The sequence below is a fragment of the Podarcis erhardii genome (assembly GCF_964252035.2).
Source record: "Podarcis erhardii genome assembly, chromosome: 7".
In the NCBI taxonomy this organism is placed as follows: domain Eukaryota; kingdom Metazoa; phylum Chordata; class Lepidosauria; order Squamata; family Lacertidae; genus Podarcis; species Podarcis erhardii.
The window spans coordinates 31,642,176-31,714,264 of NC_138511.1; positions in this window are offsets into that span (position 1 = coordinate 31,642,176).

The window sequence follows — 72,089 nt, forward strand, 5'->3', positions numbered from 1 at the left end:
GCATGGCTTGAGGTGGTTCATATATCTGGCTTCCACTAGAGAGTGTCGCAGAGTTGTTAGAAGGAGCGAGGAAGAGATCTGAATAGGCATATTCAGGGTTGCAATGTGTATGTGTGCATGCAAGTAAGATGGTACATCTCTGCCCCCTTTGCAACCTGGCTTTGCATGCTGAGCATCTATTTGTCCCTCGACTGGCAATAAACAAGGTTCTGTGCAGAAATAAGGGTGCCTGTTGCTTGTTTGGGAACAGCGCCTGATAGACTGATAGATGTAAAAAACATCTTACTGTAGTGTGGCTGAGGGTGACCAGGTAACCTGTGTACCTGTTCAATCTGCTTTATTTATTTATTTGGGCAATTTATATACTGCTTGTTTTAAAACAAATCGCTAAGCAGTATACAACATAGGTTGTAAGCATCTTACAAAACAAACAACCCCCCCTCCAAAAAACCCTTCCACATTCTAAAAAACAGAGTCTACTGCTAAACAGATTATCCTCTTTATCATTGAAAGAAACATTACCCAAACAAACCAGGTGGGGGTGGGGGTGGGAGTGAAGCAGCTTTTAAAACATACCAAATCACTAAACAATATCTTCTTCTTCTTTATTCTTTGGCGATCACTCGTAGCTGAGTAAGATTGTCTTCCATGAACGCAGTCTTAACAGTGAGTCTACTGTGAAGGCCAATTCTGGATCCACACAATGGGGACACAGTGGGGACATGGGTTTATGGGTGGGAGTTGATCAAGGTGAGGGTTTGCCAAACGTGCCTTCCTCTTAGCACATTTCTCCCTTTCGTCCTGAGTTCGAGCGTCTTCAAAGGCCACGACACTTTTAGTAAAGGCTGTTCTCCAACTGGAGCGATCGCAGGCCAGTATTTCCCAGTTGTCTGTGTTTATACTACATTTTTAAAGATTTGCCTTGATAGACTCTTCAAACCTCTTTTGTTGACCACCAGCAATACGCTTTCCATTTTAAAGTTCAGAATAGAGTAGTTGCTTTGGAAGATCATATTCAGGCATTTGAACAACATGACCAGTCCAACAGAGTTGATGTTGAAGAATCATTGCTTTAATGATGATCTTTGCTTCTTCCAGTACACTGGCATTGGTTTGCCTGTCTTCCCAAGTGATACATAATTTTTTTTTTTGAGGCACCCTTGATGGAATCTTTATACCAGGAAAGGAAATACTACAAATGAAATTTAGCTGGAAAGGATACATTCCACATTTTTTTACTCACCTGAGTGGCAATTAGGCAGAAGAGAAATCAACACACACTTCCCAAACCCCAGAAGCCACATAAATCACAGATTTATATGTGAGCTGTTGATGGGTAGCTGCTGGGCCTCTTTTTATCTTTAAACTGGGCTTGGACTGGACACCCCTTCAGATAGAGGCCTTGGATGGTCACCCTGCTTGGGGCTTGTTAAACCTTGTCTAAGCTTCAGGGTGAGCTTTGATGAGCCACTGAAACGTGTTTCTGATTTTGGCTCAGGTACACATCACTGTCATCCCAAATTGAAATAGACACAAATGCATAATGGCCCATTGAAGTCAAGTGGACTTGAGTGAAACTAATTTCAGCTGGATCAGCACCTCTGCCCCTCTCCCCACACTTGTTGCACCAGCCTCCACCATAAGATGAGGTTTTATTAACTCATTTACGAATTGATTCCCATAACTTATCTTAAAATGATTTTGTGGTAAAGACTACCAATCATAAGAAAATTCCATATATGCAAAAATTTAAAAATCAAATATGTAATAACAATTCCACATGCATAGGGTTGTCATATTTCAAAAAGTGAATATCTGGACACAAAAGTTGTTGAGCTTTATTTTTAGGATGCACCTTCTTTATGTGATTGAATGCTGTTTGAAACATTGCATTCCTAAACCACCTGGGACCTTGGGGAGAATTATATATTTCATATTTAAGAACCATTTCAAATCCAGTAGCAACATAGACTGTGGATAAAGATCCCTGCTTTAAAAGGTTTGTCAGAAAGGGAAGTTCTTCCACAGATTCCAAAAGACAATAGCTGTCTGATGTGCAACAGGAAGGAGCTCCAAAGGGTGGGTGCCACCAAACGAAAGGCCCTGTTCTTATACAACAGTATACGCAGGAGGCCCTGCAGTGGTTACATGGATTCCCAATATCTGATCAACAATTCCTTTTCTGCAGCTTTAATCCCATTCCCTCTTATTTTGTTCCCATTGTACTGCTCAAGAAGATCCTCTTCCCACCATCTTCTCTGTCATTTTAAATGAGAAAAGCCTGTGCTGGATCAATGACACACATAGTCCAGCATCCTGTTCCCACAGTGGCCAACCAGATTCCCCAATGGCAGCCCCTCACAAGCAGGATCTGAACACAAGAGCACTCCCCGCTTTCTGGGGTTTCCACCAACCCCAGAATTACTGCCTTTATCCATGGAAGCAGAGCATAGCCATCCTGACTATTAGCTGTCAATATTGGAAGGTGGGCTACCCGATCTCTCAAATTAACTCCCCGCCCCCAGTTTCAAGCTTCCTTTATTTCCCTTCTCCATACCTTCTCTTTAGAGGATGGTGGCTTCTATTTCAGATCTCTCACCTGTGAGTTGTGTCATATTTCATTGGAATCACAGGCGAAATGAAAAGGGGGGGGGGGGTGTTTGAGGCGGTCTTTGGCAATCCATTAGCAAATTCTCCCAACTGAAGTGAATATGTACATGCATAAGTAGGGAAAGTGAAAAATGGTGTTAACTAGTCCTCAAGTCTCCAAGGGGAGACCTGGACATGGAATCTCTGGCAAATGCAATGCCATTAGATAGGGATCTTTGTTGGGAAAGAAAGAAAGAAAGAAAGAAAGAAAGAAAGAAAGAAAGAAAGAAAGAAAGCGAAAACAAAGGACGGTTGTGATGCTGGAAATGAAAAGGGCAGTTTTACAGCTCTCTTCAGAACTTTGAAAGGGTTGGCCATTAGCCAGCCAAACTATTAACAATGTTGATTGCTGCCATTGTGTCAGGAGCTGCCCTGTGTGGTGAAACGCTGAATTGCAGGAAGCAGCCTTTTCTGTAAAGGACTTTCAGGCCTTGTTGCACTGACCCTACCCATCCAGCCTGGCCATCAAGCAGGAACCTGAGAGGCTGCCTGTTGCAACTGAGCAACAAGTTCTTGCTAAGCTTGATCACATTCCTGCATCCGTGGCAATTATTGAGAACATAAGAGCCTCCTGTACGGCTGCCATCCAGTGGAAATAGCATCTGGGTGGAAATTCTGGAAATTGTCCAAATGTCCAGGAAAACCAAGACGTATGGCAACCCAGGCACTGCGGCTGGGAGGTGCCCCAATGGCTTTAAAAGGTAAAAGCGGCCGACGCACGAAGTGGGGTAAGGAGGGAAGGCCTCTCTAGCCCCCTCTAAATTTTGCTCAGAGACAAAGGGCGCAGCCATGTGTGGGCTTCCTGGCTGCGGCACCTGACCCACAGTGAGCAGGAGCAGCCAGACAATCATGACTGGTGCCTGGGCACAGAGGAGCAGGAGCAGTAGGGGGGAAGGGTTTTCACGGCCATGATCTGGTGTGCTTTAGTGGAGCTTGGGTGCGTGGGGAAGTCCCAGCTGGCGGCAGGCCAAGGTAAGACCCTGGCGGCCCTCCTCCTCCCAGTGGCAGCGTGGTTAACCCTATTTTTAGGGCCCTGGCTGCAGTCCTAGGGTCCTCCTTCAGGCACGGTAGGGCACAAGTCCTCAGCAAGTTCCAAGCCCCTGCCGCAGCTCACCCCTGGCAGTTCGTGAAGGAGGATGAGGGCACTAAAGAGAACCAACCTGCCACCAGAAAGCCAGGGCGGTGAGCTGAGAGGGAGCATGGCAGCTCCTGACTCTGCTTCGCCCAGGTTTGTTTTTCTTTTTCTGCTTCCCCTCTTTTCTTTCTTTTCTTGGGGGGCATCCTTTTTATTTTGCTCTTTGGAATATGGCAACACAACTGGGTGCGTCCTCCCTCCGTCCTGCTCTCTCACTTTCGCAGCTCAGGGACACTCTGCCCTGCTACCCGCTTTCTTGAAACTTGGGGCTGAGGGAGGGGCGCCTCCTTTCCAGCATGCCTTCCCCTGCCTAGACCAATGCCTCTCCACCACCTTTGGCAGTGACTGTGGCGATCACACAGGGTTCCCGGACGTTTCACCGTCTATCGATCCTGTGATGAGATAAGGGGCTACTTGTGTGTGAGCGCTTACACTCTCAGAGTCTTGTAATCTTCAAAACTGTCCCTCTCCGCGCAGCCATCGGTGCATGGCTGCCTTAATCGCTGGCAGAATCCGTCAGTGGGCGTTTCCGGAATTTCTTCCAACATAAGAGTTCTTTGACAGAAACTCTACACCTTGATTCTCTACGTGACAGCTTCCTGCGCAAAGTGGGCGTCCCAAGGGGAGGTCCTGAGCTCTCCCCGCTGTTCTAACTGGAAGCATCTCGGAGCCGTTCCTCCGACTCTGTTTCCGCTGAAACTCTCCCTCTCCCCCTGCTGGTTCCCTCCTCAGCATCCGAGGGTCTCCTAGCATCCTGGAGCCCCTCCACCACTTGGAGCTCCGATGGCAGTTCCCTGACAGATCCCTGCGCCACCACTTTATTTATCGCTGCCACCACCCAGGCCCTACCTGGTACAATACTAAGTCCAGTCAGGGTTAAATTGGAACATAAACTTCTGTTTATTTATTGCAGTTTAACAAGTGTGTGGTTTCATAAACGGTATCGGTCCATTACAATCATGGGGTGCCTATCCAGACCTATAACTTCCGCTACCTGCTCTCACTCACTAAAACACCTCTCAGATATTTACTTGTCTTCCTAGTTCCTAACTGTTCCTGACTCAGCTTATTTCGCTACACTAACTCAACCTACTCACAGACTCTATCCCAATTCACTCCCACTCCAACCAACCACCCGACTCCCAACAAACTCCTCCCTTCGCCCCTCCCAGAGCTGGTTTTATAGTCCCTCTGACTCCACTCCCTGGGTTCTGATTGGGTAACGTGTTTAATTATTTCACCTCCAGCACTCTTATATGTTAACATCACAGAGTGACCACTGCCCACGCTGGTCCCTTGGGCTGTGTGGGTTGGGAAGCATCATGCTTGTCGCCTCCGCCTGTCTCCAGCTTTTTTTTGCAACTTTGGGGACAGGGCTTGGCCCATGAGGAGGGCTTCCCCTCTTCTCCCCCCTGTTGCACCCTGCAGCTGAGGGGAGCAGCAGCTACCAAGTGTGCTTCTTTCAGGAGAACTGACAGCAGAAACTGAAGAAAGGGGAAGTGATTTCAAGTAGGGTTGCCATATGTCTAGGTTTTTGTTCTTCGCAATATGGCAACCCAAAGGCCAAAGGCCCATCGGGTCCAGCATCCTGTTCTCACAGTGGTGACCTGAATGCCTGTAGGAAATCAGCAAGCAGGATTCAAGCACAAGAGCTCTTTCCTCCACCCTGAAGTTTCTAGCAATTCGTATTAAGAAGCATTCATGCCTCCAACTGTGGACACACACAGATTTAGGGCAGCACGATCATTTCCTTCACTGTGGGTGCCAAGCCAAGGGGGGTGTCAGAAGGTGCCACAACTATGATGTAGTGCATGCATGGAAAGGAAGGTGAGAGGTGGTGAGCACTGAAATTTGGCTTCGCACAGGGCCCTGCTGAAATGGGAAAGACCAAAGTCCACCCCGGTGAAGGCAGAATAGAGCTATCATGGCTAGTAGCCATCAACAGCTCCATGAATTTCTTGGCCTTCTGCCTTTATGTTGCGCCTTTTGGCCCTGACTGGCTCCTCAGCCTTGACTTTTGACTTATCTCACTGCTTCTGTTTCTCAGCTCATAGCTCACCTTGGGCTGTTGCCCCGTGGCCCAGCCATGTGGCATATTCTGATTGCAGCCTCATCAGTGTATTTAGCATCCTCCAGAGTCAACATAAGCAAAGCAGACAGGAGTTTGTGCTGAAGGGTCTTTTACGTTGCATTCTCAAACAGACAATGGAGGCAACAACAGAGGGAGGGAGACTGTCAGCAAATACAGTTACACATATATTTAAAGCTTGGTCACGGTAAGGAACGAGGATTAAGGGGATAAGTTAAAAGCGATGGAGGAAAAGAGGGGTTTGAGGAAGGATTTGAATATAAAAGTATCCAACTTCATGAACACCATACATCTAAAGCACATCTGAAGCACACGGCTTCCCCCAAAGAATCCTGGGAATCCCCCACTGTTGCTCTGTGGAGTGTGAACTACAGATCCCAGAATCCTTTTGGGGGAGGTAATTTAAATGTCCTGTAAATGTGCTTGGGTTTTATTAGATGATCCTTTGGCTCCCTTCCAACTGTGAATCTATGAAATATATTGTCCTGGCTCCCACCTCAAACACCACAGCCAAGGTTGCCTGAAAACTTTATTCAAAGCTAGTGATTCTGTTTAGTTCACATTTTAACACAAAGTTGCCTAATTTGCACTTTCAGAGACATGGTGTGAACCAAAACACAAGTATCCCACAAAATGTTCACTTCTATGGATTTTGTAGTGCAGGTCTCCACCCGAAAAATGCCTACAAAAATGTGTATATAAGGTGAAAGGGTTCATTAAAATGCACATATTCATTTTTAAATGACACAAATTCATTATATAAGGGGAACTTCATTGCCAAAAATGTGTGTGTTCGGCACAGTTGCACACAAAAATGTGTACATTAAAGGAAATTCAGACTAAAATGCAAAGTGATCCAGAGGTGTGGCAGGTGGAACCAAAGACTGGGAAAATAGGAAATGGAGAGAAATGGAAACTAACAGAATCACCCATCCCTGATCTTAAATGGGCCTTAGGAATGTTCAGTTGCTCAGTGCAAGTAAGAACATCACCCTTGATTCAGACAACTGCCTGTTGGGGAGAAGCATGGTCAGCAGTCACATCCGTGAGCACATGTGGTGTTCTGGTCCAGTGATGGGACCCAAGAGGAAAAGTAGACCATGGACAGCTCCAAGTGAGCAACAGATTCCATCCAAGGTTGGGACCAGATGGAGGCCTTATAAGACTCCATCTCCAGACTACCTCCATCAGGCTCCACCCCCTTGAGAGAACTTCAGAGCCTTCAAGAGCCAACCCTCTAGCTGAAGACAGCTGTTCCTCATCCTTGTGTTCTCCTGGCAGACTGCTGATGTGTGGTGGGTGACATCTGGTTCTTCAGGCTTAGGGGGAAACTTCCAGGCCCTGAGAGTTTCACCTAGGAATTATTGTTTCCCTCTCTTTTGCAGTCACTTTTGCAGATGTGATTCTGCTCCACTGTTGTGCATTCAGCGAATGCACATGGAATAGTTGGAACAGTTGTTCTGGAGGAGAGGAAGGATAGAAATGCAGCTAAAAAGCCTTTAACAAACTACTTATAATAGATCATCCCCATGAGAACAATGTGGGAAAGAGGGAGTTGTGATGTGTGAAGGACACTAACAATTGTTAACCACAGAGCAACTGATGGTTATGGCTGGATCGCTCCAGAGACACCCAGAGCCAATACACCACAATCTTGGATGCACAGCTGGTTGTGCTGGTCGTACAGTAGGAATGTGCCCTGTATTGATAGAACAATGAACCACAACACAGACACACACACAGAGAGAGAACACCAAGATGTAATGATGCGTATGTGCACATTCCTTCCCTCCCAAGTTCTATCAAAACACATAGCTGCATATGCCTACTGGCAAAATCCCTTTTATGTGTATCAGTTTGCAAGAAGCAGTATTCCTGGTTCTTTCCATCCTTCCAATTTTCCTTCCAATAGCCATGTGAGGTAGGTTAGACTGAGAGATAGTAATTTTTTTTAAAAAAAATAATATTTATTGCTTTTAAACCTTACAAACAAGAAGAAAAAGAAAAGGAGAAGGAAAAAAAGAGAAAAAACAAAAGAAAGAAAAACAATGCAATACAATATATAAACAATACACCACACAACATTAACGCATTAAACTAAACAAAACAGAACAAAAACAATTTAAAAACATACATCATACCATTTCAATGCCTTATCTTTCATTCCCTTGTTTCATTGACTTCCTCTCGCCTCCCTTTTTGTATTCCACTTCTATTAATTGTTTCAGCAATTCCTTTCCATCTTTCACTATTTTCTGTCATATAAATATCTTAACTTATTTTAACCTTATTTCCATTAATACTATAATACTTATTTATGCTTAACTCCTTATAACACTTCTACTAAAGCCATGTAATTTCATTCCAACATTTTTCTAACACTCATTAATTTTACCGTATTTCTATAAATAAACTTTAAACTTTTTCCAATCTTCTTCCACCGTCTCTTCTCCCTGGTCTCGGATTCTGCCAGTCATTTCCGTCAAATCCATATAGTCCATCAACCTGGTGATCTTCTATCCGAGGCTCTTAACTCTTTTCCAGGTCCCTTCTGCAAGTCTTCTTCGTACACTTTGTCTTCTGCTGATCTTGTTGTTAATTTCCTTCCTTTGATGCTGAAGAGTAGGTCTCGGGGGAGCTCCAAACTAGCAATGTTTTTATTCCTTCTCGACATGTCATCCACATCTCCGTGGTTAAAACTAAAATCCAAAAGATATTTCAGGACGTGTTTCAAAATCCCTCCAAATCTGAAAGTCCCCACAACTCCAATTTCCTCCTGACCCAAGTCCAGATCCCAAAGGTCAGTAAATCCCTGCATGAGATGATCTATCCAACTTTCCTTCTCCAGTCTAAACAGGGTTCCAATCTGACTTTCTCTGAATTCAATCATAGAGGGCAACAACTTGTAGTCATCAAATTGCCTCTGTAAGGCTGGGGCTCTCTCCCTCTCCATTTGTATTACTTTAGGTTCAACAACCACAACTTTCTCCCTCGCTTTCTCCACCATTTGGCATGTCAAAGTAGATTCCTGTATCAGTTCCTGAATAGTTTCTGTGTAGATGTTCACTTTTTGTCCCAAATTAGTCGCTTTTTGTCCCAAAATATCAATTTTAATATTCATCACATCCGTCTTCTTGTGGAGCTGTTCCAATGCCTCACTTATCTTGCCTAGTGCAACCACTAAGGCTTCTTCTGTCAACATTCTCAAGCGATCCAAGGTCAATCTCACGGTTTTCTCTTGCAGCTGGAGATTCCACCAGCCCAACTCTTATAACAATTTCAAAGGCTCCCTCTAGAGGAAACAATTTCTGTTTGTATCAATCCTTTTAAGCACAGTTCAAACAGTAAGATTAGTTTCAATTTTCAACTACTTTTACTCCTTTTTAAGTGTAGAAGAAGACAATGGAAACAATGTATTTCTCTTATTTAACTAACTGTCACAGTCAATGAACTTTCCCAAAAATGTCAGTCTTACTAGCAGTCTGTTTCCAGGTTCAGAGCGGTGGTGATCCAACTTTCTTTAATCTCTCCTGCAGGCTTACACGATCCAAAAATTCCCCCCTCTTCTCCTGCCTCCAAGGGGGGTTTAATGATTTTAGCCGATGGATGTTTAATCTTTTACATAGGACTTTCCAGGACTTTAGCTTGCAAATTCTTTGCTTCAATCTATTTACAAAAGGGGAAGGCGGACTTCCTGTTTGAAACCTCCCTGTTTCGGTGCCAAATTAAGACGTTTAAAAATCCAATTTTTCGTTCTACTCACGGGTAGTTGTTTAGAATCAAATTGTCCACAGGAAAAAGTCAGCGCTCTCCGGCAACAGCAATGCGGCTTCACTCCGTGAAAGAAGCAGTCAATTCGAAGCACCGCACCGCTCACCCCACATCGCTCCGGATCCTCGAAACCGGGTCTCCCCACGAGTAGGGGAGGCGCAAAAGGTACCAGCTGAATCCCACATTCACAGGCTTCTCCCACCTGCAATTTTTAATGGGTCTCCGCCTTCGCCGTGGCGGCCAGACCCTGAATTCCACGGAGCAAATTCCTCCCGATCAGAGGAATTCCGCCATTGCCGGAGGCGCTAACCCGGAAGTGAGAGATAGTAATTATCTGAAGGTGGGGAGGCCTCCTGGGTTGTAGACAACACTAACCACTACATTATGCTGATTTCCACTGCCTCCTTCCTCTCCTGCCTTCCTTGTCATGATTGCATGCAGACTGTTTTTTGATTGCAATATTTTATCAACAATGCAAGCATATATTGTATGGTGTTTTAGCTATGTGGACATAAACACTGAAGAAGAGCCCTGCTTGTTCAGTATCCTGTACTCACAGCAGCCAACCAGGTGCCTATGGAAAGTCTGCAAGAGGGATATGAGCAAAACAGCTCATTAGCCCTCTTGGGTTCCCCAGTTCATGCTACCTTGGCTCCAGGGCTACATCCACATCATCCACACCTGAGCACTGGAGGTAGTACACAGCCCTGACGAATATCCATATGTGAATGTATGTATCAAGAGTCTCTTTGCATCGTGGCTCACCAGTCTGTTGAAGCTCATGTGAACCTCAATCAAGCGCTGTGCTCTGATTTCATGTGACTTTACTAACTGCCAAAATTTTATCAGGTCTTTCTTTCTGATTTTGCGTGACCTGTCCAGATTGCTCTTAGGGGAGGTGTCTGCATTCTACCTATCTTCCTAAACTGCAGGAAGGTCCTTGTTTCAATCCTGGCGTCTCAAGGTATGGCTGGGAAGCACTTCTCCCCAAACCCTGGAGAGCTGCTGCCAGTCATTGTAGACAATACTGAGCAAAATTGACCAATTACGTGACTCAGTATAAAGCAACTTCCTATGCTCCAATGTCCTAGACAGCATCTTAAAAAGCAGAGACATCACCTTGCTAACAAAGGTCTGTATAGTAAAAGCTATGGTTTTCCCAGTAGTGATGTATGGAAGTGAGAGCTGGACCATAAAGAAGGCTGATCGCCGAAGAATTGATGCTTTTGAATTATGGTGCTGGAGGAGACTCTTGAGAGTCCCATGGACTGCAAGAAGACCTATCGATTCTTAAAGAAATCAGCCCTGAGTGCTCACTGGAAGGACAGATTGTGAAGCTGAGGCTCCAGTACTTTGGCCACCTCATGAGAAGAGAAGACTCCCTGGAAAAGACCCTGATGTTGGGAAAGATGGAGGGCACAAGGAGAAGGGGATGACAGAGGACGAGATGGTTGGACAGTGTTCTCGAAGCTACCAGCATGAGTTTGACCAAGCTGTGGGAGGCAGTGGAAGACAGGAGTGCTTGGCGTGCTCTGGTCCATGGGGTCACAAAGAGTCGGACACGACTAAAGGACTAAGCAACAACAAATGCTCCAATGTAACTTTCCCCTAGTTGTGCTACTGGATATGCCATCCAGCATTCCAAAATACTCCACCTCCAGTTTAGTGAGTAGGTTCTTCCTTTTTTAAAAAAAGGATTTCGGAGTCCAACAAGAGTTTTGTTGTTCGGTCCAACGTTCCATTTCAGAGACACAACAAATGCACGATTTCCCACCCAGCATCCAAACAAATCCAAGTCAGCTTTGAGTCTGCAAAATGTCGATGAATTCTTCAGAGTAAATCAGCCCTGTCAGGCTGATGTGGAACCGTCACCTCCTTGTGACATAATATAATATGAAATGATATTGAACAACATGCGTTTGGCACTAAATTGTTAGCGGGTTTTAGCTTTGACAGCAGCAAGTTTATTGCTTTAATCCCAAGGTCTTTTAACCCTCTTTGACATAAATTGAGGTTGGCTTTTGTGGAGGGGAAAAAAACCCCGTCCACTTCACTCTCTCTCCCTTTACCTAAAACTGCTTTTAACAATTTATGCTCATACATCAGACGCTCATTTTGAGTGACAAAAAGAAAAAAAAGGAAGATCTATTAGAATAGAAGGAAAAAAGGGTCACTTTAGGTTAAGCAATATATGTCTGTCTTTGTAGGCATGTCACAGCTTTTCTCTCTTAGTGACTACAAATTCCAGGCTGTAGAAATACATTCTGGTGGCAAAATATCAGCAAAGAATGAGAAAAGATAGGCACTCTGATCATATTGTTGAGATCACTCTTTCTCCTCTTCCATTTCAATTGGTTTGGAAGGAACTTCATTCTCAGGTTCTGTTTTGAAAGTCACTAATATGGGATTGAAAGTTTGACACATTAACAGCTGGATCTGATGTACCCAGAGATGGAAGGCAACCACTGGATGTTCCTTCTTTTCATCAGTCTTTGATGCTACCTGAGTAGCACCTAAAAGAGCCTAATCTGAGTGGCTGCTGTGTCCTCCTGCTTTCTTTCTTGAGATTGTGAGCCAGATGCAAATTCATGGAGGAGAGGACTATCGGTGGCTATGAGGCATGATAGCTATGCTCAGTATGCAGAGTCAGAGGTGGCAATGCTTTTAAATACAAGATGCTGGAAACCACAGGAGGGGAAAATGCTCTTGTGCTCAGGTCCTGCTTGTGGGTTTCCCATTGGGTCATCTGATTGGTTACTGTGTGAACAGGATGCTGGATTTGAGGGCCCCTTGGCCTGATCCAGCTTGTTTCACTGTCTTTTGATCATCCTGAAATAATTTAGGATGCAATCCTCACTCTGTTTTCCTGGGAACAAACTCCAAAGGACTTATTTCAGGGTGTATCTGCTTAGGATTGCACTGTTTATTCATCCATTAGCAGGTATTTGGAAATCCAATACCCAGTTAAAACCTATGTTCCAACAAGCTGCCTCGAGGAAAGACCATCTAGCTCAGCGGGTGACATGATGAAAATTGATGCGTCAAAAGTATGGAATGCAGGCAAGTCACCAATGTGACAAATGGAATTGTTAGGTTGGTGTATTTATTTGCAGCAGATATAACACACAGGAAAGAAGGGAGAAATTTTCACTGTTATGGGCATGTAATAATAACAGATATTAAGTTTGACTATTCATCCATGCACTAGGAGACTCTCGATTGATGCTTAGCGGAGGCTCCCCTAATTACTCCAGCTCTGGGAGGCAGTTGCGATTTGCTCTCTCTCCCTCCTCCCTCTGACATCCTGCATAAGTACCTATGACAGAAGACCTGGCTGGACACACAGATCCTGGCTTTTCAAAATAAATCAGCAGCGACACCAGGATCTGACCCTCTCCGAGCCAAATGCCATTCCTTCGGCAGGTGCTTTTTCCCTGACAGGCCCTCCACCACCGCCTCTGGCAGAGAGCATGGGAGCCCGCGGTCCCCAAGCATCACTCTAACCTTTCAAGCATTTAATAGTGGCAGCCATGGCAGTGTTACCAATTCCCCCCTTCCTTTGCAGTTGCAAGCGTGAATTCCACAAACATTTCCAAATCCTGACAGGATAGAACTTGGGGAATTCAGAAACAGGGAGCTGTGTACGAATTGAGATCTCGTCCAAAGCAGAGAGAAGTGGCGGCGGCAGACTTTGCATGTTCAATGGCTGAGTCCTGGGCTGAGGGCCCAATCCCCCTTCCCACCCCTGCTCTGTTCCTGCCATTAATGCTGTGTGTGAAAAGAGAGCCTAATGACAAAAGGAACGTGGTGCCCCTTTATTCTTCCATGCTCAGAACTGCCTTTAAATTGCTACTAGGAACCTTTTCAAAATCTAATCCCTGGCTTTTTAAACCAGTGGGGAATCATAGGGCAGAAGGCAGGAAGACCAACAGTAGGTGGCGCCAGAGCCAATGACAGGTAGAACCCACTCAATCCAGTTTTGTCTCCATCCTCCTCCCTGCTAAGTTATGTGAGGCTGACCCTAAGGTAGGAGGAAGCTGACAGGCAGGACCATGATCTAAATGCTTGTAAGTAAGGCTATATTTAAAACTCTATGATTCCCACTTTAAACAGTCACGGCTCCCCCCCCCAAAAAAAAGAATTCTGGGAGCTGTAGTTTGTCAAGGGTGCTGAGAGTTGCTACAAGAGCCTTACCCACCCCACAGAGCTACAATTCCCCTGGGAAGAAGGCCTGTTTATTTCACTGCTCTGGGAATTCAGTGTTCAAAGACACAGTCCACCCATGCAAAAATTTTGGGGGTGTGAATCAGGGCCAATGAGGGGTGTGTTCTGTGGAGAGTGGCTGTGGCCTGAATTTTGAGGGCCAGGCAGAGTAGCCTTGGGTGTGAGGTCCACCACTCCTCTCCCAGAAGAATGAATCTTCAGCTTCCCCCAGGCCTCATGGATCATGTTATTGGTGCATTTACCCGATGCATTCAGTCTTGTTTGGAGACTTCCAGAATCAGCTGAAATTGTATCATTTATGTTACGGTCATGTCTATGCGAAATATATTTGTGTATGATTTGGTTTGAACATCAGAAAGAGTACCGAGCAGAGATTCCTTGCGTTTACATTGAAATGGTTAAGATCATTAAGATTTTATAGCCGTCAATAAATTATAAAGTGAAATAAAAAACAATCAAGTTGGAAACAGTGACAGAGCAGAAGGTAGCAGAGGCATTAAAAAGTACGGCAGGCAAAGAATTCTTGACAACCACTCTAGTAAATATTTCAAAATACAGATCGAATGTTTTATGGATCACTAAAGCTATTGTAAATACAGCAGCTGTATCCCAAATACATCATGCTAAATCCAAGGCAAAAGCAATAAGAATGTAGCAGCAGGGTACACCTTCTTGCATTAAGCTGAGCTGAACAAGAGGTCTGCACACAGGTACGATCAAAAAGAAACTCTGGCCACAGAGGACCCACAGGAGCAGAACCCAGGGTGCAAAAGGGTGGAATCTAGTACAATGTTTCGTTTATCTAAAACTGATGGCTAACAAGTGCTTGGAAGTCCTCTGGCACCAAGCCATGCAATCAAAACATGGCTGCTGGGAAGGGCTAGCCCAAGGCACCTGAGGTGAACCACAAAATGGTGTCCCCCTCTCCACCAGGGAAGAAGGGGTGAGTGAAGATCTATATTAGGAACAAGGGAGGAATAAAAATCTATATTGGGATCTGCTGCCCCTGTAGATGCTGCCACCTGAGGCCTTCGCTGCACCTTCCCTCATGTGTGGGCCGGCCCTGTTGCTGGGCTACCACAGGTCAACCCAAGCGCCATCCTAAGAAGAGCCTGCTGGATCAGGCCATGGTCCCTATAGTCCAGCATCCTGTCCTCATGGTGGCCAACCACATGGCTATTATGGGAATTCTCCCAAGCACAAGAGCTCTCTCCCTTCCTGTGACTTCCAGTAACAGTCATTCAGAAACACTGCTTCCTCGAAGCATGGGGGCAGACCACAGCCATCATAGCTTGCAGCCATCAATTTGTCTGATCCTCTTTTAAGGACATCTAGGTTGGTGTCCATCACTGCTTCCTGTGGGAACGAGCTCCGTATGTTAACCATGTGCTACATCCAAACTTTGAATTGTTCTGCAAGCAAGGATTCTGGGATAGATCACCAGAACAGGTGAGACGGACCACAGAATCCAACTCATGCCACCTGTAAATAGCAAAGATGTAGCTGCCACAAAACGTTCAGGGGTTAAGCATCCACATCAGAGGTGGGGAAACTTAGGCACAGGGACCAAATGCAGGCCCCCCCCCGGCCTCTCCATCCAACCTCTAGGAATAGGCCAGCCCCCCAGCCCCCAATCAGGCTTTCTCCTCTCCCCAGGCCTGGTCCTGCTCTGTGCCCACTGGTGCCTTCAGGTAGGGCTGGGAATGTCTCTGGTCTGACAGTATATGGCACCTTTCTATCCTCCTATGTATCCCTGGATGTGGCTTCTACTCTGCATTTGCCCTCTCTGACACTTTTTATAGCTTCCACGTCACTTTCTGAACCAATGAATTATTTTTCTAGCTAGTTTTGATGCTGCTTTGGAAGGAGAGAGAGAGAGAGAGAGAGAGAGAGAGAGAGAGAGAGAGAGAGAGAGACGGACCCTGTAGAGTGTGTATGTCTGCTAACAAGAGTAATTAAACATCTGGCACAAATGCAATTAAATATTTTGCTGTTGTGGCAGAAAAATATATACCAGGGGAAGCTATATTTTGATTCCCCTTCTCCTCGTTGTGTGTGTGTAAGAGAGAGAGATATATATATCAGTTCTTGAACAAGAAAATTCACCTTCACTTTTGTTTATATTTGTGATTGATGCTGGATTCAAAACGACACCACCCCTTCTGTAGCCTCTGTCTCAAGCATGGTATGAGCTAGATTGGGACCCCAGTACCAATTCATTGGCCCTTGATGCTCATGTTGGCTGTTTTCAAATTGTAAGGAGCAGAGATGTGCCCTGCTTTCATATTTCAGCTCTCCCTTTGGTTTTGTATATGACCCGTGACATCTTGCAGGTAGAGGTAAGGCCAAGAATGCTGACTAGTGCCCAAGAATGCCGACTAGTGAAACTTCAACTTTTCTAGGTAAGAGAACCCAAAGGGCTGGAGAGGACTTATCTTCTCTCAGTTGCTTTCCAGTCTCAAGCTCAGGGTGGCACATCAAGAAGATAGAGCAGAATGTTGAGCTGAAGGAGTATGGTTCTCCTCTTCATCAACTCTTCACATATAGAACACATGGACCATGGACTTGGTTTGTGAAAGAATGAATGAATGAATGAATGAACAAATGAACGAACAAACGAATGAAGCTGGAGCCTGGGAAGATTTTCTTTAGGCCCTGCTAAGAAAAATAATTGAATACTCTTGCCACAATCTACAAATTCACACATACTGGACAAAAGTCAGAGTCCCATCCTTTGCTGTGACCACTCTTGCCTTTAGTCCTGCCCACCACTGCCATGTGGCATCTGGAAGGTTCCCCATTAAGGGATGTGGCCCTTTGGCTGAGAACACATCAGCATATGCCAAAATTATGAAAATTCATCCCATGCAGATTCTCTACCACTGAGCTATGACCTTTCCCCTACATGGAACATGAGACCTACTTCTGAATTTTTTTAAAACCCCCAATCTGGACTGACTTCCAGCTCCTCCACCTGTAACTAAGTTCTATACCCAGACCTGTTTCTATGGATATCTATGTGCTCACCATCCAAATAGGTGGTTGGTAATTAATGCAGTTTACTGGGGGAGTGGCGAATTAAGTGGCTTGATAGAAGACATGAATCAAGGTTGGACGGTGACCAAGATGATCAAGGTTCTGGAAAACAAACCTTATGAGGAATGGTTGAGGGAGTTGGGGATGTTCAGTCTGGAGCAGAGAAGACCCAGAGGTGATATGATTGTCATCTTCAGCTATGTGAAGGGATGCCACATGGAAGAGACTCCCTTGAAAGGTGGTGAACTCTCCTTCACTAGAGTCTTTTAAACAGAGGTTGGATGGCCATTTGTGAAGCATTCTTGGGGTCCTTCCAACTTTACAATTCTATGATTCTATGAAATCAAGAAAACCAGAATCCTCAAGCCCATCTCTTGGACTCTCCTGCCCTCATAGGCTTCTAAAACAGCACCTGGAATGGCCTTCACAAAAGTGGACACCCCCACCCACATAATTCGAACACTGAATTTAAAAGGAAGATGTCACATTTGAAAAGTTTTGAGAAATGCAACAAGCGGCACAATGGCTGTCTCAGCTGAGTGCCAGCAAGACAATGCTTCTCTTCTCTGGCCCTGAAAAATACTGCCTGGGATAATGTGTCTACAGTAAGAAAATATCACTGTATACTGATTATGGATATTCCTCCCCCTTTCTTTCTCATTTCTCCAAGGTAAAAAGGATTGCAAAGTGTTCATCTGTGCTCAAAGCAGAAGGCTTTGAAATAATAATTTATAATAGTTTTGTGGAACAGACGGCAGCCAGGAGCCAGGATGGTAAGAGCAAAGAGCTCTCTTTGCTGCCTTTAACTTATATGCCCTTTTGGAAGAAGATCCTTGTGGTGAAAAGCAGCCATGATTGCAAATCAAGAAATGAATATCTTTCATCTCAGAGACCCTGTATGCAAATGAAACCTTTTTGTTTGTTTGTGAAACTGAGTTGCCCCTGAGATGCCCTCGGGAGTAGGAAGGGGTTGGGAAACGACTGGTATAGTGGCACATAGGAAAATACCATTGTTGAATATTCTTGTTTGTCCTCCAGGGTCAAATCCTGACAGGTGGAGGAATGCTTGAAATTGATAAATGACTTTAAAAAGAATAACCAAGGAGATGCGCTGAAGCCCAGCTCAAAGAGTAAATGACTGCAGGGTGGGGTGTGCGTATTTCTCAGAACATTTTTGTAAAATGCATTTTCAGATGGAGCAAAGCAGTTTGAGCAAAGATGCCCTCAGGAATGCAATAGTCACATAATTATAAAAAACAAGTGTTTAGGGGTGTTTTTTTTGGGGGGGGCAGCAGAGAGATTTCAAGATTTTATCTTCCATTTGTTTGTACTGAATGCATTGACTTCAATAAATGTATGAGGACAATGTTGTTACACACATTGAGAAAAATAAAAATAGAATTGATATAGTTACACACACTTAGGCACAAATGAAATCTGCAAGTCGTACCCCCTGAATGCCCTGCAATTTTTGCCCAATCACAGACAGACATTCACAAACCCAACACATAACCTTGTAAAGCAGCAGCTAAAATGGGCAACTGTAAACTGTAAGGGACGGACCCACTAATTGTAGCTCCAACACTAATGGTTTAATCCTACACCTGCTCAGAAGTTAAGTCCCAATGTTTTCAACAGGGCTTACTGCCATGTAAGTATGTATAGGTTTGCTGTCTTGATTTTACCTCTGATAGATTTCAGGTTGGGGATGTCACCACTAACTCCATGTGGCATTAGGAGCTGTGCCCTTGAACCTCCCAGTCTGTGATCGTCGGAAGTTGTTCCTATGTTCCAAATAATTAGGATCATATTCCCACCTGGCTGCATCAGAGGAACAGGCTGGACGGTGAGTTCCCTGTCATCCACCTGTGTAGAACAAATAACCCTTTGGCTCCCATCCTTTGCAGTGGTCATGGAAGTGGAGACTGGTTTTCTCAGGCTGGTGGAGGGCATGTGGGCTGTGTCCCGTTGGGTGGTGCTGTGGTCTGAACCACTGAGCCTCTTGGGCTTGCCGATCAGAAGGTTGGCGGTTCGAATCCCCAAGCTCAATGGGTGAGCTCCCATTGCTCTGTCCCAGCTCCTGCCAGCCTAGCAGTTCGAAAGCATGTCAAAGTGCAAGTAGATAAATAGGTACCACTACGGCAGCAAGGTAAACGGTGTTTCCATGCACTCTGGTTTCCATCACGGTGTCCTGTTGTACCAGAAGTGGTTTAGTCATGCTGGCCACGTGACTTGGAAAGCTGTCTGTGGACAAATGCCAGCTCCCTTGGCCTGAAAGCAAGATGAGTGCTGCAACCCCATAATCACCTTTGACTGGACTTACTGGTAACCGTCCAGGGGTCCTTTACCTAGTGCTGGCATTTGCCTTTCCTCTGGTATGAAATGCTTGGGGTGGCGGGCAAAAAAACAGGGGTCAATGAGGGGCAGCTGGGTGGAAGAACTCCTGAGGGGGAGTGGCAGAAACACAGAAGCCAAAGCGGCAGCATACCTTCCAACATTTCTCGGATGAAAATGTCCCTATTTTCTTCCAAGGAATGTTGGGGAGTATGAATTCCCATCATCTCAAGATGCAGATATTACTAAGCCTCCTTGATAACAATAAAAAGTCTGGCATTTCAAATACGTAATAAAGCAATGGCTGCTAACCTGTGGCCCTCCAGATGTCTCCAACTCTTATCAGCCAATGATGGGAGTTTTAGTCCAGCAACGCCTAAAGACCCGTCGGGGAGCCACTCCAGACTTCAAGTATCTGAAAAATTCCACTTGCATTATTCTTGAGCATGAATGCATCTGTTTCCTTCCGTTTTTAGGAACCCACCTTAGACCTAGTCACACCATGGGTCCCCCTCAATCAGCATTGTCTTTGCTGACTGGCAATAGCTTTCCAAGGTTTCAGATGGAAGTCTTCCCCAGGTGAGCCTAGAGACTTGAACCTAGGACCTTTAGCACACAATGCATGTGCTCTGCCACTGAGCTATGGCCCTGACCCCTATGTCACCAGGAGCCAGAATTTTGTCTCCAGTTGCAGCTCAGAATAATAGCAGTGGTTGAATGCCCAACTGAGTCCAGACAGGACTGATCTCATATGTGGGGAAGGGACATAGATCAGCAACAGAGCATCTGCTTGGCAGGCAGAAGGTCCAAGGTTTGATCCCGAGCAAGATCTCCAGCTACAACTGGGAAAGACACCCTTTCTGAAAGCCTGGAGATTGGCTGCCAATCAGCACAGACAATTCTGTGTTTATTGCTCACATTTACTTATTCCAAAATACAGTGGTACCTCGGGTTAAACTTAATTCGTTCCGGAGGTCCGTTCTTAACCTGAAACTGTTCTTAACCTGAAGCACCACTTTAGCTAATGGGGCCTCCTGCTGCAGCTGCTGCGCCACCGGAGCAGGATTTTTGTTCTCATCCTGAAGCAAAGTTCTTAACCAGAGGTACTATTTCTGGGTTAGTGGAGTCTGTAGCCTAAAGTGTATGTAACCTGAAGCGTATGTAACCCGAGGTACCACTGTAAATGCTTTATCTTTCTTTTCTTTCTCCTCCGCTTCCTCTTCCTCTTCATCTTCTTCGAAATAAAAAAGGCAAATAATTGATCTCCGCAAAACCACAGCCATATTAACAGCTTTGCCTAAAACAACAAAGCAATATGTGGTTGTTGTTGTTTTTAAAAATGAAATAAATCCGAACAAATGTTTTGGCCTAGCTCCATGCTGGCATTGTGTCTCTGCATGCCTCCTGGGAAATGTGACATTAAAACATACCCTTGGTTCACACTTAAGCCAATTTTATAGGGCAGGAAAAGAAAAGGCAACATTTTGCTATGAAAGCACCTTCCCCCCATCTGGCAAAATGGCTTTTCTGGACTCTATTGTGGCTCATTGTCTAAAAATAGGATGAAGACAAATTGTTATCATTTGCGAAAGCCCATGACAATAATGATAAATGAACAAATTTTTTTGCCCTCTGAAGTCATTGCTTAAGGCTTTCTCTGGGATCAACAATGTTAAACTGGTAAACTTGCCTCATCTGCATCTGCGGAAGGTTTACAAATGGCTTTGTAAACAATTTTAGCCAGAGCGTTAATCTCTCCTCCAGAAGTGGGGCTTCCATGATCTATGATTGATTTGCAATTTAAAATGACACTGAAACCTCTGAAACAGATATGAGAGAAACTTTCAGTGAATAATGCTTTAGTTGACAAGAAAAGATAAGGCACATCGTTCATCTGATAGTGGGCTGTTTTTGATAAATATTGTTCATAATGGAGAATTTTGGAATCATTAATGTGTGGATAGAACATTACTACTTTTTGACTGGAACCTCAGAAGCAGTTTTCCTCTGCAGCCGGTCTTGTTAGCAGAGGAAGCCTCGGACGATGCATCTTGCTTTCAAGAAAAAAATAGCCCAAGAAGGAACAAGCACCCCGCAAACGTTAATTGGACCTCAGGTTCACTTCTGTACTAGCAAAAAGGAGAATTTGTCCAAAGCTTGCTTTAAAAGGGGCATGATTTCCGCCCCCTCCTATAAATATTGCACAGGTAAATTAAAAGCACACACATGATGTGGAGGCAAATTAAAGGCAATTTTATTTTAAAGATGCTTCTTGGCCCTTTCACAAAAAGACACTATTGTTCAGATGCGAAGGATAGATCACAGTGACTGGGAGACAATGACTTTCCACAGCTCTGTGTTATGACTAAGACACTTGCGATCTGCTAAATATTTTTTAAACAATACCACAATGGTAGAGTAGCTGCCTTGCATGAATAAGGTCCCAGGTTCAGTCCTTGGTGTCTCTAGGTAGGGGTGGGAAACGCTACTGCCTGAAATCCTGGAAAGCCATTGCCAGCCAGTGTTGGCATCAGTGAGTTAGATGGACTGTTGGTCTGGTCCAATTATAAGGCAGCTTCCTATTTAAATAAACATTCATATCTTTATTGAGAGAGAACACTTAAAATAATGAAGAAATGATATAGTGGATTGTAAGAAACAGCAGTATGCAATAAGGGGGTAACAAATCAGAAATGGAAGTTGAGGGAAGCCCGGGAGGGAAGGGGTGAAGATGTGTAATATGTATGTTATTGATATGAGATGTTTGTAATGGCAGAAAGGAAAGTTAATAAAAAATTATTTTTTAAAAAATTATAAGGCAGCTTCCTATGTTCCTGTGAAATTCTGTCATAGGCTTAGTGTGAGATAAACCTCTTTCATGTGTCCAGGAATAAAATAGGTGTGTGCCTCATAAGATGTGAAGGGTGTGCCCGTGTAGGGTTATGCCATTACGCAAATACAAATTATTTCTATACAAATCCATGGAGTGACCACATTTGGAATACCGTGTGCAGTTCTAGTTGCCTCACCTCACAAAGGATATTGTGAAGCTGGAAAAGGCTGGGAAAAGAGCAACCAAAATGATATGTCTTCCTCTCTCATCATGTTGGAACTTGAGGGCATCAAAGGAAGATGAATACTGGAAGATTCCAGACAGATAAATGAAAGTTGTTCTCCATGCACAGAGCTGAACTATGGAAATCACAGGAGACTGCGATGGCCACAAACTTGGACGGCTTTAAAAGAGGATTAGACAGTTGGAGGCAGCGATGCTTGTGAATCACAGTTGCTGGAAACCACAGGAGGGGGAGAGGGCTCAAATGATGCTCACTGGTTTCCCACAGCTATCTTTTTGGCCACTGTGAGAACAGGATGTTAGAAGGGATGGGTCATTGACCTGATCCAGTAAGCTCTTCTTAGGTTCTTATGCAGACTTGCGTGCATGTATCTTTAAAATACCTTGGAAGAGATAATCTGATCCCAGGTAGTGCATCCATGTTGCTGCTCTTCATTGGGCAGGTTTCATTGTTAAGTTGATCGGTAGTTGTGATCTTCTTCTTCTAGGGTTGGGGAATGCAAGGGAAAAGCATGCATTAGCAAATGGATTTCCCTGCCATTAAGATTCTAAACGTAGAAGTGTAACAAGTTAATGCGATGCAGAGAAGTCAATTCCATGTGGAAAGTGGTACAGAGGCTTCTTTAGAACAGGGTTTAGGAACCTGCAGTACTCCATTTGGTGCTAGACTACCATAGGGACATAATAAGAGCCTGCTGGATCAAGCCAATGACACATTTTTGTCCAGCATCCTGTTCACACAGTGGCCAATCAGATGCTCCAATGGGAAACCTATAAGTATGACCCAAGCACAAGAGCAACACTCTCCCTTCTTGTGGCTTTCAGCAACTGGTATTCAGAAGCATTGCTGCCTCCATCTGTGGGGGCAGAACATAGCCATCATGGATAGTAGCAATCGATTCTCGTCTCCTCCATGAGTTGGTCCTCTTTTAAAGTCTAGTTTGATGGCCATCACTGCCATCCTGCAGGAGCAAGTTCCATAGTTTAACTATGCACTGCATGAAGAAGTCCTTCCTTTTATCTGTCTTCTCCAGCATCCAGCTTCACTGGATGTCCACATGTTCTAGAGTTAGGAAGGAGAGAGAAAAACTTTTCTCTGTCCACTTTCTCCACACCACGCATCGTTTTACAAATTCCTATCGTGTCACTTCTCACTTTCTTTTTCTCTAAACTAAGAAGTCTCAAAGGCTGCCACTTTCCCTCACAGGGGAGGTGCTCCACCCCCTTAATCATTTTCCTTGCCCTTTCCTGAAGCGAAGTTAATTCCATTTTCATTTTGATGCCAACCTACCTGACTCACACTTCCAAGCCAAGACTTGGACCGAAACATAGCTGTCCTTCACAACTCCAAATTTTGTGATGGGGAAAGAAAACCTTTTCTAAAAAGCATATACTTTTTGTATATATTTTTAGGGGAAAAAATACATTTTCTAAAAAGCCTTTTTTTTTTTAAGTAAATCGCAAACTGATTTGCAAAATTGGCAGATTTAACCAGAGGGGACAGTGGTCTGGGATGATGGTTCCAGAAACACCTGTGGAGACTCCATGTTCCCCACCCCTATTTAAGGTTCTGTAGAGGAGAAGATCTTACACGGACAGAGAGGGATGTGTGACTCTTGACAAGGAAGACCCACTCACCTGTGAACGTGGCATGATGTGGATTGTCACCATTCTCGGGCTCCTTATCACTGTGTCCCAAATGGCTGGTGGGATATGTCTCAACCTCTCCCTCTGGCCAAGGAAGTTTGAATTGGGCACTTGCAGTTCTGGCCAATCCCAGGTGGGCCTGGGATGAGGTCCTGAGGGTGGAGCCTACTGGGGAGTCTTCACTCGGGTCGGGGGTAGTCTGGCTTGGGTGGCGGATAAAGCATTGCTTTGGATTCTTAGTCTAGGTTGGGGGTGGGTGGGTTTGTAAGCTTCTGCCTTTCCCCTCCAGGTAGGATGGGAACAATTCAGGGAAAGGAGGAACCCAAAAGAACTGGTCCCTCAATGGAGTCCACAAAGAAGCCCTGCTTCCTATAAGTCCTTTGCTGCAGCCTGATGCAAGAGGAAGAGTATCTTTGTGCAGCCTGATGGAATTGGAGATCATCTTTGGGTGGGAAATGGCGCAATGTAAACACTACCAAAGTCCAGAGTAAATCTCCTCTGCCTCATTTCCCTACATGCAGCATAAATAAAAGCATCTTCTGGCTTGAACTACAAAAGCACCTACTCTTGAAAATCCAGGGCTTCATTTCCCCATGATTCTGTAGCACTGCCTCTGTTTGTTGTTGCAGCTGAACGAATCCAAGGCCACTATGCTGAGGGCACAGAGATCAGGGTGCAAAATGGATAAGCAGAACGGCTGTTGCTTGTTCACAAGCCATCTGTAGCTCTTATCAGCCATTTGCTGGGAAGCGAAGTAAGTGGCATTTAAAACAGCTCAAAGTGCAACAGGTCACTTGGTTGGCTATATGAGCAAGGAGCTTTGAAAAGAGTCTGTAATTGGTAGCTAGGCAGTTCTCAGGGTTCACTTCGCGATCTGAGATTGTGACAATATCGACAAGCAATTGGCATGCAACCTCTTTTGAGTCTCCATCACAAACACACTGTTTGTTTGTACTGAAAGAGCTTGCAAGACACTTTCAGGACAAACAAGAGGATGAGGTCCAAGACAGGGTTGGAAAAGAGAGCTCTGTGATTTTCATTATCTATGCAGGTCTGCCTCCTTCTCCTACCCCTGAACTTCTGCTTCCTGCAACAGCACAGATGGAGCACTGGGAATTGGTAGCTGAAAGGACCCTAGAAGTCTTTCTGGCATATACCTTCCAACTTTTCACATATGAAAATGGGGTGTGTGTAATGAATTAATTAACTAACAAGCTGTATATAACACTTGACCAACCAAACCGTCTAAGCCATTCACATAAAACAATATGTGACATGCATTAATGGATACTGATAAAATCAAACATTAAAAGCTCATTGACATAGGGTGGCTTTCAACTAAGTTTGACACAATAACTGCTGCCTCCCATGTTGTTTTTGCTGCATCTGCAGCACTGAGGAGATCTCTCTGGGGCACAAGCCTGGGCAGTGTATATGGAGGTCCTGGGCTGGCCAGAGGATGAGACTCCACTCTCAGCCTCACTGATGTGGTCCAAAGGAAAGCAGAGCAATATGTTTAGCACCAGCTTGGCTTCAGGAGTTGCCAGAAGGAGGTGCACAAGATGCTATCCAACCGTTTTAGGGACTCTACTCTGGATTTGTGTAGGGTTTACTCCTTAGCCTTCTCTTCTCCTGAAGATGTTATGCAGGGCAGCGGTTGTGGATTGTTCCTCAGGGTTTATTCCTGAAGCCTTTCTCATGAATGAGCATAGCTGCCAGGCAGCAGAGGTTTGGAATCAAAAGTTTACACAGAAGAGTAGACCCACTAAGACGAATGAATGTGACAAAGTTATGTCCATTAATTCCAATGGGTCCCAGCTGAGTAACAGTTGGACTTCCTAAATCCATCTCTGGTAAAGGGAGGGCATCAGGAGCAGTGAGGGCGATGTGATGGGGAAGGCTGGGGAATGTACCTCCATTCTCCCCCTTTCCTGCAATAATCACCTGGCAGAATACAGCTAAGCTCCGAACACAATCCTGGACTTAGCAATGCAAAATAGAAAGGAGAAGCTATGTTCCTTACATTTAGCAGCTTGAGAAATTAATGTTAATAGGCATAATGTATAATAAGTTCCGATAACCACATTCGTTCACTCCTTTCCTGTTTTGAAGCGTTCAGATTTGCTTTAGTTTTATTAATGTATTTCTTTTATCTTTCATCAGAATTGTGTTCTGTATGTAAAGTGACCAAAGGTGATTAATGATGAATAGATTAAGATGGGACAGGGCATTTGAAAAATGACTTAAGTGGTGCATGTAAGTCACTGGCTGGAGTCCCCAAATGCAAATTCTGGCTAAGTTAATGACTGGAAAATCATGATGGCTTTAGCGCATGAGCTTCTGAATTATTTAGACCGCCTTTATAAACAATAAATAATTAGCGTTTTGCATGGGGGCTAGTTAATGGGCCACCCTTGTAATTATTTCCATAGGCAACAGAGAGTTAGGATCAAATGCCAATATAGAGGCAATGCATATCTATACAGAGAAGTCAGGCTGATTCATGGTATGACTTTTCATAAGCAATAGCTTAGCCTTCCAAATAGGTTGTCCAGTTTTAACTGCCATTGAAGAATGGTGCTTTGCAAGGTTTGGTGGGTGACTGTCTGCTTTGAGGAGGCATTCATGGAATGGGGGAGGCCTTATTTGCATATGACTCCCTTGTTCCAGCAGCTCCATTGGCTACTGGTCTGTTTCTGGGTACAATTCAAAGTGCGAGTTATGACTAATAAAGCCCTATACAGTATAGGTCCAGGCTATCTGAAAGACTGTATCCCCTCATATGAACCGGTGTAGGCTCTGAAATTATCAGCAGAGGCTGAAACAAACACCATCACCCTCAGCCTTAATTGGTGCAGTTCAGAATCTGACCACCTCATTTGACACACTTTCCATAGCTCTGTTCTTAGGGATAATTATAACGATCAGAAGCAATAAAAACCCACAGATGCGCTGGTGTCCAAACATATGGAACAATTGGCAGGGACCTCTTCAAAATACAGGTCAATGCTTACCAAAATAAGGTATGTTTGTGGAAGCTCTATCCCACATTTACACCTAAAACTCATTGATGTCTTAAATGAGAAGTCCGATTCAATAGATGTCCCATCATGATCACTTGGAAGAGATCCATTTAATTATAGTGCCCACTGAACAAGAGACTGCTAATCATATACTAAAGCCTAGTGTGTGTGTGTTTGCATGATTGAGTGATTTGTTAAAGTTAATGGCAAAATAACCCAAAGATAAAGAACATGGCTGAAAGCAGTGTATGGCTGGACATTATCACTGAACATTATCGTGCCAATTTCCCCCTACACCTGTTAGGCTGATTTATACATATTTGTAGCACAGGTGCCAACTCCCTGGGTGCCTGAGCACCCACAAAATTCCCCATGAAGGGGCCAGGCCACCCACAAATTTCAGTTCCAGGGCTGTGTGACCTGCATGGCACCCACAGCTCTGGACACCCACGGTTGCGGGACCAAGCTGGCACTCCTGATTTGCAAGGTAAAGGTAAAGGGACCCATGACCATTAGGTCCAGTCGTGGCCGACTCTGGGGTTGCGGCACCCATCTCACTTTATTGGTCGAGGGAGCCGGCGTATGTGGCCAGCATGAGCGCACAGAAATGCCGTTTACCTTCCTGCCGGAGTGGTACCTATTTATCTACTTGCACTTTGACATGCTTTCGAACTGCTAGGTTGGCAGGAGCAGGGACCGAGCAATGGGAGCTCACCCCGTTGCGGGGATTCGAACCGCCGACCTTCTGATCAGCAAGTCCTAGGCTCTGTGGTTTAACCCACAGCGCCACCCATGTCCCTGATTTGTAGTGTTAGCTTAATCATCATTACTATGGATCATTTCTTCCCCAATCAGCTATAGTAGGAGATACACTCCCCTCCCCCAGTTCCTAGTCGTTATAAGCTTAGTGAGAGTTATAAAGTTAAACACCATTTTTTGATCAGTTTCGTGGTTGTTTTTTAACTGTCTTCCCACCCACACATATAAACCATATGTTTAAAGGCAGCTTCCTTCCCACCTCTTCAAGCAACTCACAGGGGCTGTGTGCTCTTTCCTTCCACAGATTTGCAAGACACCGTCACACACCAGGACTTAGCACTGCCGAAAGACAGAGCCACCCCTCAAGGTTCCTCTTATATATATTTTCCCCCTCCCAGGCCACAAAGAGAAGAGAAATATAGTCACATTGATTGCTAAACCCTCGTGCTTGTTACTCACTGCCCGCACACAGAACGCTGCGTCTTTTGCAGCAGTGAGGAGACTTGGTATTTATCAGGGTTCAGAGCCAGTTCAGCCACACACTTGACAAATTATTTGTGGAATTGTGGTATTCACAGTCACTTAAATAAGAATCTGTCAACACAAGGCTGTGCTTTGTTGCCGTGGGTCTCCCGGTTTTTTCCCCGAGCACTCAAAGAATGATGGATTGGAGGTAATGCAAATTCACTAGCATTTTATATGCTGGTGCCTTCTTCATAGACAGGAAACATAGCTCAGTATCATCTTGTAAAATGCCTTAACTGTAAAGGCTTCTCTTGGCACTAGAAGTGCCTTTTTTAAAATGGTGTGCTTGGAAGAAGGATATGGGGATTCAAATATTTCCCTCACGTTCCCTCGGCTTTTGTCGGAGCAGGTGTGCGCTTGGGATTTTTCAGGCTAACCAGGACATATGCTTATCTGCTCTTGGTAATTAAAACAACTTGATAAATAACATTATTGGGTTTTATGGCAAGTTAAAAGTTAATGCTGCTTAACGGGATATTAAATACAAATAGCTCAAACAGCAGAAAATGTTGTCTCTCCGGTAACTTCTTCTGCATTTTAAGTAAATCCTGGAGAGCACCATGACTGCAGATTTATGAATAAAAAAAGGAAGATCAGCTCTTGGCAAAAGACCAAGCTGCGAGGAAGAGTTAAAACAAGTAGGCACTATCGGGGAAGAGAAGGGGGCCACAGCCTCGAGGCTGCTTCTGAAAAGAGAAGGTTCATGTGGCCATTTTGATGAGGCCATGGAGATGTGATGGGCACATGGAGCAGAGCCTTCTCAGCACACAGTTCCACACAAGTGGAACTCAGTCTCATGGGAGATCAGGAAGACTCTGTCCCTCAATACTTTTAAATGGGGCTTAAGCACTGCAATGCATGCAATGGGGACTAAAAATCTGGCATGTGGCCCCTTTAAGAGAGACATCTATGACCTAGGATGACAGCACCTGGAGAGCCGTTTTACATTGTGGAGAGGTTTGTTACTGCTCTTTGCCTGGGTTGCCAGGTCAGGAACATTTAAGCCCCTGAGATTTCAGGGTCCAAACCTGAAATTTAGGAGTGGCCCCTGGTGATGTCACTGGGCAGGCCTTGGAGATGGAGGTTAATTGGGAGAGGTAAGTGGAGGAAGGCAGACTGCCCCAGAGTGTCTGTGCTATAATCTGCATGCAGCTCCAGCTGGGCTGAAGTTTCTAAGATACATGCACAAGTCACAAATTTGGCCATTTTACTTATTTTTGGTTTCCTCATGATGGGGCTCGACCGCATGGCGTGCTCTGCGACACAAATGTAATGGCAGTCGAGAGCAACAGCTTGGTCCACATCTTAGTCTGACTTGAGAGGGGCATCTTGGTCCAAAAATAATGTCTATCTTGTACCTGTAGGGTGCCTTTTATGTGGAAAAGGATTGAGAAGCATGGCCCTCTACTTCACCTGCACTCTGAAGTGTCACAGGCCAAAATTCAACACCCCCCCCCCGCATACACGCATTCTGCATAAGCTATAGATCAGTTGTGTGCTCCTGCTCTGCAGTGGTGTGGACTAGATGACATTTAGGATCCCTTCTATCCCTCCAATTCTATGACCCCACAGTCTTCTACAGATGGATTCTATTCTCCTCAGTGCAAGAAGAATTTGTCATGCGAGGCTACAGAGGGTGAGAAAATATGGCACTGGATAATTTATAAAAGACTTGGAAGCTTTTAGCTGTTTCAACAAAGATTACAGTCTGATTTAGAGTACTACATGATACATTTTTTTTAAAAAAAATCCTGCCTTAAAAAAAAAGTCCAGTTGATTAGCCAAAAAAAGAAATCGCCCAGAAATTGCACATGGTTTACAACACATCCAATTGATAACATTTTTAAAAATGTATGTAATATTTTGAAATTTCTGGCTAATTATTTCTAATAGTTTCATGATAATATATGTGCAGACTCTCTCTCTTTCTTGGATGGGTTCCTGTTTTGGTCTTCTAAATGCATCTTCCTTTTGGCACCCTTTCAGCTCTGCAGAATTTCTCCAGTTGCTTGTATCTCTTGCCAAGGTGTTTGTGGAACATATTTTGACAGCTTTCTCGCTAAAATTGTGACTACTTGTTTCTGGAATGGGTACCAAATTGCAAATGTGATATGTGTTGGATTCCGTTCAGTATTACTGCAACTGCATAATGCCACTGGGTTTTCTGTCTGCTGTGGGATCCAGGGTCCAGCTTTTATTTTCCCTTATTCTTCTGTCAGTTAAGGAAACTTCACATTTGTGTGATAAATATGGGGTTTGTGTTGTTGGTTGGTGGACCTCTTGTCCACAGGCCTTGTATGAAAATTTCATGAATGTTGTATCCTTTCCAATATATCTTTGGGAGTATTTTTTTTTAATTGTCTTTTCTTGAGTGGATGGGAGAAGAGGCCATTCATGCTGATCTGATCTTCCTGGTTAAGGCATATACTCTAGCTGGCTCCCAGAAGAGTAAACTCACGGGGAAGCCGTGATTTGTGTGGTATGTTCAAGAACGTAAGAAGAATCAATTAGATCAGGCCAATGGCCCATCTAGTGCAGCACCCTGTCCCATAGTGGCCAACCAGATGTCTCAAGGGGAAACCCACAAACAGGGCCTGAGCACAAGATCTCTTTCCCCTCCTGTGGCTTGCAGCAACTGGTGTTCAGAAGCACCTCTGAAACTCCTCTGACAGTGGAGCTAGAATATAGCCATTGTGGCTAGTAGCCACCAGCAGCTTTATCCTCTGTGAATTAGCCTAATTCTTTTTCAGAGTCAACTATGTTGATGTCTATCACTATATCATGTGGGACTGAATTCCATAGTTAAGCTATGTGCTGTGTGATGAAGTAACACAGAGTGACTTAGATGGTTCCTGCTGCTGCCATTATCCTTCTGAAGCAGCTGCCCAAGAATGTTGTGTGGTGATGCTGGGCCTGCCAGTTCTGTACCACATGTCATTTTGCCCTGTGAATAAACTTATGATCAGTTTCTTCCTGACAGGGAACAGAGCTGCCTTCACGTCCTCTTTCAGAAGAGTCAACTGGAAACCTTTGAGATGTTTATGATGTGTCATGCCCATGATTTGGCTACAAACCTTCCACTGCCTTCAGAAGGTTTGTGTGTCCAAAACTGCAAGGATGTCCAGCAACATCTGCAGGGCCACAGGTTCAACGCTCCCATGCTAATCTTCACTGTGGTCATGATGTACATCTGATCTTACGATTCACTGCTGGTGTATCAGTGGCTAGGAGTCACAATGGTTGTGCTCTGCCTTCAACTCTGAATACCAGTTCCTAGAAACCTCAAAAGGGGGAAGTGTATTTTTCCTGCTTGAGGGCTTCCCATAATGTGCATCTGGTTGGCCACTGGGAAAACTGGGTGCTCGACTAGATGAACCATTGGCCTGATCCAACAGGCTCGTCTTATGTCATGGAAGAAAAGGCTGCCATTGGCTACTAACCCTGAGAGCTATGCTCTGCCTCCACAGCTGGACTCAGAAATGCTTCTGAATACCTGTTACTGGAAACCTCAGGAGAGAAGAGAGCTCTTGCACTCAGGTCATGCTTGCAGGCTTCCCATAATGGGCATCTGGTTGGTCTCTGTGAGAACAGGATGCTGGATGGGCCACTGGCCTGTTCCAGAAGACTGTTCTTGTGCCCCCCGCCCCACCATTCTGGCAGTGGATTGAAGCTGAGGGTGTGCTAGAAAAACATTTTTCAGATATTGTTGTGATGATAAAATAAGAAAGGGGGGGCACTCTCATATCAGGAGATGGGAAGTGTTTGTGAACCACTTTATTTATTTTGGCACATTTGGAAGAAAAAAAAACCGCACAACATACTTTTCCCTTAGGCAACTTCTCATAAAGCAGATCCCAGAACTTGCATCCTTGTTTCATAAATCAGGAAAGGAATGATGATTAGTTTGCTCAATCCTTTCACATCCAAAGCCCAGCCAGTGCCTTGACCTTTTTAAAACTCCCTGCCTCTGAAAGGGTTTGCATACCAGTAGGGAGAGGCGATGCAGTCAGCTACATTTGAGTTAAGCAGCTAAAGAAATTCTGCCTTGGCTCACTTGACAAATGTTGAGTTTGTGTCCAGCACTGAAGAACTTTGGATGACTGCTGATGGGCGACAGCTTGAAACTGGGCACTGTTTTTGATCAGCTCCCATTAAAACATAAATCATATAGTCTGAAATTATTTATTCTTAATGTAGTTAGCTGACAAACCAGGATGTCAGACCATGGTTTGATCCTGGTTTGTTGTAAGTCACTAGACTATCCCGTATTTTGACTGACCTGTCTGTCCTTTATTTTGCATGACCAAAGGTGGCAATCCTACATACAACAATATGAATAAAAATAGTCCTTGGTATTTCTGGATCCTTTGCTGTTGCTTGAGGCTCATGTGGCCTCAGAGGCACAGAGTGCCTTCCATCAGCTTTGGCTGGTGGCCCAGCTGTGCCCCTATCTTCACAGGGACAGCCATAACTACTGTTGTCTTTGCTCTGATAGCCTCTAGGTTTCATTACTGCAACTCTTAGCCTGCCTCTGAAAACAATTTTGAAACTTCAGCTAGTGCAGAACTCAGCAACCAGGTTGTTTAGTGGGGCAAGAAAGTTTGAGTATATTACACCAATCCAGGCCTGACTGCAGATTCTGGAGTTCTGGAGGATGGCAACACAACAATGGGCCTTTTCTGCACTGGCTCCCTGCTTGTGGAATGCTCTCTCCAGGGAGGTTCAGCTGGTGCCTTCAGTATACACCTTCAGGTGCCAGACTGATTGACAGCTGATGTCCTTTTAAATGTGTTGTGGGAGGCGGGTTATTGGTTTGTTTTCATCCTATTTGTTATTATGCATTTTGTGTTTTTTTAATATTGTAATTTTATGTTGTGAACCGCCCTGAGATCTACAGATTTGTGGTATACAAATTTAATAAATAATAATAATCAGTGAGGCACTGTTGGAAGGCTGCCTGGATTGGACAACCCTCCCAGTGAGCTGTTTTCTGTGTGTGCTTGGTGAAAGCATTGGGAGATGGCTTTCACATGGCGTTGCAGTGGCCCTGCTCACTGATAACCATTGGAGCATTAAAAGAAGAGAATTTGTGCATATCCAACATGCTGCGGCAGGATAAGCTGAAGCGAACAAGAACTAACTGCTGCCTTCATCTTCTCTTTTCATATTTTTTTTAAAGAGAAGATAGCCTTCCCTTTCCTGTTTGCACTGATTCACTTTAATGTGCTGCTTTTAGACAGTCTCTGCAAGAGACTTGGGGAGGGAGGGAGCCGTAGTTTAGGGAAAGTCTAAACTGAGAGAAGAGGGGGGGGGTGTGTGTGCTGGATGGGGGAATGTTCCATTTCTCTCCTTTTTTTACACTTGGTGGGAGGATATGTGTGTGCGCACACATTTTTAAAGAAGATTTTCAATTTAATTATGCAGCACTAAAACATTGAAATTAAACTGAATTTGCAATGGAAACTGCTCTCGTTAGTTAACTGTCAAATTTACTGTGGCATGGTAAAACACAGGCTTCTGGTATTTTTATGAAATGTTCTCTGAAAAGAACAGATCTACAGGGCAAAGAAAGAAAAAGGGGGTGGGGGGGAAGACAGCCACCTAACAATTCAGTGAAACTTTGTGCCCATCTGACCTATACATTTAAGCAGCTTCCTACCACTTTAAACAGTCATGGGTTTATTTATTTATAAGTCAGCCACCGGTAGGGGGAGCCCCGTCGATGTAAACCAACTCGAGCTCCCCCTGGGTTCCTGACGGGGTCGTGGTATGGCCCTAGCCCAGCCCCAGACTTCGGACAAGATCCACACCCCCGGATTTCTTTAACGGAATACCCTTAAGCTTGGAGGGGCAGCTGATGGCCACACCTCCCCTCCCCCATCATAAGATCAACCAATGCCTAACCGCCAAACCTTACAAAGTTGTGACGATTGCTACGAGGTAGGCGAAAACCAAATGGCCCATGCCAATTTGCCAAATGGAAAAATTCCTACCAGGCCCCTCAACGGCGACCAACCAAGGTCCATAGCAAGGCCAAATTCGAAACCTGAAACTAGGAAGGGAGGGTGGGAGATCGAGGAAGTGAGCCAAGAGGAAGCTCTCTGGCTTGTGCCTTAGTTTAAATGGGGCCCGGCCATGCCCCCAGCCAGTGGATTGGCTGGCAGGCGAATGACATGGCTGGAAACCTCCAGGGGACACAGGACTTCTTCCCCCACCCCTGGAGGGGAGTGGGTGGTCCACCGCAACTCCTCCCCACTGGGAAGTGGAGCAGATTTATAACCCCATTTGCAACTCTTCTAAGCCCAGTTAGCTGTTCTGAACTAGCCATATCCCAGCAACAACTTCACACACATATTGGCACTGGGCAGCAGGAGTGCTAGCCACGGTGGCTCTGCTCTGCCTCCACAGTTGGAGGCAGCAATGCTTCTGGGTACCAGTTGCTGGAAACCACAGGAGGGGAGAGGGCTCTTGTTGTCATCTGCTTGGCCGCTGTGAGAACAGGATGCTGGACTAGATGAGCCATTGAGCCAATCCAGCAGGCTCTTCTTATGTTCTTAGTAAGTCAGAGACTATAATCCTGTGAGGAGTTGAACTGTACAGCTCTCTGGTTCACCTGGAGCAGCGTACGACACTCCGTAAGCACTGATATAGCGTAATCTAATGTAAGGAGTGATATAATCAAAGTATATGATCTACTACATCTAAGTGACTCTTCATCTCTGCTTTTTCACGATGTGATGTAGTGGTTCTCTCTCTCTTGCACATTTCAAAGCAAGTGTCTGCAGCCTCCCCTTTTCTCTCCAAGAAGCCTCCAGGTGTTTTTATCACTATGTCAATAAAAGAAATGGGATTTATGGCTTAGTGCTTTTTAATACATTCAGCTTTCTGTTCATGGCAAGGTTAATGTTGTCAGCCCACCTCTGTTCCCTTGGAACAAATGAAAGCATGTGATTGTGCCCAGGTTGGCATTTGACACACAAGTCAATGTTTTGTCTTACGGACCGACTGATTGAGTGATTGACTGCATGAACTATTTATTTATTTCATAAGATCTATACGCCACTTGATTTTAAAACAACAGCAGCAGCAGCAAAGCGGTTTACAAAGGAAAAACAAGACAATCAAGAAAAAAATACAAAAATAGTTTAAAACATTAAAAAAGTTAAAATAGTAAAAGAGGTTAAAATTCACACCAACCTTCTAAGCCCAAGACAATAATGTTTTTAGCAGGTGTCGAAAAGAGTATAGTGAAAATACCGACTTGATATCAGTAGGCAGGGATTGTATACAGTAGGTGCTGCCACACTAAACAATTGAGTTCTAACAAATATGGAATGGGTATTATGTGGCACATGTAGTAGTGCTAATTCCATGTGGGCACAGGATCTCATAGGTAAACTAACCCCACCTTGAACTTGGCCTGATAGCAAACTGGCAACCAGTGCAGATCTCTGAGCAGAGGTGCTATATGACAAGATCTCATTCTTCGTGTGCCCTCACTACAAGATGTCTAGAAGGTGGCATCACAAGAACAGGCCTTTTCTGCCATGGCTGCTCATTTGTGGAATGCTCTCCCCAGGGAGGCTTGCATGGCACCATCATTATATATCATTGGGTGCCAGGCAAAAACACACTGGTCTGTTTCCAGGAACAATTCAAAGTACCTATACAGCTTAGGTCCACACTATCTGAAAGGTCATATTTCCTCATATGAACCTTCCCAGGCTCTGAGTGTCCTTCTCTCAGTCCCACCACCCTCACAGGCAGGCACTCATGGTGAGGGCCTTCTCAGTGGCTGCTCCCAGACTTTGGAACTCCCTACCTAGAGAAGTTAGACTGGCTCCCTCCTTGTTGTCCTTCCACCAGCAGGTGAAGATTTCCTTATTCCAACAGGCATTGGGGAACTGACTGCTTTTAATGAGGGAACTAGTGCTGGGCTGATTTTGTTGTGATTGCCTATATGTTTCTCTCTCTCTCTCTCTCTCTCTCTCCCTCTCTCTCTCTCTCTCTCTCTCTCTGTGTGTGTGTGTGTGTGTGTGTTTTAATGATTGTTATTCCTCTGTTCTTGTTTTATCTGTAGGTTGCCTTGAGTCCCTGATAAGGGAGAAAAAGTGGGCGGTGATGATGATGATGATGATGTTCAGCTTGCCCCATTTCGAGATCAATTTGCAATTTTATTCCTATGATATGCATTTCTCCTTTGATATGCATTTCTGTATTTACAGTTTTGCTTCATGTCCCCACTTTTGCAAGTAATATCCCCAATACATCTGATTTTTGTATGTTACTTTTGAAGTAATATATATTGGTTGTTGTTGTTGTTTTGCTTGTTTTGGGTTGGAGAGCTACATAAGAGAATCCTGAGATGTTGGAATTATAGCATGTGTTTTCATTCCCAAATACGAATTTGGCATTTTAGCATTCCAACATGACCCAAACAAAACTTCTCCCTCATCTCTTCCAGGAAGAAGGGCATGCAATAAATGCAGATGAACAATTAAGCATCCACTCTTGTGGCAAAGTGGAACTATCCCTTTGTCCCAAATTCCAAGTTTTCTTAGAGGGACTTCCACTACAGATATTTCAGCTAGAATATAAAGAAAAATATCTCTGTCACTGGAAAGAATTTCCCCCATGATTCTTCCCCCATGCTTTCACTAGCTGAATCATTTGGGATTACCGGAGAAAGAGAAGAGAGACATGTCTGTTGTCTAGTGAGCATTATATGGACTGAAAGCTAACACACACTGAGGAGTGCTTCTGGGGACCAAATATTTACTTTGCTTTTCATGCTTGTGTTTAATTCTAATAGAGCTTATATATATATATATTTGTTGTTTTTGTTGTTGTTTAGTGTTAACAATTTGCATAACGTTCTATAATAATTATAAAGTAGTATAAGGAGATATGTGATTCTCTCTCTTCCTCTCTCTCTGAATGAACTAACAGTTTTCCAACTGCCAACCTACAGGGGAAAAAAACCAAGATTACATTGGATTACACCAGTTTCAGTCCTATTCAGAGTTCCTACCCATTGAAAATTAACTTAGCACATTAACTTAGGTGCATTGATTTCAGCAGTTTTACCCTGAGTATAACTTCATTGCATATGACCCATTTTAGACTGCATATGGCATGGTTCAGAGGTTGGCAACAACTTCCCAATGGCCTCCCCCCCTCCAAATCACCACTGTGGGTTGGAAACCATGAAACTGGAAGCCCATTAAACCACCAGGCCAACTCTCTTCCTCAATACTTGCCTAAATCCCTTTCAGTCACTTGGCACATCTCTCTTTATAAAACTTCTGCCGCCTCACATTTCTATTCTGCTTTGCCGCATAATAAATTGTAACTTTCAACATTAACTGGTCAGGCTTCAGTGATAACCAAAGTTCAGCAAGCTTGCTGGCACTCAGATCAATATTGCCTTCTATTTATAGTATTGTTACAAATTGAAGTTTTATTTAAATTAGACAATGCTAAGAAGCTTATGGTAGATCAATAAGCTAAAATACAGCATCTGGTTTTAATCCATGCCTGATCCTTTCCTTTTATTTTTGTTACCTTTTACATCCCCTATTTTTTTGGGCTGGGCACATGGTGTGTTGTATGTGCATGTACATCCAAATTGGCATGCATAGGCACATTAACTCTCCTTGACAGACTTTTTTTAAAAATTAAGAAAAGACTTGCTGATATTATATTTTATAATTAGAATAAAGGGAAGTCTGGGAGAGGCAGAAGGCATGGTTGGTTTTGTTTTGTTTTCTGTTCTTGCATTTTCACCTGCTTGCTGTTCTCAAGCATTGAGGATTTCATGTTATAATCAATATAAGGCTGAAACAGGACTGGAGAACTTGATGGTTTCTGGTGGGTAGCTTTAGCTCAGGGGTGGAGAACCTCTAGCCTGCATTCCTTGATTCTTTCCCCAAATCACATGCACCTGACCATAAGCTGATGTCACTTGTGCTGTCTTCCTCCCTCTCTCATAACACTAGAACTCATGAACATCCAGGGAAGCTGAATGTTGGAAAATTCAGGACAGATGTTATGTATTCAGTGGTCTGTGTTTGCCTGAGCTTGAGTCTGGACTAAGGATTCTGAGTCCCTGTGTTCTGATTCGATACATGATATCCAATCACAGAACATTTTAGGATTTGGGCCTCTGCCATTGGACCTTAAACTCTGAGTCATGATTTGCAGCTTGGAAGTTTAGACAGCCAATCACGTTGGGAGTGGGAGTGGCCCAGGCCTTCAGAAATGTATACAGTGGTATATGTACTTAATTCGTTCCGGAGGTCCGTTCTTAACCTGAAACTGTTCTTAACCTGAAACACCACTTTAGCTAATGGGACCTCCTACTGCTGCCGCGCCACCATCACCGCGCAATTTCTGTTCTCATTCTGAAGCAAAGTTCTTAACCCGAGGTACTATTTCTGGGTTAGCGGAGTCTGCAACCTGAAGCGTATGCAACCTGAAGCATATGTAACCTGAGGTACCACTGTACAGCAGTTGCTTTGCCCCTGTTGTCCATTTCTGTAGCTCAATAGAGGTTCTTGCTGTTATCACTGTGTCTTGCCTTGTGGGAACCCACCTACACTTCAGATACCTTCCAACATGTTCTCGATTTGTTTTGCACAGTACACACACCTCTGCCACCGCGAAGTGGATGAGATCCTACTGGAAAGTTGCTTGAGGCTCACATGTAACTTTTCATAATATTTGGTCTGGTCTTCCTGAATGACAAGAAGAGTGTGGTAAGATTCAGAGGATCTCCTGGCACAGGTGTTTTTGTGTGGCAGGGAGGGATACCATTCCATGGCATCAGGGAATTCTCATGAGGTTTTGACAGAGTGGGGGCTGGAAACAAACACCGAGCCAAAAACATTTGGCAGCATTGGAAATCACTCTTTCAAGGATTTTCTCTCCTTTTTTCTGGCATTGACTCTAGAAACCCAGGCAGGTTGCAAAGATCTCCAAAAGGATCGCTCTCTTTTCATCAACACTGCAAAGCCGCTGGATAAGTAGAAGGAAACAGATCACATCTCTTTCTCATGCCTTTGAGTCATTGTGGTCTAGTGGTTAGGCTTAGGACAGGATCCGGGAGAACTCTGTTGGGAAACTGTGTATGTGCAGCTACTCACACAGAGTCAATTAAGGTTTGGCAGACAGCCAGAAGGCAATCTGAAGGAGTAAGTCTGCCTGGTGATAACAGAGACATGGAGACCGCTCCCTGATTGGTCAAGCTCTCTCAAAGGAGTGATAATTAATGGTCTACTAACTGGAATGTGTGTGTTCAGAGTTCATGAGTTCAGAGTTGTGTGTATCAGTGTAGAGTTGTGAGTCGTGTCAGAGAGAGCTAGCAAAAGATCCGTGTTCTGTTCCTGTAAATAGTCCACTGTATATAATAAACACTTAACTACAAGTTCCTGGTTCCTGCTTCATCTATCCTGTCTGCAGCCAAGTGGATCCTGTCTGCTTCCGTGGATTCTGCGTTTACTCTGCTTGGTCTGGCTAAGGTCCTGCAACTAGTCGGAAAGTTGCAAAACACCAATAGGTTTTGCCAATAAACTCTGCCTGCCCCACTGCTTCTGCCATTGGCCGAACGCCTCTGCCTTGCTGAGTTTCAGTAAGAGAGAGGCATTCTGGCATGTGGTATTGCTGCTTGCCTGCCCTCCCCTTGAGGCAGAGAAGATGTGCATGCAATGTCCTCCTTCACCAAGTTTCAGTGAGTGGTGGGATGGTGCAACGGTGGTGGGAGTGGTGGGGTGGGGTAGGCAGAGCAGGAGGTGGCACATTCCAATTTCACCTCAGGTGGTGAAGCAGGACCAGCCACCCCATCACAGGGTTGTAAGAAGGATAAGATGAAACAGATTGCTGCCCTCACCACCTCCTGACCAAGAAGGCAGAGAGCTTTGTGGGCTTCAGAGGCTTGGTGTGCACCAGGGAAAGATCTCAAGGGAACCATTGTGACCCCTGCTACACATGGTTCACCCTATTTTGACATTGATTGGCTGGAGGAACATGAGGCTCATGAGAGATGTGACTACATCCATGGAGCTTTCCTCAATTCAGGCATAAGCCACCATTAGTATGGGAAGGAAAACCCCACATTCACTTTCTAATTAGAGAGGCATGTGAGCAAAGATGCAGACAATCAGCTGCAAATTCTTTCTTAAAATGTTTGGACCAGGGGTCAGCAAACTTTTTCCACAGGGGGCCGGTCCACTGTCCCTCAGACCTTGGCCTCTTCCTCCTGTCACCATCACCAGGAGTCTCGGCTTCACGGCAGGTTCCGGCTTCGTGGCGTGGGCCAGATTTAGGAGCCAGGTGGGCCTGATCCCACCCAGGAGCCTTAGTTTGCTGACTCCTGGTTTGGACCAAGCAGCAACTATTGCTGTATGAATGGCAAATGTGGGGAGGCCCATGAAGGTGTGGGCAGATCTACACACATGGTTTTTAATGTTAAGAAACAGTTTTGATAATGTAGATGGACGCGTTCATAAGACACGTTATTACATTGTCTTTTTTATTGCTTAATTTGCAATCGTTTGGTACTGCTCTATTGGTGAAACACTGCTCATATGTCCCTATGTAGCCTTTTACCTGTTTTTTTACAGCATTCAAACTCTGCCCCCCTCCCCTAATAGTATTCAAGGGTGGGAGGGAGGAAGAATTATTATGTGACACCAGAGGGCGGAACGGCGCAACCAGTGACCACCAGCCGCAGGGAAAGAAACAGTGTTTTGTAAAATGGTGTGGCTGGGTATTACTTACATTTGATGGAAGAAGAAAAAAAAAAACAAGGTAAAAAAAGTTTTAATTAACAAGTATGCCCTGTGATGTTTTAGAACGACATATCTAATATCATTCTCAGAGGGGGAAATAACATGAAACAGATCAGTGTAGATCCAGCCCGTGGAGTCTGAAACTAGACAATCTCATACAATTACATTTTAGGCTCTTTGGGGTCAGCTCAAGACTTTTTTCCCATTGGTCGATGGCACAATGATCTGGACAGAGCAATTCTCGGCATCCTCAGGTCCCATTTGGCACGATAAATAATAAGATCTTCTAAAATTAAGTTCATCGTTTTAATAGCCTTTTACAGACCTCATCTTGCATATTAGATCTTAGCCAGGTATTAGGTAATTTAGCAAATAAATCCTCTTCAAAGTGACCCATCATTCTCTCTCTCATATATATATATATATATATATATATATATATATATATATATATCCATCCATTCTTTGGAAGGATGTAAAGCATAAAAAGCAAGCTTTGTAGTTTTATATCTGTCAGGTTGTCACATAAATATCTCAGTAACTACTGATCTTATCACCATAAAACTTCCATTTATACAGTTAAGCAAGTTGTATCGGTCAGTTTCACACACGAGAGAGAAAAAAAGAGAGAAGAGAGAAAAAAGTTAAGCACATGCAATATTAAACTCTATCCTATGCCAGCTCCATTAGCTCACAACTTGAAATTCTCTGTGCTCTCTGCTCAGGAAGAAACGAGTGGGGAGGGTTATGGGAAGAAGACAAGATATAAATTTAGAGGGGATTCAGACAACAGAAATCTCATGTCATGGGTAAGACAGGCAGAAATAATTAAAATAATTAAAATTTGTTGTAGTTGTTTTTTTTGTATTTGTTTTTTAAAAACACCTCAACCATGCTTCTATACAGTGGTACCTCAGGTTACATACGCTTCAGGTTATATACGCTTCAGGTTATATACCCAGAAATAGTGCTTCAGGTTAAGAACTTTGCTTCAGGGTGAGAACAGAAATTGTGTTCTGGCAGTGTGGCAGCAGCAGGAGGCCCCTATAGCTAAAGTGGTGGTTCAGGTTAAGAACAGTTTCAGGTTAAGTACGGACCTCCGGAACGAATTAAGTACTTAACCTGAGGTACCACTGTACTTATGTGAATCTAGGAACTGCACCAAGGTACTTAGAAACTGCTCCCTGATTTTTGGGAGATAATGTTGACTTCTAAATTGGTACTTTGTCACCTGAGCTCACTGTGATTGAGACATATGATTCAGTTACCTATATTTGTTTGAAATGTTTTATTACTTTTATTTTGTACATCATTTGGAAAGGTTTTTAAATGGTGTGGCTTGTAAATTTTCTAAATAAATGAATAAGATAAATATTGCAAGAAATATGAACACAGGACACTGTGTGATACAGGCCACTGATCCATCTAGCTCAGTTTTGTCTACACTGGTTGGCAGGGTCTCTCCCAGCCCTACGGGAGGTGCCAGAAATTGAACCTGGGATGTTCTGCATCCAAAGCATGCCTGAATGATTGTTAAGACTGCATGCCAGCGAATGTGCATATAAATGCAGCAGATCAGACACCTGAACACAGTGCATATTTTTCTCGTAGGTGCATTGTCCTAAAAAAAAAAGGCTGAGATCTGTTTCAAAATATGACTCCTCCTTCCTCTTCTTCCCAGTGTACAGATTTGACATCCTGCATCCTTTGCTGTGAGAGAGGCAGAAGTTGAGTTGTCTTTCAAATTATTATCTGTAGAAATCATACAAGGTTGCAATTTTCTCCCTGGCAATGCTGATAGCACAAAATTCCACCTTCTCTTCTGTTGTTAGTGCTGCAAAAAACACAAAAAACAACAACAAAGAACTCGAGGAGAAAATGTTATATTAACGATTATGGAGAATCTGGATGAGTTTTTAAGGATGTTGCAATATGTTGTATGTTGAGCTGTTTTCATCATAAAGGTATCTATTTTTTGTTTTTGTTTTTTGTTTTTTTAAGAATGCTATAAATACATTTCAAACTTTAAATTTCCTTTGCTCTTGGAATTAATAGGGTGAAGCCTTTAAGGAAGCTTATTCGTGGAATGAATGAATGAAACTAACATATATTTGCACAAGTCAGAGACCTCACATTTCATAGAGAAGTCATCCATTTCATCCATTTTCTATTGTTCAAATTTTATAGGCACAATCGGTGGTGTTGTAGTGCAGGCAGGAGCTTATCCAGTAAACACACAAGATGTAACTGGATGTACATTTGAAAAAATAATATATACTATTCGTTGTACTGAATTGTAGATTTCCAACAGAAGTAACTCATAAAGTTCAACAAAAAAAGTAGAAGACCCAGTGGATCAGTTCATTCTCTAATCAGTTTATGCATAAGGTCCATATATGTGAAAGTATCTATTCCACCTGTCTGTTCATAAAGTCCAACAATACATAGCTACTACTATGCTATAAGATCCACTGTCCTGTGATATCATATATGATTTGGTACTACTGATGAAGCCCAAGACGGTGAAACAAGACTAATATTCCGGAAATCCTTGTCTTAGACTCTGTGAAAGGATTCTGTGGAGCTGCAACAACCTTTCGTGTGTCTTGTTGGACTTTATGAACAGACAGGTGAAATAGACACTTTCACATATATGGACCTTATGCATAAACTGATTAGAGAATGAACTGATCCACTGGGTCTTCTACTTTTTTTGTTGAACTTTATGAGTTACGCCTGTTGAAATCTCCAATTCAATACAATGAATAGCATATATTATTTTTTCAAACATACAGCCGGTTATGTCTTGTGTGTTTATTGAATACGTTTCATGTAACCAGAGGTTTGTTGTTGTTTTGGGCGGGAGCTTATCGTCACAACCCCTCACACCTGCAATACAAGAGTGGAAAAAGAAGAAGAAGAGAAGAAGAGTTTGGATTTGATATCCCGCTTTATCACTACCCAAAGGAGTCTCAAAGCGGCTAACATTCTCCTTTCCCTTCCTCCCCCACAACAAACACTCTGTGAGGTGAGTGGGGCTGAGAGACTTCAGAGAAGTGTGACTAGTCCAAGGTCACCCTGCAGCTGCATGTGGAGGACCGGGGACGCGAACCCGGTTCACCAGATTACGAGTCCACTGCTCTTAACCACTACACCACACCAGCTCTTAGACAACCTTGGAAGGTGGCTGGATTTTTAAACAGAGGGTGGAATTTTTTAGTTGTGATTCCTGCATTGCAGGGAGTTGGACTAGATGACCCTTGAGATCCCTTCCAGCTCTACAGTTCTATGACTATATGATCTAAGAGCCCTGCCCCTCTCCAGTTAGGCAATTTGGTGTGCTTTCAGTCGCCTCTCACCCTTAAGAATTTTCATCCACTATCCACCAGATACCTACAGTCTTGCAGTGCAAGCCCATTAGATCCTGCTGTCTGGGGGGAATGGAGAACAAGAGTTCGCTGCCATCTTGAAGTAAAGTGTTTTAATAATTGCCCCTTAAATGTATTTAAGGCTGTAGTGCTAATTCTTCTATAAACAGCCTCGTTACCCGTATAGATACATTTCTGCAGTCATTACTCAGAAAGTGCGCAAGGAACTTCACTCAGCCCTCCTTCAATTTAGCTTTAAAAGATGAATGTTTCCGGGATTTACGAGCAGGAGAAACAGGGGGATAGAACCCAAACTGTTAAACAATGTTAATGACTCCAGCAATATATTATTGAGATTTTCTCTCTCTCCCCCTGTCATAAATTATAGGATGAAAACATTCTGTTTAAGATTAAATGCCCCCAAAAGTTACAGATGTCCAAATAAGTATACAGAAATAAAGACATTTTGTCCTAACGTTCAGATTAAAATATTGCTGTGGCTCTCAGTAGGAGGAAATTTATTTCTCATCTTGAATAATTTAATGGAAGAAGTATGTTGAAATTTAGAGATGGAAGAGACATTGTTTCTTTTTAAGTCGCTGATTGAGAGAAATGGAAAGTCTACTCTCTCGATCATCCATAGATGTTTCACAAAGGTACCACTCTTGTGGAAGAAAGGTGGCATTGGGAATCTTCTATTCAGTCCACGAGAAACTTCTTGCCCTCCTGATGTTGATGGACTACAGCTCCCATCATCCCTGACCATTGCCCATATTGGCTGGGGCCGATGGGAGTTGCAGCCCAACAACATCTGGAAGGTCACAGAATCCCCACCCTTCCAATAGTTCTTGAAACTGCCCCAGAGATAGACCCAGATTATTGTTGCCATATCACAGAGGTCAGCGGATGCTAACAACAAACCCACGGAATTCATGGCAGAGCCGAGGTTTGAACCACTGGCTTTCTGGTTCACTGTATTATATCAAGGGATGGAGAACGTTTTCTCAGCCTGAGGATTACATTCCCATATAGGCAATCTTCTGGGAGGTGGGGGAGGTATACAGTGGTGGGTGTGGCCAGAGGCAAAAAGTGGGCAAAGTAAGGAATTAAAATGGACCTTAAGGTCCATGAATAACCATAGTTTAGAGGTCCTGGGCCCCAAGGAAGTCAGACTATCTTCCACCAGGGCCAGGGCATTTTCAGTGATGGCTCCGACCTGGTGGAATGCTCTGTCCCTTGAGACTAGGGCTCTACAGCATTTAACCTCCTTTCGCTGGGCCTGTAAGACAGAGCTATTCCGCCTGGCCTTTAATTTGAATTCAGCCTGATCTTTTATTTCCCTTCTCTTCCCTCCCCCTCCCCTTTTATGAAGATTACCCGCTCTGAGACCCCACAGCTAATTCTCCCCTGGCCTCCTCGCTGGCCCAAGTAGAACCAATTCAGAAGAACCAATTCAGCCAGCTACCCCTGGGGATTATCTAATGCTTATTTCCCCTAAATTGATTTTTTTATTGTTTATTTCTATTGTTATGTTTTTATACTGTATTTTATGCTGCTTTTATAATTAAGTGTTTTAAATTTGTTGTTAGCCACCCTGAGCCTGGTTTTTGAACCAGGAAGGGTGGGGTATAAATTAAAAAAATTATTATTATTAATATGTTACACACACTCACTTAGCTGTGATTCTTGCACTGCAGGCAGTTGTACCAGATGACCCTTTGGGGAGCCTTCCAAAATCTGCAGTTCAGTTATCCTGTGAGTCTGTGATTCTGTCCTCCCATTGGGACAAGCGAGAAACATCATCAACACTCAAGGACCACATCCCAGCCAGGCAAAAACACTCAATGAACATGGAGTGAGGGGTGTGTCTGTTGAGGGGCTGTGACCTTGGGAGAGTTCTGAGGAGCAAATGCAGAGACCTGGTGGGCTGCATTGGCCTGGAGATTCCACACAACTGTTTTTTCTCTTCGTGCAGTTTCCAGGTCTCACAATCTCTACCGGCTGTGTAGCTCTTTGACTTCAGCTTTTTCAACTCACTGGTTCATCCATCACCTGGAGAGAAAAAAATATCTCCCTCCTCTCAAACTTTTATCACACAGATGGCCAAGGCTATTGAGGCTGTGTGTGTGTGTCTGCATGTGTGTGTATATCTATATATCTATAAGTATGATATTGCTCCTACCCCATCACCACCAGAAGGTGAAGTGTCAGTGACAGAGTCAGCTTTCCAGTGTTAATTGTCAGGTTGATGTCGGGCCATAAACATCTTGTCATTTGGGGGTCTCTGACATAAACGTAATGCAGTAGCAAATGTATTTGCTTGCTTACACTTAGGATGTGAAGGTGCTGGGCTTAACTCACACCGCAGAGTACTCAGTCATTTTTACGGCACAAAGTAAACATGGGAGCACTTTGTAATAAATCTGGTATTTAAGGAATCGTGAGCACTCTTGGCTAATGTTTCCAAAGAGCCACAGAACAGGACCTCTTTCTTCTTGGCAAAATTTTGGCCTGGTCCAATGGGATGTTTTTCTCTGTTTTATTTATGAAAAAATCTCATTTAACCTCCTGCAAGAGGCATTTCAGGTCATTAACAGCTAAATAAGTCATGGCAACAAAGCTAGCAGCTCGTGGGGGGGGGGGGATGTCGCAAAGTCTTTGTTTTAAGCAGGGCAAATGCACAGTTGTATTCCCCTTGGAGGAGGAAGATAGGTGAGAGTCCAGTACAAGAAGCCTTGGGGTCAACAAGGTGAAGGTGGTGGCAAAGGTGTCAGGGCTGGTCAAGTTCACTGCAAATCCTAATCCAGTGATCCCCATCCTTATTCTTTAAGGCATTGGCTTGGCATCTTAGAACATTGTTTGTTGTCTTACTTTTCTCTGTACTATGCCTTTAGCAATTTTTTTTTAAAAAATCAAACAAAATTATCTGAAACCATGAGATCTTGAAACTTCATTGCTTTCTTCAAATGAAAGCTAGTGATTTATGTTTTTAAAGCACATGCATATTTCAAACAAACAAAATCCTTCAAAGTGAGAGAGATGCCTTGTGTTCTTCTCTGTTTTACAACATTCTCACTGATTTGACTGATTCTTTCTTATTAGTTCCAGGAGTAACCCATTGCCGACTTTTGTAAAAGTTTTATTATATGTCGATTTTTCTATCTTTAGTAGCCAACAAAAAGGAATGTGGTTTTTTTAAAAAAAAGAAAGAGAAAATACTCTAAATTCTCAATGTAATGCCTATTTAGTACAGACACTTAAATACATTACTTGAATTACTATCCCTTTGAGTTAAAACAAGCATTGGGACCATAAATCACGATGAAAGCATTAATTGCATAAATATCTGATTTGCTGATTTTTCATGTGCACTATCTAGGAGCATGTGGGTTAGAGAGGAGAATGCAAAACTTTTTAAATGCCTGGTTGTGCTTCCGTTGATCAAGTATATATTTTAAGTAACATTGCTCAAATTGTATAAAATGCATGAGAGGGAGGGAGGGAGATTGAAATCCCTATGTGATACCCTGATCCTAAAAAAGCATATAGATAAAGTGGGATAATATAGATATGGTGTTGAAGGAGACTCTTGAGAGTCCCATGGACTGCAAGAAGATCAAACATACCCATTCTTAAGGAAATCAGCCCTGAGTGCTCACTGGAAGGACAGATCGTGAAGCTGAGGCTCCAATACTTTGGCCACCTCATGAGAAGAGAAGACTCCCTGGAAAAGACCCTGATGTTGGGAATGATTGAGGGCACAAGGAGAAGGGGACGGCAGAGGACAAGATGGTTGGACAGTGTTCTCGAAGCCACTAATGTGAGTTTGACCAAACTGCAGGAGGCAGTGGAAGACAGGAGTGCCTGGCATGCTCTGGTTCATGGGGTCACGAAAAGTCGGACATGACTAAACGACAACAACAAAGTGGGAGTGCTAATTTCCTGCCGCTGTCTGCCTAAAGCAGTGGCCTCATTTTCCCTAATAGATGAGGCAGTCATATTTCTTGAAGGCTTGTGGGCAAAACCTCATGGTTATTTGCCTGGGAATCATCCCACTGCTGCTGTTCAGATTGGGTCTCTAGCTTCCCACCACACAACAACCTCAAAAGGTAGACCATGCCTTAAGAATGGTTAACTGAAAACCCACCAGCTCTCCAGTTCAAATGCTGAAGACATCTGTCCATTGAGCTTAATTTTGTTCTCGTCTCCCAAGTGGTCTTTATTCCAAACAATTTTCCACACTCATTAAGCAGTATTAAAGTAATACAGCTCATGCTTCTCCTGTAGGAAAAGAGACTGTTTTCCTTATTTGTATCAGCACTTTTCTTCCACTTTAAAAAGGTTGTTGAGCAGTTTGTGCCCTGGGAGTTGGCAGCTTTTGTTTGAATATTCTTAACAACTAAAAGTTCTGTTTATTCAATATTCAGATGCAAATACTTAGAAGGGAAGTTAGTTTTTATCCCCATGAGGATTTGCACTTGGAGCCTTCGACATCCATCCTTTGAGAGGGAAGAGATGACCTATAATGAAGTGGTTCATGGTACAATTAAAATGATGTAGTAAAACAGTAACATGATATGCTGAATTGGAACAACTGAAGCTGATTAAGGAGGACATCAAAATTAAATGCTTGATGGAACTGACATAACAAATACAAGATGGCCACTCTGCATTGGAGCCAGGATGCGCTGTCAATGCGATGATGTTCTCCAGGCAAATTCATTGATAGATGCAACATTTTAATAGCCTTTCTATAATTTCTTGCAGCTCTCTGCTTTTAATTCTTTCTCCCCCCTCCCTCTTCCTAGTTAATATACTTGTGTATAATTTAAAGAGAACACTGTTCTGTTTCATCATAAAAAGATTTGTCTGTTACTTTTGCTGTGTAAATCAAATGGACAGGGCAACACACTTCGACTTGTTTTGTAAGGCGTTTGTTGACAACAACAGCGGAAGAGATCACAGGGACCGCCAACAAGTGTGGACATCAATTATTTTTTAATTGTATAGGAGTACAGTACACTAATTAAAACTAGTATATCTTGCAATGCCAAAGGCAAAATTAATTATTAATTTTTATTAATATTCAGAAGTAGCACAAGGAATACATTAAAAAAGATTTTGTGGTTGGGGGTGAGATCTTGTTTAGCTTAAGGTTTTTGTAAAAGCAGGGAAAGGGGGGACGTTGGCTAAATTTGAATAGTTAAACATGTTGCTGCAAAGATTAGTTATACCCAGAAAATGGGTTGTTGTTTTTTAAGGTTCTTCAGTTTGGAAAGCAATCATTGGACTTGGAGACTTGGAAACAACTATTTGACTTGAGAAGTCCAAATTGCCACACCATCTTTCTATTGTTTCTGAGGGTTTCAGGGGTGAAATGTTCTAAAGGTTCTCCTGAACAACCCCATTCATTTCAACAAAGATTGTACATGGGGTGTGTTTCTGGGATCATAAAACAACATCGAGGGTGGGGAGTCTCCAAAATGATACAGTTCCTCATCTGCCGATTCGATTGAGTGAGTTTCCCAATTCATCCGAAATTCAGATTGATTAGTTTTGGAAGTCAACATCAGCAGTTGAGATTGTAATGTACACCTCTCCTGTTGGAGACCTTAAAGCAAAAGAATATCTGGAGGAGCTGATCCCCAAAGTGCAAACTTTATATCCATTAGTTCAGGGATGCCGAACCTGTGACCCTCCAGACATTGCTGGACTACAAGTCCCATCACCCCTAATCATCGCTGTGCTCAATGGAGCTGATGGGAGTTTGAGACTAACATAATCTGGAAGGCCACCCTTGCAGTCAGGCTTGCAACACTCAAGGTTATTGCCACCATATTTCAGAAGGCAACTGATGCTGAAAATAAACACAGCAAATCCATGTCACAGCTGAGATTTGAAACAGCGGTTTCCTGGTTCACAGATCAGCCACTGTTCTTCACTGGTCGGCTTTCCCCTGATATATTATTTCTTCCCAGATACAATTTTCCTGGCTCACCTGTCCATTTATTTCAGTTTACCTTTCACCAGTACCACTGCAGTTCCAAGACTGAACTCAAAGCAAGGCTCTGAAAGATGGTATAAGAGTCGTCCTGAAATATCTGTCACATGGAAGATGGAGCAAGTTTGTTTTCTGCTGCTCCAGGAGGTGGAACCTGAACCAATGAATTCAAATGACGAGAAAGGAGATTCTGACTAAAATTAGGAAGAACTTCCTGATGGAAGGTGGTGGACTCTGCTTCACTGGAAGTGTTTAAAGTTAGGTTCGATGACCATCCATCAGGGATTTTTGAGGTGTAATTCCTGCTTTGCAGGTGGTTGGGCTAGATGGTCCTTTGGGTCCCGTCAGACTAAAAAAAAATATGATTCTATAATCCGAGCACCCGGTGGCAGTTGAACAATGAAGCAGGATGAGAATATTTTCCCCCATGGCTGGCAGGGCAGCAAATTGGCACATACACACAGCCCCCACTTGGCTGAGGCATCCACGAGAATGCCTGGGCTGCCACTATGGTTTGTTGCAGCAACTAGAAAGGGGGAAGGAGGAAGAGGGGTGTGTGTGTGGTAGGAAGAGCACATTTATTTCCTTCTCATATACTTCTTGCAGCCCAACTGATTGTTGAAATAATATAATGTTGGTGTAGCTGAAAATTTGGTCTGATCTACGAAGTATTTAACATTAACCTAGGGATGAGGGAGAACCTAGATTTGGTCCACAATTAAGGGTGAACTGACCTACTTCTCATTTGCCAAAAAATTATGCAAACCAAAACACCTTTTGAATCCGCCCTTCTCCACATTTTTGCTGTGCAGTTCTCCAGCCAAGATGCATATATTAGATTTGTATTATTAATAGAAATGTGCACTGACGCTAACAAACTTTCATAGTGATGTTTATTTATTTATTTATTAATGCAAACAGATATGGAAATATGGAGAGCTGAACTCAAGACTACAAAACTGAGAAAAAGGGAGAATCTGAAATCGAAAGATTCTCTGACTCCAATGCAAATTTGGCGGGGGGAGGGCTGTCTTCACTCATCGTTCCGTTCCACTGTAAAAGCCACTGAGAGTTTGCTCGTCTGAAAGCTGCTTCAGTTATAAGTAACTGAAAACGATCCTCCCAGGTAACTCTCTGTGTGATGAAAACTCATTGAAATTTCCTTCCTTGGATAGCGAAACAGCTTGAATTTGATGGGTATTCTTGCTGCATCCGAAGGTGTGAAGACAAGGCTTGAACTGTGCATATGCTGTACAAGACAGTTTTTGCAATTGCTTCTGGTGACTCTCTGGCACTGTTGCTATGCTGTGGATCACCTTTGCACCCTTACGATGGTTTGAGAAAACAGATAGCTTTAGTTCCATTGATGGAGTGCCTAGCTTGCAAATGGGGGCAACATGCTGTAAGCGCAAGAGAAACACACTGACTTCATGGTGTTCTTGGTTACATGAATTTACTGAAATCCGTCATTGTCAGAGCTGCCAATCTTGTAGGCTGTGCTCTTTTGCAGTCATATTTTGAGTGGCAGCTGAATTCTACACCCAAAAGTAGCATATGGGATCCTGCAGATTTGGCCTCATAAATGCAGTCGGCATGGCTGTTGGTCAGTTGGCTGGACCACGGGATATAGGATTTCCCCTCGTCACCTCCCTGCTTGCAGGAAGCTAAGAGATCTTGGGGGGGGCACCTTTGGAACAGATTAATTTCCTATGTGCAGGGAGATTTTGTGTAGTTGTTACTTTCATGCGGTGGAACTTGGTCTTGGGGTTCCCCCATTCTGAAGATGTGCAGTTCCAGGAGGGCTATGCCATATGGGTGGGGATGGGCTGGAATCCTACGGAGGCACCACAGCCTCCCACAGAGCAGCAATGGTTTTGGAGAAGACTTATGTATGGCTTCCTGGAGAGCACCAGACCCAATCCAGTAATAAAGGGCAGGTGTGTTTTGCCCCTTCCTCAGACATCTGGAGTTTCCTGCATTGGAAATAAAAAACAGAAGGAAAAGATAAAAAAAAAAATCACCTCTGGGTCAAAGTTCTTCAGAGGCAAGAGAGTACTAGCCCAGCCTCTTCCCTCTGAAAGTCACCAATGCAACTGTTCTGAGATCCTTGGGCAGGCTTCCTCAAACTCGGCCCTCCATATTTTTTTGGCCTACAACTCCCATGATCCCTAGCTAGCAGGACTGGTGGTCAGGGATGATGGGAGTTGTAGTCTCAAAATATCTGGAGGACAGAGTTTGAGGAAGCCTGTCCTTGGGGGATGCCTTTCTCTCAGTCCCGGCACCGACACAGACATCTTGGTGGGGATGTGGGAAAGGGCCTTCTCAGTAGTCACACCCACCCTGTGAAACACCTTCTCATCAGATGTCAAGGAAACATTTGAAGGCAGCTCTGTATAGTAAAGTTTTTAATGTTTGAAGTTTTACTGTGGTTTATAAATTGTTGGAAGCTGCCCAGAGTGGCCTGGGCAACCCAGTCGGATGTGGAGCATAGAACTAGTAATAACTTCTTCTTCTTCTTCTTCTTCTTCTTCTTCTTCTTCTTCTTCTTCTTCTTCTTGCTGTCCTTCCAAAGCCAGGTGAAGACTGTTTTGTTCCAACAGGCGTTTGGGAACTGACTGTTAAGAGAAGGGTATTTATAGTGTGGACAGATTTTGTTTGGCGAGGTATTCTGCAAATTGGGTTCTAATATGGGGTGGGGGAGGGGGCCAGCTTTCTCCAAGTAGCTATCCACTATGCTCCTTGGGGTTGAGAGATCTGGAGTAATCACTGGGATGGTGAACGGAGCACATGTGGAAGAGCCAGGGCATTTTTTTCAGGGGGAACTCAGTTCCGGCACCTCTCGGGTAGGTGCCATTGCCATTCTATGAGAAAAAGGGAGGTGTTCTTGGTGAGTTCCAGCTCCTCTTTTTCAGATAGTACTGGGAAGAGATATGAAATAAGGCAGTCTTTAAGGTACACAAAGATTACCCATGGTTCCTATGCTTTTCTACTGATAAGGTTACTGCATCTCCTGAAGTTCAAACCCTATGAAAGGCAGCTAAATAGGGGAATTAATGACTGGTGTAGCATCTAGTAGCACATTGGCCTTCGGGTGATGGTGACCAGCTGTGACTTGTGGTATGAAGTGATGATGGACATGGAAGGAAATGCCACAGAGCAATAGTTCTGAAACCAATACTTTGGCCAAGAGATCCCAACCAATTTCATCAGGCTAAGTCCCAGGAATCAGAGGATAAGCCACATTAGAAGCTCTCCAAATTCTTCTCTGCCTTGGATTAAAATCTGAGCCAGAGAAAATACACCAGGTTGCTCCCAACTTTGAAGTGCTACCTAGAGATAATTTGATACTGAAAAAGAAAAAGACAGCATTCTAGGAGACCTTGGATGCAACATTTCAAAGTTGCCCTCTCCCTCAATGAAAACCAAAGGGAAGGGTTCTCTAATATGATTGCAAACAGAACTTGTGCGGTTGGGAGCTCTTTTCACATGAAGGATGAGGGGACAAAATCATTTGCCTCAAGTTCTGATGCATACCTCCCTAAATTGCACTTCACGAACACAAATCCTTTTGAGGTTTGCACTTCTCCAAGTTTTGCTGTCCATACACCAACCCAAAAATGCATTCAGAAAAGATAGAGGATATATTTGGGAACACTGAGGAATTTTCCTGCAATCTGCATGTATTAGGCAAATGTGTGTACAAAAGGTTATATATTTGGAGAAGTGTGAATTAAAATATGTCTGGGTTTTCAAGCAGATGTTGAAAAAAAAAAGTACAGGTTTGCAATGAAGCAAACTGAACTTAAGACTGTGAGAATGAGAAACTGAAAGAAAGTGAAATTGATAGACCCACCCATCTCCAGTGCTAATGGAGTTATCTATGTTAGGGTAAGGACTTCCCACCACCCCACTTGCCATGACTCCACTCTAATCCATTACAGTGGTACCTCGGGTTATATACGCTTCAGGTTACAGACTCCGCTAACCCAGAAATAGTACCTCGGGTTAAGAACTTTGCTTCCGGATGAGAACACAAATTGTGCTCCGGCGGCGCAGCAGCAGCAGGAGGTCCCATTAGCTAAAGTGGTGCTTCAGGTTAAGAACAGTTTCAGGTTAAGAACGGACCTCCGGAACGAATTAAGTACTTAACCCGAGGTACCACTGTACATGGATTCCTAGTAGCCCTCTAATGTCTGAAAAGAACTTCTTGCTGTCATCCTTAGCAATCTGTTCCCTCAACAATATTCATTGTCAGTAATTGTCAGTGATAACAAAATAGTTTTAAGTATCTGATTAAAAAAAACCAACAACTCCAAAGTAAATCAGCATCTTGTGAAAAGTGTGGAACCATTCTTTTCCAACACATACGGTGGTACCTCAGGTTACATATGCTTCAGGTTAGATACGCTTCAGGTTACAGACTCCGCTAACCCAGAAATAGTGCTTCAGGTTAAGAACTTTGCTTCAGGATAAGAACAGAAATTGAGCTCCGGCAGCACGCCAGCAGAGGCCCCATTAGCTAAAGTGGTGCTTCAGGTTAAGAACAGTTTCAGGTTAAGAACGGACCTCTGGAACGAATTAAATACTTAACCTGAGGTACCACTGTACATTTAAACAGATATTCTGTGTCACTAGGAGAGGCTGAGTAGCTTTTCAGGAACAAAATTGTGGCCATTGTGTTTGCAAATGCATGTACCATTAATGATGACATTTTATTTATTTTTTTGAACGGGGGGGGGGGGGACGGGGACAGAAACACCCCAAAACCTGTGCTTATTTTTCCATGAAAGCTTTCGTAAGCAGATTGTACGGAAGATTGTTTTCTGAATCATTGTGAGAACTGAAGCTTTTGTTTTATTGTGCTAAGAATAAATAGTTAAGAACAAAGAATAATATGTTCAATCTTGGATTGTTTTCCTGCTTGTTTACAAAGACATTAATTGACCTGAAAGCCTTGCTTAACAGCACCTTCTAGTTAAAAAAAACTATTGTGTTTTTAAAAAGTTTTACTCTTGCGTAGAAGCTCAGGAATCTGTGCAAGGCAAATCAGAAGGTGCCAAGTATTCTTTACATTTCACCCTAGATTACATCAAGAGATCAATTGGCCTGAATACGTAGCGTTAAGATGAAAAGAATAACATAATAATACTTGTACTGTGCCAAACACAACAGTGTTGACAACCTCACAGCTTGGAATTAATCGAGGCACAAAAAATGGTTACGTTTGCTTTTTAAATTTCAGATGCAAACCATAATAGAAATCCCCTTCATTTTATTTTATTTTAAAGACTTCATCCTAATATATTGGGCTTTTAAAAATCTTTATTTTGCCAAATAGGTATAGTCAAAATGTGGGCCACTTTTTGTAGCCACTTTTTGGTCCTCATCCTGTGATTTCTTGGCTCCAAAGATTTGGAAGACACACTGCCACCATTTGGTCTGTTGGAAGTGGATAAAGAAAAGTTCTTCTCCCTCTTGCCTCATAACACTAAAATTTGTGGACAGCCAGTGAAGGTGAATGTTGGAAGATTCAATTCAGAGAAAAGAGGACTTCTTCACAAAGCACTTATGCAGCTCACTCCCACAGGAGGCACTGATGGCCACTAACTTGGATGGCTTCAAAAGGGATTAGACAAATTCATGGAGGAGAACAGCTCCTAGCCTAGCCATGATGGCTATGCTCTGCATCCACAGGTGGAGGCAGTGATGCACCTGAAAATGAATTTTTGGAAACCAGAGGAGGGGAGAATGCTCTTGTGTTTGAATCTTGCTTATGGGTTTCTCATGGGCATCTGGTTGGCCACTGGGGGGAACAGGATGCTGGGCTAGACAGACCATTGGCCTGACCCAACTGGACTATTATTATATTCTTACGTTCTTAATGACAGGCAAAATGAGCGGAGCTGCTAAGAAATTTCTAGGCATTGTTTAAGTAGACAGTAGCTTGCATGGCCAGTGTGGATAATAGAAGAACATGAGAGAGGAAGGTTGATGAGGCATTAACTGAGGCATAATTTAGACTAGGGAATGGAATCCCCTAGACCTGTAGCTTAAACCTGGAGGGAATGTGAAACTGGAGGCTGAGCCCCTACCTGCCCATGAACTGTCTTGCCAAAGTGGTGCATGCTCTAGTTATCTCCAGCTTGGACTACTGCAATGCGCTCTACGTGGGGCTACCTTTGAAGGTGACATGGAAACTACAACTAATCCAGAATTTGGCAGCTAGACTGGTGGCTGAGAGCAGCCGCCAAGACCACATAACACCGGTCCTGAAAGACCTACATTGGCTCTCAGTACGTTTCCAGGCACAATTCAAAGTGTTAGTGCTGACCATTAAAGCCCTAAATGGCCTTGGCCCAGTATACATGAAGGAGTGTCACCACCCCCATCATTCAGCCCAGACACTGAGGTCCAGCGCTGAGGACCTTCTGGCAGTTCCCTCACTGCAAGAAGCGAAGTTACAGGGAACCAGGCAGAGGGCCTTCTCAGTAGTGGTGTCTGCCCTGTGGAATGCCCTCCCACCAGATGTCAAAGAAATAAACAACTATCTGATGTTTAGAAGACATCTGAAGGCAGCCCTGTTTAGAGAAGCTTTTAATATTTGATGAATTATTGTATTTTAATACTTTGCTGGAAGCCGCCCAGAATGGCTGGGGAAACCCAGCCAGATGGGCGGGGTATAAATAAATTATTATTATTATTATTATTATTATTATTATTATTATTATTATTAGGACTGCTACCCATCCATGGATAATGGTAGGATAAGGCGCTGATGGGTAGCCTGAAAGCAAGACCTGAATACAACAACACTGTCTTCTCCCCTTGTGATTCAGAGGCCTAGTGATTCCAACAGTGGAGGTAGGACTGGCCCTCTGATGTTGCTTGACACCTTCTCTGTAGTAATTTGCAAACTAATTATATAAGCTGTGTTCATATACTTGAAACAGGTGGGAAAAGAAAATAGTATCCCCTCTGTGTTTTCAAGGTGCAATATGGCAGAGATGCTCATTTCGCTGAATGCAGGAGTGGCTAGTTGGCAACTCTTCGAGCATCATTGGACTTCGACACCCATTAGCCTCAGCCAGCATGACCTGAGGTTCGGGGATGATGGGAGTTGTAGTCCAACAACATCTGGATGACCGCAGATTCCTGCCCCCTCCGCCCTTTCCAAGGGGTGGTTGCTCTGCAAGGAAAGTGCATGTCTTTTTAAACGTTCAAAAATAGCTCTGCTGCCTTTCCAAATCAAGGCACATTGTTTTTGCAAACTAATTCTTATTGTCACCAAGTTTATTCTTTCCTCCTCTGGCTGCTCTGCATCCCTTGTATCAATTTTAGACTAAAATCTGGCAAAAAAAAGAAAAAAAGGTAATGACACTTAACTGCGCTATTTCAAAAGGTTTTTAAGTGGAAAAAGGTATTTAGTATTTTTAATAAGCATCTTCAATACTATTGAGTTGGTTTCTTTGTTCATATCACAAGATTAATTATGCTGTCAAGCACTTTCAAGGCCTGCTTAACAAAGATTCAGTGATATAATGGTTTCCCTTTGCTTGCCTTTTTTTTTTTCTGCATAGCAATCACAATCAAAATTAGACAATTTAAAACCCTTTCACAAGCCGGAAGTTCTGAAGAGCCTTTTAATCAACAAAAGTAATTTTGCAAACAACTAGATACAGCGTTTTTCATATTAACTAACTTGTGTTTAAAAGGAGGAAAAAAAGCCTTGCATGTGCTGCATCCATGAATCTCTGAAAGCTGGTAATGGATGATGGTTCAGACCTGGGAGAGTGCAAACTAGGGAGTTGTGGAATCCCCCAATTCATTTCTTCCTGTATTTTCACCATGCCACAAAAAGTGAAATTGCATATCTGAAGATGCTTATCTTTAAAATTAGGTGTGCTATTTTTGCAAAAGGAATCCCCCCCCCCGAATATCTGTTTTGTTTGTTTTCATTTAGAACCAAGCTTTTTCTCCAATGAGTGCAAGGTGGTATACATGGTTCTTCCCCTCATTTAACCCTCACAAAAACCCCGTGAAGAAGGTTAGACTGAAAGGGCCCAAGGTCACCCAATGAGCTTTATGGCCAAGTGGAGGGCCGGGGATTTGAACCCTGGTCTCCCAGTTCCTAGTCCAACACTCCTAACCACTACACCACACTGGCTCTCACACAATAGCTATTTATACGTTAGTCTGCATCCTTCTGCAGGCTCAACATTCCTGATATTGTAGATGGGGTTAGGAACAAAGGAAACTGCCTTATCCTGAGTCAGATCTTTGGGTCCATCATGCTTAGGATTGCCTACACTGACTGGCAGCAGCTCTCAAGGGTTTCAGGAAGAAAGTCTCTCCCAGCCGTAACTGGAAATACTCTTGGGGATTGTATCCATGACCTTCTGCAAGCCAAGAAGATGCTGAACCACTGGCCTGTGGTTTTGCTTATCATTTTGTTTCAGTTTGGTAGCTGGACAGTTTCTTATGGGTCACCAGGCTGAGCTAATTTACATCCTTCCCAAACCCCTATTTTTATGGAGTTTGCTCAATTGTGCATCATCTCGGTTGTGCAGGGCCATTTCTCCAGCATCAGAAGTAACTGTTCAGAAATCCATCCCGTCTTTGTTTGGGACACTAATCTAAGCTTGGGTAGATTAGTGCAAAAGGATTTCTGCTGTGCAAAAGGAAAACCAAAAGCATTTGCTAAATCTCTGGTGAAAACATTAGGGAGGCAGGGCTGAGCCACAAGCCAAGGCTGTAATCCTCACCCCACTGAATTGGAGAGGCCTGCTTCTGAGTAGACATGGTTAGGACTGCACTGCAAATGTGCTTTTCACAACTATAATGTCCAACACTCTCTCAAGCCTATCATAATCATTCAAATGCCAGTTTTGGGCCCTTAATATTCTATTCTGGTTTTGTCGCAGTTAAAACACTTAGGCTGCTAATCCTAGGGTCCCTGGGAGGATAGCTCGAGGGGTCATGAAAAGGCCCATAGCTCAGTGGAAAGGAAAGGCTCAGTGACAGAACATCTGCTTTGCATGCAAAGGGTGCCACATTCAATCCTACCAATCAGGTAGAACTACACAGGGTCCCTATCTGAAACCCTGGGGATCTACTTTCCCATCAGTGTCAACTGTGCTGACCTAGAGATGGACCAGTGATTTGACACCATACAAGGCACCTTCCAAAGTTTCTAAGATGTCATATATCAGTTTCTGTTTCCGACAGAATATTCCGGCATCCCGGATTCCAACGAACCAGCTGACCTAGCTTATATTATCATCAAATCAACCAAATACGGATTATAGCCAAAAACAAAACAAAAAAGCAGATTTTAGCTTCCAAGCAAAGATAATTAAAACAGCATAATAAAAGCATGCTGTACCATACCTTCCAACATTTCTCTGATGAAAATAGGGGTGTCCTATTCCACAACAGCAACACTTATTATTATTATTATTACTACTACTACCCTGCCCCCATCTGACTGGGTTGGGATTAAGGATTTCCAAAAGTCTAATCTCAACATCTAAAGTCATGCAGGACAAGGAACTATGGAGACAGACTCAAGTGCAACAGCAATGATAGTGCCCATCATGGTCACAAGGAACTGGTGGTGGCGGGTGGGGAAATATGAGTGTTCCAAACATCCCAAGAGAAATCCAGTTATTTGCATCCCATTCTGCATTCATTGCAATTAATGATGCTTCTGTTCCACTGCAGCTCAACTTCTGCTAAAACCCACATTGTTTGTCTTGCTATATGCTATGGCAAAAACTAACACAATCCATGATGTAACTCGTGATGTAATTAACTTCAATGCATTGCAAGGGAAATGTCAAAAAATACAGAAAACAATGTCATAATTAATGCAATGTTCACAGACGAAAGAAACTGACGGTGGCAAATATCATTTAACAAACTACATTTCTCAAGATTCTTTGGGGAAAACAGTGGCAGTTTAAAGTCTTAGGATGCAGATTTCAGTTTATAGTGCAGATGGGTTTGAATCTCAAGACTTTCAGCAGGCTACAGCACTTCTAACCTGTGAGTCCCCAGATGTTGTTGAACTACAACTCCCATCATCCCTGAGCTCTGGCCTTGCTAGCTAGGGGTGATGGGAGTTGTAGTTCAACAACATCTGGGGACCCACAGGTTGAGAAAGGCTGCTAGCAGGTGGCAAGAGGAACAATGTAGGCTTTCATATAAGCAGAACTGTTATACTCCTCAGTCTCTGCTATGGCCGAAGCTAACAAAATTTATTATGAAATCATTGTGTTACAAGAGGGATGTAAAAAAAATCACAGAAAATAACACAATAATTTATGGAAAGTTCACGGACAAAAAACAAACAAACAAACCAATGATGGCATATACGACTTGCATTCACTTGTGATTTCCATTTCTTTTTAAATTATTATTATTATTATTATTATTATTATTATTATTATTATTATTATTATTTCCTCATGTTCCAGATTTTCAAAGAGCAGTGACAACAAAAATGAAACCACTGCCCTCCCCGGGAGGTGATAATAGAGGATACCATGAGACTGGCAACCTCTAGATCAACATAAATTCAGCCACTTATCCAAATGAATAAACAAATTATAGTTTGAAATTACACTAGCCACTTCTTTCCTGTAATGTGAGTGGGTTTCCAGCATGTCCTCTTTTGCTGTACATATAATACAAGCTTATCTGTCTGTTGCAAATGTGTCCTTTCATTTCAAACCCCTGGCAAGCTTTAATTTATTAGTCTTTTTCTTTTCTTTCTGCCATACTTTCCTATACCAGGTGACAATTGATGCTGCTTCCAGAAAGGAGGTGAACATGTAAATGGTGACAATTTCCTCTCCAGTTTCTGTTTCCGACAGAATATTCCGGCATCCCTGATTCCAACGAAACGGGGGGCCTACCTCGAAGGAATGTTGTGAGTATACGGCAATTGGGAGCAATGAACTCTGCAACTGAACTCCTTAGATAGGAAGTGAAAGAAAAATTAAAAAAGGAAACATGTGTCAGCCTATGGCTTCACATTTAATATTTTGATTTTTTTTTTCATTATTAAAACAAACAAACCCAAAACTCTAGAATTCCAATATTGTTGCATGGTGCATGGCATGAGTGCAGATGTGTCCTTTCCTTCCTTCCTCCTCATCCCATTCCTCCTGGACCTGGGATCTCTGGAGAGGAGTGACCAAGTGATAGTGAGGAGCCACAGGATGCACGGAGTAGCAACTCCTGTCAGGCAAAATAACAGGGTCAGAAGGCACGGTTAATGAAGTTATAGCAGCCAGCGCAAAGAGCCAATCAGAAAAGGCAACACTCTGTAAATGAGGATATAATTAGCAGGAGGAGTGGTGGTGAAATTAACACGCTTTAGCTGCATTCCTGGAGAGCCAGTAGTGAAGGGAATGTCTAGGTAGTGAGGAAGATTCTGGAAGATTAGAGCAAACATTGTGCAACAAAGGATACCTAATTAGCAAAAAAGAAAGAAAGGGGGGAGCGAGTATGCCTTAATTAGAAGGAAATATCTGATTGAAAGACACCAAGTTGCCTGTTTTAATGGGGGGATGCTGTAATGAGCAGGGCTGCAGAGTCTCGGTGCCTTTCGAAGAACCAAGACAGCATCTGTAGAGCAATCTTCCTCAAGCAACGTTTCCCTCTGGTGTGTAATAAATACATGGCGGTGGCATTGCAGAGGCCTTGGAAACCTCAAAGTTGCAACAGGACGTTGAGCGAAAACTAAGCCATCAAAGCCATCGTTTGGGCAGGAGCCCTTGAATTTACTCCACGTTAACTCCTTTCGAGGAAATGGTGTCCTACGGCAGCCTTTAGGTCACCGGGGGAGATCTGCAAAGCATAACGATGGGAATGAAATTGGAGGGAGAAACTTGAATCCCAGGAACTGCAGGCTTGAGATTGTGATCTGGGACCATTTGCCCAGAAGCGTAATCCGATGCCCAGTTAATCATACATCATGTGGTGTTATTCCATAAATAAGGCTGTTCAGGATTGTGACCTAGATGTAGCTCCAATCGTAGTGAGAGCCAGGCTCCTGTTCTGAGTATTTTATATCCCTCCCCTGCATGCATCTGATTCTTTACGCCAGATGTAAAATAAAAAAAGTTGCCAATGAATTTGGAAGATTTTGGTTGAGGCCTAAAGTGAAGAAAATATGGCGATTTAAAACAGAAATAAATAAAAGGGAGGGAGGGGACTATTTTCAACATTTCAGAACCCCACAAAAGCGATCCCGAGAATAAATTGTCTGGCATAATTTATGTGTGCTATTTACTGGTCAAGTGATTAAAACTGCAATGTTCTCCTATTTTATGACAATAAAGAAATCAGGACTCCAACTTACTGCAAATGCCTCACTTTTATGGACATCTAAATGATATTATATTTCCTTCTTTCTCCTCCCAAAACGGTGCTGGAATATTGATTGCCATTAATCTCTCTCTTTCTCTCTTTCTCTCTTTTGACTTCTTATATTTAATTGTCATAATTAGCAATCCACCTCATCTTCCCAGTCTTAAACAGCTCCTGTCAATTTTCAAGGATATTTATAGATTAATTTTAATATGTAATTTAATTTATTACTGCATACCTTTTAGGTTGTCTGTAACATTAAAATACTTATGGTACAGAATATTTTAATTAAAACTATTCATCAAAAGGGGTCCAGGTAGCCTGTGTCGGCTTGTTTTCAGTAGGGGGTGCTGGGAATGAAGGCAAGCAAAATAATGGGTCAATTAAAAAAAAAACACACCACACACACACATACACACTCTCTCACTCTCTCTCTCTCCCTCCAAAAGATAGTTCTTCCTACAACAACCTGAATTTTAGATTTAAATAAAACATAAAAGCATTTTGCATTTGGACTACTGGAATCATGAATTTAGCTATTTTGCTTGTAGTATCGGAAAAGAAACAGCAGAAAAGAGCAGTATGGTTGTGTGAATAATTTCACCCAGGAAACTGCACTGATTTTTAGGTGTCTCTCTTTTTTTAACAGAAACACTAATTGTACAAGAGGCAAACATGATAAAAGAAAATCTTTTTATATATATATACTATTAATGTTTGTGTGTGTGTGTGTGTGTGTGTGTTTAAGTGACTTTTCATACCAACATTGAGACCAAAATGCCTCTTATCTTATTTCCAAAGCAAGCCCTACGAGTCAGGCTGCAGCCTCTGACTGTGTATTCAGATATGCCAACCTAGTTCTTACATTAGAAATATCAATGGAGTTCAGTACTTCTGTATGTAATTGCAGCTTCTCTTGGATTCTTTCTTTCAACTGAGGTCATGTGAAAAGTTCTGCTTAGCTCAAAGGCTCAGGTAGGTAAATGCATTTTTAAAAAACAGCATGAGCCATATCCTGTCTCCTTTCCCAGCCCCAACACACACAGCCCCCCCTCCCCCCCGCAAAAAAAGAGTATCAGCTGACAACTTAATTCTTCAGCTTGTATGCAAATATTCTGACAATAATTTGCCACTGCTTCTGAATATAATTTCAGGAATGCTTCGTTATACCATTATTATTTTCTCCCTCTCTCTTCTTTTTCTTCTTCCTTTAATTCTCTATTTCTGTCACAAAACAGATGGCTTAACCTTAATTCATGCAGAAATGGTAGAAAGTGTTTTCTGGGGTTCTATTCAATTAGCATGAAGATTATTGCAACACGGTACAATATTACAATAATTATTTATGTTAATCTGCAGATTAGAGGGGACGATAGCACTAGGCATACAATAAATCTCTTTTCTTTTCTTTTTGCACTGAGTAACCTATTGAATTGCTGGTGCATTCACAGAAAGGTCAAGTCCACCTAAATATTCTGTCTAGTTAAGAAAGTAGATGTGGCGAATGGGAAGGAAAAAGGCAGTTCCTAGCCAACGCCTCTTGCATTTTGGAAGGTTAGCATGAAATGCATTTGGATAAGCAGGGGTGGGTGGGGAGATGAGGTTTATTATCCCAGCGAACGCCAGGGTCAGAAATTGGCCTGATTTTCTTCCCTGTCTTCTTAATGTCACCTCCCCACCAAATGCTAAATTAATCACTCCGATTTATATGGAGGTGAGCGCGGCAGAAAGTCTTCATCGAAGGAGGCAAAGCAGGGTTATGTTTCGACAAAAATGCAAGGTAATCCTTTCTCGGCTGCTGTTTCTGACTTCTGGGTTTTGCTAACAGCCTTGCGATTATACAGCTTGCCTTTGCCAAAGATCTGTCTCTCCTGATCTTTTTTTAAAAAAAGGACCTAAGAAAGAAATGTGAACTTTTCCACTATGATCTGGAAATAATAATAAAAAAACTATCACACACAGATAATAACAGTGCTGATATTATTGGCTAACTGAGGGTGCTCTAAGTTGGGTATTGTCAATGGCACAAAGCGTCGGAGCAGGGGAGATTTCTGCCAAAGCCTTGCACTGTTTATGTGAAACATGTAAGCAGAGAGCGAAATAGGTTGTGTGCTATTTAATGAAGAGTTTTGTGGGCTTTCCCCCAACCCTTCAGTTCCTTTTCCTCCCCTCTCTCTTAAGGCTTTACTCCTGGAAATAGCATATGCATAGTCAAATACTTAGAAGACACTGCAAAAGGAATCACAGTTTCAAACAGAGGAGTCTGGCTGCACTTACCTGTTTCAAGTTTGCCTCTTCTTTTTTAAAAAAACAACAGAAAAAAGTTGGCATAACGCAATAACAGAGGTGTGGGGTGACATTCGACTGAGTAGACCCATTAAAATTGATAGGCCTATGTTAGTCATGTCTATTAACTTCAATGAGTAGCTCTTAAATATCTTCCCCAGAATACGCTAAACATTAGAATCTTAAGAAGGCAGACGGGACTCAACCATGTCAGTGTTCAAGTGGAAATCACCCTTGCGAATGCCCCCCTGTTTGGATCCTTCAAACAGAAAATTAGCACAACAGCAGATTGAAGCAGAGCTACAAGCTTTTTTTTTTTTTTTAAGGCTACATTTTATCACCATCATCATCAACAATCTTCATTATCAACAGCAGCAACAACCTTCAGCATCATCAGGAGAATTTTCAATATGCAGCAATTAAAAATGAAACAAAACAAGGAACCCACATTCTCACACTGAAATATAGCCACCTCTGCCACCTCAAGATTCCCCTTAAGATGGCCACATGTTCTATTTCATCAAGGTCAGTCTTTGAATTGAAAGTGTCCTCAATTTGTGGGGCTGCTTGGTCTAAGAGTAATTTAAAGTTCAAGGGTTGTATCTGACACTCATCATACTCAGAGCACACCTATCAAAATGATGGTGATGATTTTATTTATTTATGTCCCGCCTTTTTTCCTAACATGGTCTCCAGATGGCTTATGGATACCTTTACCTTTTACCTACGGATAAAATAGAAACAGTTAAAAACATTGGGAGGCGGGGGAGAACAAGCATTAAAAATGATTAAGCATTAATAGAATTACAACATTATAAGATCTATTAAAACTTACAAATAATTGCAATAATGAAATCACAGCACCAGACCTTTCCTTTAAAGCAGTCAGTTCCCAAAAAGCCTGTTGGAATAAGAAAGTCTTTGCTTGTCGGTGGGAGGACAATAAGGAGAGAGCCCGACTTGACTTCTCTAGGCAGGGAGTTCTGAGAAGGCCCTCTCCCATGTCCCCACGAATCATGCCTGTCGTGGGACATAGAGAAGGGTCTTCCAGTAACATCTAGGCTTGGCTAACTTCAGCCCATTATTTGGTCTACTGTGAGCAGGAAGTAGTTGGATAAGAAGGGAGAGCAGAGGCTGCCTTGGACTACAGCAGGCTTCCTCAACCTCAGCCCTCCAGATGTTTTTGACCTACAACTCCCATGATCCCTAGCTAGCAGGACCAATGGCCAGGGATGATGGGAATTGTAGTTTCAAAACATCTGGAGGGCCGAGTCTGAGGAAGCCTGGACTACAGAAATAGGAATGCCAAGCACCTAGTTTGGTCTTGTGCAGGCCTGACCTATAGCCAACCACCAGCAGCCCTCAAAAAAAAAAAAGTAAAATAAAAGGCAAATATTAGAAGCTCAGCAGTCCATTCACAGAACTAGAGAACAGGTCACTGTCTTCTCCTTGGCTGTGGTGGAAATGATCCCTTTCTGCCTGTCTTAAAAGGAATCTCAATCTTCTCCCAGGATTTCACGGAGGCCAGTCTCACGCCTCAGGCGGTATCAGCATGAAGAATTTTGGTCTTCAGATCAAGAACAAAAAATTATAGCTCCCTTCCAGGCACAGCTATATGATGAAAGCCAACCAGATCCGATTAATTCAAAGGTGAATTCTCAACAGCAATATTCTCACGGCGTCTTCAATATTTCTCTATGATAAAGGTAGGAAAATGCACAAGCTTCCAGTACCAATGCTGAAGAGGTGTGACTGTTCCTCCTTTCCTATTTAACTGGAAACGTGAGACACAGAGGGCTTGCAAAGGAGGAAGTTTCATGAGAAAGTTGCAATGTTCAGAACACAGACAGGAAGTTGCACGACACTTCGTCAGACCACAGGTCCACCTAGGTCAGTATTGTTTGCAATGGTGGTTCCCAAAGTGGGCAAAGTCTTGCAGGGGTGCTGGGATTATTTGGGGGAACTATAAGGCAAGGGAGCAGTAGGAGGGGGGGGACTGGAGGTCTAAATTACTATTAGAGCTTGAAAAGCTGGTGTCACTAGATCAAGTTCAACAACTTTGTTGAATTGATTAAACTGAATAGTGTTGACTGGATTTTGAATAAATGTGCAATGACTTTTTACTACTCTGAATTTTATTGTGTTAGCTTCCTTTGTGGTACGTGCAAACCACTATTCTGAATACTGCTTTTTATAGAGTAGGGTAGGGTAGGAGGCACTGGGGATGAATTTATGGAACTAAGGGGGCAGTGGTCCCCCAAAAGTCAGTGAACCAGTGGCTCTCCAGGGCTTCGAACAGCACCACCTAGAGATGTTGCTGAGATTTGGACCTGGGACTTTCTGCATGCAAAGCAGGTGCGCTCCCACTGAGCTATGTACTTTCCCCAATGCTCTTTGGTTATGCAAAATAACACCATGCCTTCAGATTTTGAGACAGCTTGGCAATGGATTGTGGATGGCACAAAAGTTGGCTTTCTTCCCCACTGCCATTTTTAACATTGTGCAATAGGAAGTTCAATTAACAGCATCTCGAATGCTGACTGATGGATACTGCAAGCCACTGGGATTTGTGTTATCTTCCTCCTGCCAGCCTGGAATCTGAAACAAATGTTTTTGGTAGTTCTGTGGCTTTGAATTTGGTCCAGGATTCTGCTTAGCTGGCAACTCCTCAGAGCCTAGGCCTGAGTGTCATGAGTGGTTAAAGCCATCTTTTTTATGGTGGTGAATGTGTGGAACAGTTAAATATTGCTACCTCTTCAAGGTCCTTGGAATGGGCCTCTGATTCTGAAACATATAATAATAGGAGAATAGAATTGTGACACTGGAGGGGAACCCAGGGCTCATCTAGTCCAAGCCCCTGAAATGCAGGAAACACAGCTAAAGAATCCCTGACAGATGGCCACCCATCTTCTGTTGAAAAACCTCCATTCCACCATTGAACAGCTCTTGCCATCTGAATGTTCTTCCTAACGTTTAATTGGAATCTCCCTTCTTGTCATTTCAATCCATTGGTTTGGGTCCTACCTTCCAGAGCAGCAGAAAACAAACCTTCCACATCTTTCATGTGCCAGACCTTCAGATATTTTAAGACGGCTATCATTTGCCTCTAATTCTTCTCTTCTCCAGACTCAACATACCAAACTATTTCAACTATTCTTCAGAAGACACTTGATTAAACTTGTTCACCCTCCTCTGCACATATTCCAGCTTGTCAAGATCCAGTAGACTACTAGTTAAGAAAAACCTTCATTTTGAGGGGTGTCTGTTTGTCACATCTATTTATGGTGATTTCCCCTCAAATATCTGAGTCCATGTATTCGATTGTAGTATTTGGTCACTGGCCCTTTGAGAAGACTTGTTTTCAAGGCAAAATGCTTCCTGTTTTCCTTTTAGTTTCCTTGGAGGAGCACTCTCTTACGACATTTCAAAGGCCAAACTTTTTTTATATATAAAAAAATACTGGGATAAATGTTTAATAAGACCTATTATTACCCTTGAATCATAGCAAGTCATTCATAAACACTATTAAATCCTGATAATTATAGTTGTAGCTGCAGGGTTACTACCTTTACAGCTTTTATACAGACTTTATTTAGAGGTCCAGTGGGGGAAAGCACACAATTGCTGGAAAATGCTACTATTAACATTTTTATCCTGTACAGTATTATGCTAGATTAAACTTCTGTTCCTGAAAACAAAACTAAAAAGGCTTACAGCTTGGCTAACAGCTAGGAAGACTAGTGCATTAAGAAAATTCACTGGTAATACTGTAGTTTAGGCTACTTTCCCCTGCTCTCTCTGGCTCATTATTTGTACAATACCATTATATAAATTGATGGTACAACCACATGTGGAATACTATGTACAGTGGTACCTCGGGTTACATACGCTTCAGGTTACATACGCTTCAGGTCACATACTCGGCTAACCGAGAAGTATTACCTCGGGTTAAGAACTTTGCTTCAGGATGAGAACAGAAATCGTGCTCCAGTGGCGCAGCAGCAGCAGGAGGCCCCATTAGCTAAAGTGGTGCTTCAGGTTAAGAACAGTTTCAGGTTAAGAACAGACCTCCGGAACGAATTAAGTACTTAACCCGAGGTACCACTGTACAGATCTGGTCACCTCACCTCAAGAAGGATATTGCAGAGGTTTGGAAATGGACAACCAATATTAACAAGGGGATGGAGCGACTCCCCGTGAGGAAAAGTTGCAGAGTTTGGGACTTTGTAGTTTAGGGAAATGGCAAGGACAAGGTGACATGATAGAAGATAGAACTCATGAACATCCAATAAAGATGAATGGTAGAAGATTCAGGACGGATTCATTGCTTCTTCATGCAGCGCATAGTTCAACTATGGAACTCACTCCCACAGGAGGCAGTGATGGCCACCACCCTAGGGAGCTTTAAAAGAGTAGTGGACAAATTCATGGAGGAAAGGTTTGCTGATGGCCTCTAGCCATGATGGCTATGCTCTGCCCTCCATAGTTGGAGGCAGCAATGCTTCTGAATACCAGTTGCTGGAAGCCACAGTAGGGGAGAGGGCTCTTGTGCTGAGGTCCTGCTTGTGGGTTTCCCACAGGCATCTGGTCGCCCTCTGTGAGAACAGGGTGCTGGACTGGATGGGCCATTGGCCTGATCCAGCAGGCTCTTCTGATGTTCTCTATATATACAGAGATCCCCAGCCCCTGGGAAACCTGTCTCAGCCCAGAAACTGCATTCTTTTCTTGGTGGTTTTCCAGGCGCAAAAGTGGAGAAAGCAACACATGCTAATGTTCCCTTTGTACATACACTTGCACCCCGCTTCCCTATCCTCCATCCTAATAGGCAAGCAGCATTATTAGAGCACAGGGACTCATTCCAACCAGGCAGAAGCACTCAAGAAGGAAGCTGGACTGATGAGAGGTGTGCCTCGGGAGGCTGGATGTTCTGGGAAGAATCCTGAGGGCCACACTGAGAGGCATTTGGCCCCTGCAAATATAATCTCCAGAGAGAGTATGTTTGTTGATAGTATTTTTGCTCATTTCCTATCTTCCACAGGGACTCGGCTGTCCACATGTGGTGGTTACAGGTTCAGTACTGAATAACAGAACTCACAGCCAGCCAGTAACATCCTTCTCCTTCTCCTTCTCCTTCTCCTTCTCCTTCTCCTTCTCCTTCTCCTTCTCCTTCTCCTTCTCCTTCTCCTTCTCCTTCTCCTTCTCCTTCCTCTTCCTCTTCCTCTTCCTCTTCCTCTTCCTCTTCCTCTTCCTCTTCCCCACCCACTTACTGCTTTCTTGCCCCCCAGGCAATCCCTCCTCTTTTGAGGGGATGGTACCACCCACTTTGGAAACCACTGCCTTAGAGCATGGCATGTACACACAGTTTATCCCTTGCTCCTTTCTGGCCTTAAGGACTCTGATCTCGTTATCTCTTGAGAGGCCAACCCTGAGTGAACCCCTTGCAAGGATGTAGGGTTATCCAAGGTGGACTTTTGAATCCCTTCTCAATTTGCAATTCAAAAGACACTCCTGAAGAAGAGGCAATTGAGATTTCATTGAACGCCTCTGCCTTCCTGCGCAACTCTTTTATGGTACCTTTTTTTTCCCCATTCCCAAGACAGACTGACGGAAGCTGGTTGACATTATTTTAATTGAAGGGTGAATCAACCTATTTTTATTCTGACAGGTATCACAAACACTTTTGTTTCTTGGCGGTTGTTGCTTTGCAGTTGCTAATATGCCACTTAGCAGAATGAGATGGTATGATTAACACTTGGGAACTGCAACCCAATATTTGGCTGGCTGTTTCAAAGGAATATTCTGCTTTTCCTCCAGCTCCCAAAAGCTCTGCTACCAGCATGCTCTCATCATCAACATCATCAACATGCAACTCTTTCTTTCCAGCTCCCATTATGAGGGCTTTTCCAAAGCCACAAATAACTCAACCATGAATGTATCCCATAAAATAAAATACTGCAATCTAAATGCAAGGGAGAGAAAAATGTATAATCTGGCCACACTTATTGCTAACTGAGAATAAGGACTGTGAGAAGTTTTATGAGATAACATACGCTTTACGCCTTTGCCAGCCTATTCACAGACTGAGAGAGGTGGGCAGTTTTGCAAGGAATGATGTGTTTGCTCCATTTCCGGCCAGTGTCATTCATGATAGGCAGAGGGTTAGATCCGTGGGATTATTGATTATTAATTTATGGGACAGCATCTGCTTTTCATGCAAAAAGTCTCAGCTCCAATCCCCACTGGCATATTCAGGTAGGGATGGGAGAGCTACTGTCAGAGACCCATGTTGGATCTCCCCAAATGTTGTTTTACTACAAACCCATTATCCCCAACCAGTTTAGTCAATTGTCAGAGATGATGGGAGTCATAGTCTGTCAACATTTAGGGAGACCCAAGGTTGAAGAACACTGGTGTGGACAATACTGAGATGGACCAAATGGGCTGACTCTGCACCAAACAGATTTCCCTACTATTGATTACCATAAAGTCATAGAATTATAGAGGGTCCCCAAGGGCTATCTATTCCACAATGCAGGAATTGCAGCTAAATAATCACTGATGGATGGCCATCTGACCTCTGCTTAGAACCCTCCAATGAAGGAGAGTCCACCACATTCCGAGGGAGCCTTTTCCACTGTCGAGCAGCTCTTAGCCTCTGAAACTTCTTCTGGGTGTTTAGTCAGAATCCCCTTTCTTGTCATCTGAATCCATTGGTTTGGGTCCTCCCCTCCGGAGCAGCAGGAAACAAGCTTGCTCCATCTTCCATATGACAGCCCTTCAGATATTTGAAAGTAGCCAGTGTCTCACCTCTCAGTTGTGTCTTCTTCAGGCTGAACATGCCCAACTCCCACAGCCATTCCTCATATGAAACAATGGCCTCAATTTATCCAGCGCTTCCTAGTTCTTTCCTACTCAGCAGATAAAACTGCTTCTTATACCTGCATTATCATCATGGTTTCCATTGCTGCTGTTATCAGCATTCGCAATGGCATCAACATCAGCA